Source organism: Panthera uncia, chromosome C2, assembly GCF_023721935.1.
Source record: "Panthera uncia isolate 11264 chromosome C2, Puncia_PCG_1.0, whole genome shotgun sequence".
NCBI classification, from domain to species: Eukaryota; Metazoa; Chordata; class Mammalia; order Carnivora; family Felidae; genus Panthera; species Panthera uncia.
In genome coordinates, this window is record NC_064810.1 from 113,615,483 (window position 1) to 113,684,990 (window position 69,508).

Sequence of the window (69,508 nt, forward strand, 5' to 3'; positions counted from 1 at the left end):
TGTGCTATAATATTTTTTCATTCTTAGCTTGTCCCACAGCACATCTGCTGATTTGTGTAGGTCTTTGTACTAGTTTAGCCATGTACGTCTATATTTTGTAGTTTTTTTTTATGTTAATAACTTGTAAAATTATAGAACATTATAATTTTAGATTTGAAAGAATCTCGAGGTAACCCCTACAATAATAACTAATTTTCAAGATTAAAAAAAGAAAATCTCAGATCTTCTCATGCTCACAAGATTTATAGCTATTACCACACATTGTAATATTTAATCACCTCCACAATATTACATTGTATCTCAACTCAGCAAATAGATGGGAAGTACCTCAAATTTGAGGACAATGTCTCATTCATCTTTGGAATCTTCTATAGTTATCTGGGATGAAGCTATGGGTATACGGGGAATTTACAAGGTACTTAATGAAGTGAAGTAAAATAAACAAATTTGATTATTCAATATTTATTGAGAACTTCCTATGTCTAAGAGGTTCTAGACACTTCTTAGGTAAGAAAGATTCTTTTAATACCCTGGTTTATTAGAGCTTATATTATCCCACAAGTAGGCAGACCATGAAAAATGAACATGACAAACATGTAAATTATGTAGAATGTTAAAAGATTAAGAGCATGTGGAGCACAGAAAGAGAGATGTGGAATGGAGGAGAATATAATTTTTAATAGTATAATCATCATGAAAATAGTGACATTTGAGGCAGACTTAAAGCAAATGAAAGACCTGATCATGAAGATACTCGGGGAATGTTCTAAGCCAAAAGAATGGACAATGCCAAAGCCCTATGATGATAGCATATCTGCAGAAAAGAACAGTAAGGAAACTAACGTGGCTGAAGACACAGCGAACCAGGAAAAGAATTGTAGGACTTCACCTAATTGACAGGCTGGTGAGAGGGGGTGCTGTATAAAACAGAAGCTGGAGTTAGATCATGTTAGTTTCAGATGCCATGGTAATGATTTTGGCTTCCACCCTGAAACAGGGAGGAATTACAGAGTTTAGGTAATAAGGAATATCATGATCCAGCTATTTTTTTTAAAAAGATTACTCCGACAGCTGTGTTGAGAATGCATGATAGGAGAAGGAAAGGTGGCAACAGGAAGACCAGTTAGGAGGCCACGTCAGTAACGCCAGTGAGAGGATGGTGGCTTGACCAGGTGACAGCAATTGAGGTGGGACAAACTGGTCAGTTTATAGGCAGAACCAACACGATTTTTAAATATATTAGATACACAATGTGAGAGAATCAAGGATGGTCTTAAGGTTCTTGGCTTTAGCAACTGATAGGGTTTGTTTATTCTGGTTTCCTCAGGACTTTCCCGGCTGTAGCAGTGAAAGCCTTTCATCCTGAGAATTCCCTCAGTCCCCAGCAAACTTGGATAGTGGGTCCCCCTAGCAACCAAAACAAAAACATTGCAGTCCCCTGAAGCTCTAAGTAGAGTGGATTTTTGTGGGAAAGCCAGCAGTCCAGTTTGGGACACATTAAGTTTGAGTTATCGATGATAGTTCTGAGTGGAGACATTGAGCAGGTGGTTGAATATACACATGTGGAGTTCAGGAGAATGGTCTGGACTGGAGATACAAATTTGGGAGTTCTTGACTTACAGATAATGTGTACATTCCTGAGTCTAGATAAGGCCATCAAGAGAATAAGTGAAGATAGGGGCAAAAATCCAACATGAAGAGGATCAAAGAAGAGAAGAACTGGGCACAAGAAGATTGAGAAGGAAAAAGCACAGAGGTGGGATAGAAACCAAAAGATTGTGGTGAGCTAAAAACCAAAAGAAGAAAGCATACTAAGGAGGGGGTGAATGATCAATGGTGTAAATAAATGTCAATGAAGAGTCTAGTAAGAAGAGGGCAGAGATCATGACTACTAAATTTAGCAACATGGAGGTGACCCTAAAAAGCAAGGTCTGGGTGATGTGGTGGACACAAGAGCATAATTGGAAAGGGCTACAGGGAAAGGTGGAGAGGAATTAAAGACAGCAGATATGTGGCATTACTTCCAGGAGTTTGTGGTAAATTTTCAGAGAATCGGAGAAGCAGCTGGCAGAGAATTTAGGTTAAGAAAATATTTTCAGGTAAGGGAAATAATATCACGTTTGCATATTACTGGTAATGACCTAGTAGAGAGAGAAAAACTGATTGTATTTTCTCTCAATACAATCAGAAGAAGGAGAAGAAATGTAAGGGATTTTTTTAAGTACATGAAAGGATAGATTCCACAACAAAAACAAGTTACTAGACAAATGCAGATTTAAACTGCCTACAGCAGACTTTTACCAAAAAATGAGATGAAAGCAAATGAAATGAAATGATATGATATGATATGATATGATATGGAAAAGAAAATCACAGTAAAACAAGCAGGAGTTTTTCAAAATATTAACTACTGAAGTTTGTGCTATAATCCCCTAGGTGAAATTTTAATCTATCAATATGCTAGTTCAAGACCAAATTGTTTAGTGAAGAGAATGACCCAAAGGTATTGCATAATCTTCATTCTCCACAAAATATTTGCTTGCCATTTACTAAGTTAGAAAAAGGCACTACCAATAAGTAGTTTAGAAGGCTTTCCAACCAATATGTATTGAAACAAAGATCAGTTTCAGAGCAAAAATTTCATTAACTCAAATATCTTCTTTCTCAGCACTGTTTTCAATTAAGAAAATTATAATATTTTCTGTATTGAATTAGGATGAATATACAGATATACTCTTCAGAACCTTCTTTGAACTCCCAGTTTCATGGTCTACAATGATTCTACTGGATATAAATATAGGTGTATTGTTTTTTCCTTAGGTTACTTTTCTTCACTTCTCAGTTTCTTTATTATTTTTATTTGTACTTAATTTAATTTATTTATTTTGAGAGAGAGAGAGAAAGAGAGAGAGAGAGAGAAAGCATGATCAGGGGAGGGGTGGAGAGAAAGGGAGAGAGAGAGAATCCCAAGCAAGCTCTGTGCTGTCAGCACAGAGCCCAACAGGTCTCAAACTCACAAACTGTAAGATCATCACCTGAGCCAAAATCAAGGGTCCCCCGCTTAACGGACTGAGCCACCCAGGCACCCCGTTTCTTGGTTTCTTTAAAGTAACCATCAACACGTTTTGATATTAAAATCAAAGTCCATATAATTTTTTGGCTAAATAGTTCTTCAGGTTGCAACCCACTTTGCTAACTCACCTAAATGAAGAGGGGATTTTTTTTTAATGTTTATTTATTTTTGAGAGAGAGAGAGAGAGAGAGAGAGAGAGAATGAGTGGGGGAGGGGCAGAGAGAGAGAGGGAGACACAGAATCCAAAACAGGCTCCAGGCTCTGAGCTTTCAGCACAGAGCCCCACTCGGGACTCAAACTCATGAATCCTCGAGATCATGACCTGAGCGGAAGTTGGATGCTTAACTGGCTGAGCCACCCAGGCACCCCGAAGAGGGGATTTATCAGCAAAAGGCAGGGAGATGAAAACCAGACCAGATGACAGTAATTATAGAAGAGGTGCTAATTAACACTATCAAAATGAAACAAATGTGCTCTTGTTAATGTGTCACTTGCACGCTATTGCTCCCCAGCCTGAAGAAATATCCAGTATATGATGACACCATTGTGTTCTGTCATAATAGTGCTATTAATACATCTGAACGGAGACTAAGCAAGATTTTGCAGCTGTCAGACAAAAGGTATGTCCTTTCATTTCCAGTTACTTTTTCTATTCTACTATTATTTTATTATAATTATTTAAATGCTTTAGGCCATAATCTAAAATACAGACAGGCATAGAAGTCCTAAATAGTTTATGCTATCTGCAAGGTCTAAATACATCTTATGAAATTGTATTACGTGACTTTTATAATCCTGTTGAAATGCTTGAATCTGCCTTTTCATGCTGAATACAATGAATGTTATGAAGTCAGCCATAAGTATTTCGAGATTTAAAAAGTAATCGGGAATGTTTAAAACCGGCAGCGGAGACTGCACGCTTTCCCTCTCTTCTCTCAAAAACATGCCAGAGTGAGAAATAAGAACTAAAAATAGAGTGTATTCTATCCTTAATATAAGCGGAAAATGGCAATAATCACACACACACATGGCCTCTGAAGAATATGGGCCAGATACAACAAAATTTGAAGCAAATCAACAGAGGACATAGAGTTTCAATATGTAGCCTTTTTTGTTTTTAATCTCTAGAGGATAATAAGTGAGGCAATTCCTGAGTGGTGCTACAGCAAATTTAGGATGAGGAAGGAGGACCTGAAAGGGGAGGGAGAGAAGTGAGCCAGGAGGAAAGCAGGAAGGCTCCCTGGGGCCTTATCCCCAGGACTGCCCTTCAGCAATGAGCAGGACACCCCGAAAAAGAAATCCCTGCCCCGGGTCAGGCACTTCAGAGAGTCTCCTGTGTCTTGTCTATCAGAAACATGCAAAAGCAGATTCATGAATACATGTATAGGCCCCTCTGTCATAGCGAGTTCGATGCTCAGCCCTGGCACCACACAATTAAACATGGGCTCTCGCGGCTGACACCATTCACTCTCTGGGACAACTCTTATTCACACAATTCTCTCCTTTTTTAAGTTTATTTATTTATTTTGAAGGAGAGGGGGATGGGAGAGGGACAGAGTGAAAGCAGAGAGAATCCCAAGCGAGCTCCACGCTGACAGCATGGAGCCTGCTGTGGGGCTTGAACTCACGAAGGGTGAGATGATGACTTGAGCCGAAATCAAGAGTATGACACTTAACCGACCGAGCCACCCAGGAGCCCCTTGTTCACAGCATTCTTGCTGAATGCATCTGTAAGCCTTGGCGACCTGCAGGTTGTGCCCTAAGGATGGGGGCAGTTTCAAGCTCAAGGAGGATTTTTGTAGCCAAAGCAACTAGGGAAGGGAAAGAGACAAATTAAGTAACTTGCAAATTCTTCAGTTCAGATAGTATGAGTGTAATATTTCTTGTACAATATGTATTTCCCAATAGTGCCGACCTTCTATTTTCTCCCTCTTCTTCATGTTCTATCGCTTAGTTCCCGGGGTACTTAGAGTTCCCGACTGCACTTTGTAACAGTCACACACAGGGACTGAGGGATATTTCACAACGTTAAACAACTTACATTCTTCTTATATTTATATAAATGTAGGTCTAGATGTAACAGGCTACGTACAGATCCCTGGCATTGGTAGCTACATGGAAACTGAACACTAAGATTGGATTTTCATAAAATATTTACTAAGATTTAATCGCTATAGAGAGTGGTTGCTGCTGGTCACACACTAGATCAAGATTTTATCTCTTTTTATCTCATTTTATTTGAAAGAATTGAGCAACATACTGCTATTTTTGGTTTTCTTTAGAATGTTTCAGCATTGGAGTATTGAAAGAACTGTATAGTTTTAGATTTTAAGAGACAGTGAAAGCCTGATATGACTAGAGCAGTTTGGAGAAAACATTACAAAATATTTTAATTGTATCAATACAAGTTATATGTTATCCCATTATAAAGCTCAGATATGGTCCACATTTGTCAAACCACCAGAAAATAGGTATTGAGGCTGCATGTGGGATCTTTCTACCAGTGACTACAGTCATTTCAGGCTAAGCTCTTTCCTCAAAACAATTTTCAAGATTAAAAATAAAATAATTGAGATATAGTCCACTAAAAGGGAAAGTTTTAGCAGTATTCGTGTTTAAGGCAATATCTACTTTCTTGAAGGATATTTTTGGGAACACAAAAACCTCATTTATGTATAGGCAGACTAAGCAGCCAACAAAAGCACTTGAGTCCCAAGTCTTTCACTCACCACTTCTAGTCAGGCTGACATGTTCTCATGACCGTGAAACTACTGAGATCAGGAAGATGCTGGCAGATATACCCATGGCTGAGGACCGGGCTAAAGTGGTCAGAGAATGCATAAAGTATTGACGCTGTCTGCTCAAGCTGCCTCACCCACCGCCTCAACGTCCTTACGAACACGGAATAGCCGAAAAACGGAACATAAGCAATACAGGTACCTGCCCAGGCCTCTAGCTAAGAGTCTAATGGTCAATGGGGTTAACTGGGAGAGAGTTCAAGGAGGGTCCGCTCACAGGAATCTTCGCCCAATGTTGAGCTCCTCCACAGCCTTAAGAAGCTGGAAACAAAACACTGATGGGGCCAATGAAAAATTTCACTCAAGGGGAGAAAAACAACATAACAGATGACAGAAAAGTCAAGAAAACATTTTGGAGCACTTATTCCAAAAAATAGAATGCACATTTATAAAATGTGCCTCTGAACCTTTAAGCAAATTTGAAAAGACGGACTCTGTGAATAATAAAATCTGTAAATAATACTACTTATGCCTTATCCTTTCTAGATCTATAAGTTCTATTATTGAATTACTCTTCTGAAACAATATTTAAAATATTAGTGATAGTATATACATTTATCTTTAGTATTTTTCTGTGAAACATAATGCAGAACACAAATAAAAATATATCAAAAATAGATGGTTAGAAATACAACAGGAAAATATGAAAACTCAAAGTAATGTGTACAGTATTAATATTGTAAAATTTTCAATGGTAGAACACTGAATTAAAACAGTGAGCATTTTTTATTCATAAGGGGCCATATGAAATTTAATTTTATGAACAGTCGTTCATGTACCAAATACCATAGTATCAATGCCATCAAGGTGATCGAAAGAAAAAAGTTCTAATGAAAAATCAACTATGGTTTGAGATGATTGACCTCAGAAAGAAGCATAACTCCACCAAGGAAGATAAGTTGTCCTTTGTTCAGGAAAACAATAAAAGTTCAGTATATCTTATCACTTATCTAGGAAATCAGTACAGGATAAAATTTTGAGTCTGCAAACCCAGCGTGTGTTTATTTAAAATTTATAGAGTTGTAATGTTCTACTAATACGCTGCGCAGTTGTTTCAAAGGACATGGATTATTGAGATGGAAGTTTTAACATTTTTCTCTCAGTTACCTGAATGTATCACCACAATTTGGAGACCACTGGGAATTCTGCAGTAATGGTGGCTACACTTGGGGTGAGCAGAGCATAACAGACAGAGTTGTGGAGTCACTGTGATGCATACCTGAAACTTATGTAACATTGTGTGTCAACCATTCTTCCGTAACCAACCAACCAGCCAACAAACAAAACTGTTTTGCAGAATGAACAGCAATTCATAATTATCTGTTGGTGTCGTATGAGTAGAATATGTACGACTTTCATCATAGTAAAGGCTTAAAAAAGCAAAAAAACCAAACAAACAAACCCATAATTATCTCAACTGATTATAAAAAAGACATTTATTAAAATTCATCTGTGTGCGTGTATATACCTAGAGCAAGTTTTACGCCTAAGAGCTAAATACAATAAACAATCCTGTATAAGTTAAATCCAAATACATTTATATGCAGTCACTGCTATTTTTTTTTTTTAAGTAAGCATTACATTCAATGTGGGGCTTGAACTCTCGACCATGAGATCAAGAGTAGCATGCTCTGCTGAGCCAGCCACACGCCCATACACTCACTACTATTTTTCACTGTTGCTTCAAAAGACCTACTCTATAATAGGCATAAATATGGAAAGGATATGGTGAAAACGGTGTAATTTATAAGTTACATAATACAAGGAAAATCCAGGAAAGTCTTCAGAAACAATAAGAATTCAGTAAAAGAATTAATCCCAAAATAAATATACAAAATTATTATGTAAATATATCAGGAAAAGAGAGTTATCAACAATAGCAAATACGATAATAAAAAAGAACACAGAAACCATAAAACACTTCGAAATAAATCCATCAGGAATGAACTTAACAAGAAATAGGCAATCGGGGCGCCTGGGGGGCTCAGCTCCTTAAGCCTCCGACTTCAGCTCAGGTCATGATCTCGCAGCTTGTGAGTTTGAGCCCCGCGTCGGGCTCTGTGCTGACAGCTCAGAGCCCGGGGCCTGCTTTGGATTCTGTGTCTCCCTCTCTCTCTGCCCCTCCCCCACTCATGCTCTGTCTCTCTCTCTCAAAAATAAATAAACATAAAAAAAAAAAACAAGAGATAGGCAAAATTGTGTAAGGAAAACTTTAAAAATTCACTAAAGAGTTGAAACTGCCTTAAAGTACAGAATCACATGCAATATTCTTGGATGGTACTGCTCTGTGTCTTAGAGATATAAGTTTTCTAAAAATTAACCCATGAGGTGCCTGGGTGGCTCAGTGGTTAAGTGTCCCACTTCAGCTTGGGTAATAATCTCCCTGTTCATGAGTTTGAGCCCTGTGTTGGGCTCTGTGCTGAGAGCTCAGAGCCTGGAGCCTGCTTGGAATTCTGTGTCTCCCTCTCTTTCTGGCCCTCCCTTGCTCACTCTATCTCTCTCTCAAAAATAAATAAACATTAAAATTTTTTTTTAAATAACAATAAACAGAAAGAATTAAAAACATTAAAAAAATAAATAAAAATTAACCTATAATGAATACTAATTAATAGCCCAATTGAACTGGAGGGAAAAAAAACTTACAATTATTTCAAAGTTCATTAAAATAATACTTGCATGAATGTAACTAGAAAAATAATTTAAAATAAAAATAAGAAAGATTTGCTCTACCAAGTATTAGAAGTCTGTTGTAAAAATATAATGAAATTGTCCCTGGAAAAAAATCAATAGAATTCACTAACAATTCCAGAAATAGATTTATGTGTATATGAGGATTTAGTATGTAATAATAAAGGTTTTTCTTACTGTGGTGGGGGTAGGATGGATTAAAGAAAACATGGCATTGCAACAATTTGATTCTGATGAAAAAAATATTGTATCCTTTCTTCATACCAAAGTCTCAAATGAATTAATGCCAAAAATCTGAAATGAATTAACAATTTAACGGGAAGAAAATAATCACAAAATTAAAAGAATATTTAGGAAGTTATTTTTATAATTTTAGGGTGGGAACAACTTTCTAAGCAGAAGACTGATAGTTTGAATTACATAAACACTTATAATGAACAATAAAACAATAGAAAATGTAGTAATGAGCAGGATCATGAAGAAAAGAATATATAAATGGCCAAAAAAAAAAAAAAACACATGAAAAGTTGTTTAGGAAGATATTTTTCAGGTATGAAATTGGATAGGACTTAAACATTAACATTTTTAGTATCAATATGAGTGTAAATTAAACACTGATATCTTTTTAGATATCAAGTAAGTAATATAATTTGAGGTTACTAACTTAGACAGTTATCCTAAGAAAGTAATTAGATAAGTGTGTGAGGGTTTGTGTATAAGGGTACTTTTTGCAGTTTTGTTTATATTTCTTAAAATGGTAAAAACTTAATGTCCAATGGTGGAGGTTTACGACCGTTTAAAATGGTTGACATTAAAAAGTATATATACCACATTATTAAGAGAAAAAGAGAAAGTTATGCAAACAGCTGAAGGCAGATAACCTCCAAGACTATTTTATAAGGGTGCATAACGACAACTATTAGTAACAATTAGCTCTGGGTAGAAGATCTTTATTTTCTTCATAATTTTCTGAAAAGTTTGCGGTCGGTGAGGATGAATTTTTCTTACAATTAGAAAAGATGAAAAAGTTGACATGGCTATTTTCATTAAAACAGTCTTATTTAACTGAATAAGTAATGAATGAACTAATTCTTTTATGTTTTGACTTAGTTTCATACACTATTTTGTTGGGGCCATAGTTTTCCAACATCCAGTGACTTTATCATTTTGCTTGTAACTCTCCAAAAATATGACTTCACTCATTTCTAGATAACTTTATTTCAAACAATACGTATAACTTGGAAGTCATTAAAATATTAAATAAATGACTGAAACTTCAAAACAAGACATGCATTTGCCATAATTGCTTCATTTTTATTTCCCTACTTTGTCCTTAATAAATATCATTTTTTTTTTCTGTGATGCAGAGTATCAGAGATCACCTGTGAACCAGGGATATGTAAAATTCCCTTCCCACATGGCACTAAGTACAATACATATGCTTTTGCCTCTCACTGTATTGTAATTAACTTGCTAAAGTTTCACAGGACATTAATCTACCCGTCTAATCGTTATAGTTCATTAAGCACATTATTTAGTATGTGGTCATATTTTACATTCACAGCATTCCTCAAAGCAATTTTATTAGTTATTTCTCACATATTGTTATTAAATTATGAAATACAATCCAACCGAACAAAAGCACTCAAAAATAAAGTTGTCTCTAGTTTTGGCTCCAGAGAGAATCTGGTACAACAAGTAAACCCATGGAAGTCCTTTTCTGGATCAGAGCTGTTTCTACTAGGTCTAAGTCAGTTTAAGAAAACCTAAAATGGTCAGAAAATAACTGGTTTTACCCTTCAGTCTTACTACACGATGTCCGGATTTTCAAAACTATGTTTAGCTGATATTGCATGTGACTATTAATCCTAAAACTCACCATGTGAACTAGATTTCTTGTTAGCCCTTCAAGGAAGTTCATTACTGATTGATAGTGTTTCCATTTTTCTACCTGCCAATACGGTGCGTTTCTTTGCATTTTCATGTATTTTTATTTAACGTTCATAGAGAACACAGATTGGGTTTGTGTCATTCCCTTTAATTACATGTCAAGTAGAAAACCCACGTGGTGCCATGGCCACTCAAGAAAAAACAAGCAAACAAACATGGGAAGGTTTCCTCTACTCGTCTTCTTCCCAATACATCTCCAAGTTCTGTGAATTGTTCTTTTAAATGCATGTAGGATCTTTCATTTTCTCATCTCTTCTGTCCATCCATTGCCTGGACTTTTTCAATAGCCTCTACATTGGCCTTCCTTGCTTCAGGACTTCCTACATACCCCCACCAGAATGGTCCTTCTAAATTTACCCCTCAAGATGTCACCTGGACCTTTAAAACCCTCAGTGGCTCTCATCTGCCTGGCAAGAGTGAAGCTCCTTGGCTGGCATCATATGTTCTTCATAATGGGGCTCCTTCTTTTAATCTTCAGCCTCATCATCCTCCATCCAGCTTCACACCTGTTTGAGTTTGGATAAGTTGCTACCGCTACCTAGGATGCAATCCTTATAGAAAATTTTGTTGGTCATTTAAGGTCTTCAAACTTCCAGGTCTACAAGTATCATTATGGTACTGTTCCAAGGGCCCCATACCTTCAGATCCCAAGGACCTGGGTATTTCCGACATAGGTAATGAGCCCTGCACTGGTGATTTTCCACCCAGGCTGCACATTAGAATAACCCAGGGTCTTGAAGAAAGGTGGGGTGGCACTCACAAGATGTTTGGACAATGGTGTGACTTAAAGACTTCCCAGGTGACTTCTAATGTTCAGCAAGAAACCACTCAGAACCACTGAACTAGACTTTGAAAACACTGCTTTAAAAACCATGTTCAGAAAACAACTCTTCTGTGAAGAATTCCTTGATCCTTGAGACAGAATACATCACTCCCAAAGAATTGATTCCCTGCTAGAATAAAAGCCATGAAAACAGCCATTCTATATTTGCCTTTGCAAACTCAAACACCTAGCCAAATTCCTATGTAAGCGCCCTCTCTTTCTCTCTCTTTCACACACACAGACACATACTCACATTTTCTCTGCCTCTCACTCCTCCCCCTTTTCTCTTTCTCTCTCTCTCTCTCCACCCCTCCCCCCCCCCCCCCCCGTCTCTTTTTATTTCTTTTGTTCTCTCTTGCTCATGAAAATTGGAGAAAACCCTCTGGAGCTAAAGGTGATATCATATTCTGTGTCAGATGAGCTATGTAGTCAACAGAAACCATCCCAACAAAATCAACCAATCAATAAAAACCATTTTGTTCACGAAGCACCCGGTCTTGTAAAAAGGGAATGTAAATGATTAAAAATGAAATTGTCCTTAGAGAGTACAAACATTGTTTTCTTAGCTGAAAAACAATCTTCACACTATGTATTGTACTCTATCACCTCCTAAATACTACTTTAGCTGTACTTTCAGGCTTCAGCTCTATTTTCCTTTCCTTTGAAGTGTCTGAGTGTGAGATTGCATGTATTTATTTGGTAAATAAATTAAAAACATTTATTTATTTCCCTGCTCTGAAAACTTTTTTTTTTTTTTTGAGAGAGAGAGGTGGTGTGTGTGTGCATGAGCAGAGGAGGGGCAGATGGAGGGGAAGAGAGACACTTGAGCAGGATCTGTGCTCAGCACAGACCCCGATTTGGGGCTCAATCTCACAACCATGAAACCATGACCTGAACCAAAATCAAGAGTGGGATGCTTAACCAACTGAGCCACCCAGGCGCCCCTGAAAACTTTCTTAAATCTCAATAGTCTCCTTCTTTTTTTTCCCTTCAGTGTTATTAGATGATAGTCTGACTTTTAGGATTAAAAACTTAACTTTCTTAACAATGCTTGAAACCAAATGTCCCAACCCATGAAGAAATAAAGACATGCTCCTTTTAGCACGTAGGGACCATCATCCCAGCATTTCCTGGATACTATCCTTTGTACCATCACTGCCACTTAACGGACTGGCCTTACTGTTAGCCCACTGAGTGACAGTCCATTGTGTTTATATGGGAGAGCTGATATGTACATGAAAACCCTTATAAAACTTATAAATACATAGAGCAAAACCAAGAAAGAGAGAGCAACACAGGGAGAGATTGGGCAGAAGCAACAACAAAGAACAAAACATAAGAAGTGGTTATAGCCCCAGGGAACATGAAAAGGGGAGAGATTGGCACGAAAGTAGGGGAAACAGATTCAGTATAGAGAAGATTTTGCTTGGGATAAAGATGGCATAAGCCCTAGAAAATACTTCAAGAGACATAAATTATGAAAGGAATATTAGAAAACTGTAAATGCATGTGAATGCTCCTCACATAGATCCATTCATGGGCATGGAAAAAGAAAACGTCGAGATAAGTGTTTTCTAATGCTACTAATTGTTTTCATTAAGCAATTATGTGCTTGCCTGAACTTTGAGCACATGCTGTTATTTATATGAAATGTTTACCACACATACATGGTCCAAAGGAAAGAAAGCTGGTAAAATTGAGTTAAGTCCTCAAATATTCCATTATAATGCTTTCATTCTCTGGAAAGCACAAATGTAGATGGTATTTTTTATTTGTGAAGTGTAAAAATAAATTTTACTTTAAACTCAATACTGTAGTGTGTATTTTTATATTATTATTTACATTTGTTTACTTGTATATTTAGATATTATGTACATTATATATTTTTATATATTTTATTTATATCTTTCTTATATTCATCTTACTCCATATTCTTCCACATTCATATAGAAGAAGTTGGAGAGAATATCCACCTAACCATTACCTAGAGAAAGTTAAGACTGTGTTTATGGGGAGGTTATTATGATTTAATCATGCCAACATGTGCTCTCTGTAGAGAACTGTTTAAAAGTGAATTGGAAATTTCCACAGTCCAAAAGCCAGGGGAGCTGAAACCTTTGAATTTCTATTGGCTTGATCTGGACCTCATTAGCAACTACAGAAATAAGTTTTGTTAAAATGGTCCTGACCTGATAACTCAAGTTTTCCATATTGAAATGGGATTCAATGCTGTATCAGGGAAGCCTAAATATCTGCTAAGTTAGATCATCAAGCACAGGGTGGCCAAGTCCTGACTTGTTTTTTTGTTGTTGTTGTTTTCTGTATATTTCAAGGTTGGCCAGCCAGTTACCTTGCTGGTTTTTCTTACCCTGACTTTTAGATCCCAAACTGGAACCTCAAAAAATGGTAAACCATTATAAAGGTAACACCACAATATTGAGAGGTTGTGCTTACTAAAGAGTTCGTAGAGTAGGTAACTGTCACCTGTTGTTATCTCCAAGTTTCTGAATCTCATTCTCACATTTGGTAGTCCCCTACATGGGAAACTTTTCCAAAATAGAATTTTTTAAATCTACATTTTCCTCCTCTGTGCTAAGTGCATTTTCTACTAATCAGATGCACTTGTATGAGGTTTAATTTGGAACAGATGTGAGGAGAGGGCATCTGGTGTGGAGTGGCAGAGATGGAGATATCTGAGATTTCCAGTGGCCTTGGCAGTTTTCTTGTCATGGAACCAAGCATGGTTCTGGGCTTGGCAATGGAAATGGCTGACTTCAGCAAAAGTACTGTGGTTCTGATGTGGGCAAGGTCAGTTCTACAGTGTGATGATTGGAATAATTACTGTTAGCTGAACCTAGAATCTATTCCCTCAGTGCTTCCAAAAGTTCTGTTATATTTCTAATATTTCTTAATAATCCTCTACAACTTAAAATAACTAGAATAGATTCTATTATCTGCAACCAAGTGTATATGTTAGAATAGAGAATTACAATTTAAAATAATACCTCTAGGGACTCCTGGGTGGTTCAGTCAGTTAAGCGTCCAACTCTTGATTTCTGCTCAGGTTATGATCTCACAGTTTGTGAGATTGAGCTCCACACTGGGGCTCTGTGCCGACAGTGTGGAGTCTGCTTAGGATTCTCTCTCTTTCCCCCTCTCTCTCTCTCTGTTCCTCTCCACTCATGCTCTCTCTTTCAAAGTAAATAAGTAAACATTAAAATAATAAAATAGTACATTTTTAGGACCTACCATTTCATTTTCCAGGAAAAAAAAATATTGGAGACTCCTCCTTTCATGAAGTAACGTTTCTCCAGGGACAAACAATACTGTCTGATTGCTACTGGGCCTCCAGAACAGCATTACATGTTAGAAATAACTGCTTAGATAATTGGACTAGTCACTCTCCCCATGCAGCCTATGCAGCTCTGAAATAATTTTAAATAATGAAATGTTTTAAAGTAAGCTACTTTGTTGCAAATTAGAAAATTGGAAGAAAATGTTAGTAATGTCCCTTGAAAGAGGCCAGTTATCACCTAGATTTTCATATTCTTACTTTGTGAAACATTCCCTGTAATTTTCTTCCCTTACTGAATCTCTAAACACTTCTAACGGTTCAAAAAATGATTCGCAGAGAACTCGAAGAAAGAGCTAACCATCGAGTGATGAGGAAAATGAAAAAGATGGACTGGGTACCAATTTCTGTTTAGAAAAATCTGAACACACTTGGGAGGACCACAAAGATAGAGATTCCAGCTTTCACCATCAGATGAAAAATTTGGTGGGTGTATGCATTGCTTAAAAAAAAATCTCATGGGGCGCGTGGGTGGCTCAGTCGGTTAGGCGGCAGACTTCCGCTCAGGTCATGATCTGGCGGTCCGTGAGTTCTAGCCCCGCGTCGGGCTCTGTGCTGACAGCTCAGAGCCTGGAGCCTGCTTCATATTCTGTGTCTCCCTCTCTCTGACCCTCCCCTGTTCATGCTCTGTCTCTCCCTGTCTCAAAAATAAATAAACGTTAAAAAAAAAATCTCATTCATAGAATCCTAAAATTTATAGAAATACGAAACCTACGTGATCTAGTTCAACAACTTAATTGATAGGCAATTGATTCACCTACGTTGTGGAGGAGGGGCTTAAAAAATATATTTATGCATTTCCTCATGCGTATGTGTCTTTGCCACTCATCCAAAACATGTGGGCAAATGCCACTCTCAAGTAAGCCTTCATGCTTCCCACTTTTCTATATCCAGTAGCACACCCCCACATGTGTATGTGTATGTGTGTATATATAACTTTGGGAAATGCATCTTATATTTTTCTTTCTATGACATCACAATACACAATTAGTGGTTTCTAGAGCCATTAAACTTTGCTTCCAGAACAATACACATAAATCTGTATATTTATACACATATACAAATATAATTGTGGTGGGTGGAATGGCATGAAATAAGACTTAAGGGTCTTTTACTTAGAATTAACCTGTATCCGGTGATGATTTATGGGAAATACAAAGACTAGAATGCTATGCAGATGTTCATTGTATGAATAGCAATGTTAAAGTACATATATAGGAATCTGGTCTCTTACCTCCAGAACAAAAGCCTCGATTCCCGCCTCCTCCTCGATACAAAATTATCTTGGGAGAACAGGAAGAAAACTCACAGAAATGCAGCAAAAAGTACATAAACAATCGAAATTCAGCAGCAAGGAAGACATAAAAAGTCCTTAGTGAGTCAGATGTAAAGTTTACAGTCTTGTTTTTTTCTTTAGTCTGCATTTCAACGGTCTTTCTATTTTTGTTAAATGTACGTGAAGGGAAAGAGTCTTATTAGAGGTTTGTTGACTAGCTGCTCACTTTGATATGCCGTACATGGTGCATTGAGACTTTTAGCTGTCAGGTACAGATGGAAAAGGAAGTATTCTTAGATTTGCAGTGACTATTCTCTACAATTCTCACAAACACATATTTTGAACTAGGTATATTTGCTTTCTCTATCAGCTAAATGCTGATCTTTTACCAGAAACAATATAGAATCTCAGAGTCTGTACATATATTGTCTTTGTAGAACAAGATGGTCAATGAAGCAGTCACTGTTAAAACCTCATGAGAACAATTAAATCCCAGCAATTAAGCTGATGACTAAATTTGGCGGTAGAAAAATGTTAATGACATACTTTCTGTAGCCCTTTCTGGAAGGGCAAACTTACTTTCTTCACCCCTCCCCCAACCCAATTCCTTTAATCAAAATGAACAGACAGAAATGATTAAAAATACCTTATGAGTACCTAGAACTAGGACTTGGGAGGATACAGCTAGAAAGAGCTGGAAAATATATTCTCAGAGTGTCAAAGTTTCAAGCTTTTCTTTTTTATATATACAAATATTTTTAGACAATCAAAATGTATTCATATGAAGATCGTTTTAATAATGAGCCTAGAAAAAACACGTTAAACTCCAAGGCTTTTTTGCTAATCCATTTAGGTTAGGTTTTTACAGCATTTTGTATGGGGAAAAGAAATAACTTATTATTTGTGCTCAGTGACCTTGAACTCTAAAAATGAGGGTTGAAAGTGACTAGGAGAGGCAGGAAGCAAAACCCATAATTGAGTCTAAATATAAATGTGGACTTTTGTGTCTGAGTGAACTTCAAAACTGTTTTTGATATGATAGATCTCTTACCTACGTAAGAGTTCATCCAAAATAGTTGTTTTCCTAGTATTGCATAAGGAACAACTAAGGATGTAAATGTATCATCTTTTATTTGTTTATTTAACAAAAATTTGAGTAGATATAATGTGCCAGGTGTTTTGCTAGATCCTGGAACTACAGAACAAATATTCTACCTTCAAGAAACTATTTATTTGAGGAGACAGATGCATATTTTAAAATGTTTATATGAATACTATAATGCAAATGTGTGCAGAGTATTCTGAGAACACGAAAAGGAAATACCTCTTTTAGCATGAGGGTCATAGGCCAAAGGAGGATTTGACTCCTTAACTGTGACTTCAAAAAGGTACTTGGACTAGGCTGGATAGAAGATAGCAAAGGACACTCAGGGTCCTGGGAACAAAAGCATGGATGGAAGACATACTCTAGGGGATTTGTTGGTTGGTCTAAATATATTTCCACAGATGTGGGATTCTATCATTAAATATATATTTGATATTGTAAGTTTGAATTCACTTTGAGAAACATAGGAGCAAACTTCAAATAGATATTGTGATAATAATTATTTGTCGATTCAAAACCACTCTGTGGATGAATTTATTTTTCCTTAGGAACAAGGTATTGAATTCACAGTATTTGCTTCTATGAAGAAGTTCTAGAGACTTTTCTGGACTCTTCCCCAGGCAAATTCTTCTTTTTAATGTACTTTCTACCTGTGATCTACATTTTCTTCTGAAATAGATGAGGCCTATAGGCTTACCACAAAAGCAGGGTTTTCCAGCCTCAGCACTACTGACATTTTAGACTAGATAATTCTTCGTTGGTCTGGAGCTGTCCTGTACATTATAGGATGTTTAGAAGCTTCCCTGGCCTTTACTTATGAGGTGTTCATGGAAGATTCCCACCCTTCCAACAGTTGTGACAATCAAAATATCTCCAGATATTGTAATACATTCTTTGGGGGACAAATCACCACTGGTTGAAAACCACTGCACTAACATAAGCACTAACGTAAGCACTAACGTAAGCACTAACATAAGCTGAATGGGGCTCAAATGTTTGACTTTTAGTAGTAATATAACATTGAAAGATTTTTAGGTGACTTATGTAGGTAGTATTCAGCCACCAAATGCCAAATCACTCACAATAAAAGCCAAAAGTATACTGGACAGACATATATTAGGAAAAGTCCTATGCTGGTGCCAGCATCATAACCCCTGCTAGTGACATTGTCATTCCTTCCCTGAGCACACAACGCAGGTCCAGCTCATCTGTGACCTGTAAGAAAACTGGAATGACTAAATCTTCTTTCCTGAAGTGATGCTACACTCTAACCCATGGTTCTCAACTTCAGGTGCCCTGTGGAAACTTCTGAGATTTATTTTTCATTTTTCAATTTTTTAAAAATTTTTATTTAAATTCTAGTTAGTTACCATGTAGTGTAATATTGGTTTCAGGAGTGGAATTTAGTGATTCATCACTTACATATAACACCCAGTACTCAACACAAGTGCCCTCCTTAATGCCCATCACGCCTTTAGCCCATTTCCCATCCACCTCCCCTCCAGCAACCCTCAGTTTGTTGTCTATAGTTAGGAGTCTCCTATGGTTTGCTTCCTTCTCTTTTTTTCCCCATCCCTATGTTCCTCCTTTTTGCTTCTTAAATTCCATATGTAAGTGATATCATATGATATTCACCTTTCTCTGACTTATTTCACTTAGCATAAAACACTCTAGTTCCATTCATGTCGTAGAAAATGGGAAGATTTTATTCTTTTTGATGGATGAGTAATATTCCATTGTGTGCATGCGTGTGTGTGTGTGTGTGTGTGTGTGTGTCGCTTCTTCATCCATTCATCGGTTGATGGATATTTTGCCTCTTTCCATAGTTTGGCTATTGTTGATAATATTGCTATAACATTGGGATGCATGTATCCTTTCAAATCAGTATTTTTTCATCCTTTGGGTAAATGCCTGGTAGTGCAATTGCTGGGTCATGGGATATTTCTATTTTTAACTTTTTTGAGGAAACTCCATACTGTTTTTCAGAGTGGCTGCACCAGTTTGCATTCCCACCAACAGTCCTCAAGCATTCCCGTATTGTTTGTTTGTTTAGTATTTGTTTTTAGTTTTTTTGAGAGAGTAGGGGAAGAGCAGAGAGAGGGGAACAGAGGATCCGAAGAAGGCTTTGCACTGACAGCAGCAAGTCTGATGCAAGGTTTGAGCTCAAACTGAAATTATGACCTGAGCCGATGTCTGACGCTTAACCCACTGAGCCACCCAGGTGCCCTAACAGGGTTCCCCTTTTGGAGGAGATTTAAGGAATAGTGAAACTTTGATTACTCTGCAACGTTCTGATTTAATTTAAACAATACTGATATCCCAGTTACACCCAGAGGTTTGATTTAATTGGATTTAATTGGCGTGAGGTGAGGCCTAGGTATTGGAAGTTTTAAAAGTTCCCATGAGATTTTAATGTGTTCCCAAGGTTGAGAAGCACTGCTCCCTTTACCTTACCTTGGGCTACGAATCACCCTTTCTTTTTCTTTTTAATCTCCATTTTGTTTAGGGATATTGAGAGGCAGTTAACTCTTACTTCAGTTATACATATATATAATTATATATCATTAGTTTTTATAAAGGTCATAAATTTAGTGTCTACTTTAAAGCTAGGAATTTAGTTTTTAGAACTGGGAATTGAGTCTTTAACCCACTCTTTCCCAAACTTGTCTGCACATCAGAATCAGCTGATTTTTGTATTTTTCAGGCTCAGGCCACATCCCAATTAATTCTCAGTCTCTGGGGGTGCTTCAGTGCATCAGTTATTGGTGAAGTTTACCAAGTGAGCCCAGCGAGCAGATGTATTTGGAAACCACTGCTTTAACCAGATCTGGAAAGGGATCTAATTGTTTGAGGCCAGTAGATATAGATCATTGGTTCTCATCTGTAGCTGAGAATCACCTGGGGAGCTTTTAAAACTCCTGAAACCCAAACTGCACCCCAAGTCTATTAAGTCAGAATTGCCTGGGGGAGCGGCCAGTCACCAGCAGCTCTTAACATTCCTTAGATGATTCCAATAAGTAGTCAAGCCATGGGTCTCAGACTCTAGCATGCCTCAGAATCACCTGCAGGGTTCAGTAAAACAGATTTCTGGGTTCCATACCCAAACCTTCTAATTCAGTAGGTCTACATTGAGGCTCAAGACTTTGCATTTCTAGCAAGTTCTCAGTTGCTACTATTGTTGCTGGTCCAGGGACCACACTTTGAAATCTAAATCACTGGTTTGGAAAATCAGGTTAATACGGGCACCTGGGTGGCTCAGTTGGTTAAACGTCCGACCTCGGCTCAGGTCATGATCCTACCAATGTGAGTTCGAGCTCCATGTGGGGCTCTGTGCTATCAGTTCAGCACCTGGAGCCTGCTTCAGATTCTGTGTCTCCCTCCCTCTCGGCCCCTCCCCTGCTCACACTTTGTCTCTCTCTCTCTCTCAAAAATAAATAAACATTAAAAAAAAAAGAAAATCAACTTAATAAATGAAAGATGGAAAGTGACACATGGAAAATTAAGTCTAACTTCCAGGAATTTCTCCAGTGCTGCCTATTTTACTGATTTTTGAATTCTATTATTTAAAATTTCCATGAGAAGGACCACCTGACTGGCTCAGGAGGAAGAGCATGCGATGCTTCATGTTGGGGTGGTGAGTTCCAGCCCCATGTAGGGTATACAGAGTACCTAAAAATAAATAAATAAAATCTCCATTATAACTATTTTAATATTTTCTTTTTCTTATATTAATTCTCTTCCACTTGAATTAGTTTTCCCTTTTTATATCTTGATGCTTCTTCTTCTTCTTCTTCTTCTTTCTTCTTTACATTTCATTAACCCAAATGAGGGTATCTACGCAACGGCAATAAATACAATGTCTGATGAAGGAACGATGATTGCAGAAGTTGAGGGTCCACAGAGGGAGAAATGAGCACCTGCAGCAGAGCAGGGTCTGCTTTAAGGTATGCAGATTGTCCAGGAAGTGCTAAAGTACATATCCCTCACAGAAGGTTTAAGCTGTATGGAATCCTTGCCCCATTTCTCTGGCCCCAGGACTCATTTGGGAATCTCAGGTATCTGCCCTCCTACTTTAGACAGTAATATGTATAGCTTTAGGCAGATGACGAATGTTTGAGTCAACCACTCAGAAAGCTCTGGAGGAAGTTGCTGAGTTTGCCATTCTATAGCCCAATCATTTTCTTGTTTCTATAACAGTCTATGTGACGCTATTCTTCTCTCTCCATACCTTCCCCCATATTCACCCCCACAAACACCAAAAATAAAAGAAAAAAAACTTACTTAGAAACAAATTAGGGAATTAGAGAAAGATCAAACAAACTGTACAGTAGAAGTAATCAAACAAATTGTGCAGAAGTAAACTTCACAATTAAAAAACAACAGCAAAATAACCGGACAGAAAATCAACACGTGAGCAACATCTTACACCAATGGGATCTAACAGACATAGAGAGAAAACTCTACCCACCAACAGCAAAATATACACTCTTCTCAAGTATACAGGGAACATTCTCCAGGGCAGAGTGCATTTTATGCTACAAAACAAGTCTTAGTAAATTTAATAAAATTGAAATCACACTACGCATCTTTTCTGATCAAAATGGAACACGACTAAAAATCAATAGAAGGAAAACTGGAAAATCTATAAATATGTGGAAATGAAATAAGACATTTTGAAACAACCAATGAGTCAAAAAAGAAATCACAAGAGAACTTAGAAAATATTTTGACACAAATGAAAATAAAAATATGACATTCCAAACTATGGGATGCAGTGAAAACAGTGCTAAAATAGAAATATATAGTTGTTATTGCTTACAATAAAAAAGAAAGATTTCAAATCAAGAGCCTAATTTTATAACTTAAAGAACTAGAAAAAAAAAAGAACTAAACCCAAAAAAATACCAGGAATAAGAGGAAGGTGTATGTTTTTGTCACTTCTATTCAACATAATGCTGGAAGTCCTATCTAGAGCAATTAGGCAAGAAAAAAAAAAGCATCCAAATCAAAAAGAAAAAATAATATCTCTGTTCAAGACAAAATGATGTCATGGGTAGAAAACCCTATAAAGATCCCACAGAAATACACATTAGAACTAATAATAAATGAATTTGGCAAAGTTGCAGGATACAAAATCAATACACAATATTCAGTTGTGTTTCTATATGTTAACAATGAATGATTCAAAGAGGAAATTTAAAAAACAAGTTTACTTACAATAGCATAAGAAAGAAGAAATATTTAGGAAAAAATCATGGAGGTAAGAGACTTGTACACTGAAGACTGAAGGAAATTAAGAAATGCTGCTGAAGGAAATTACAGAAAACAATGAAATGGAAAGACAGCCCCTGTTTATGTATTGAAAGATTTAGTAATGTTATGATGTCAATACCACTCAAAGTGATCTACGGTTTTAATGCAATCCCTATCAAAATCTCAATAACATTTTTGAAGAAACAGAAAAATCCATCCTAAAATTCATGTGGATTCTCAAGAGACATCGAATAGCCAAGAAAATCTTGAAAAAGAGGAACAAAGTTATAGATCTTATACTTCCTGATTTCAAGACTTATTACAAAGCTACAATAATCAAAACAGTATGATACTGGCATAATGACAGACGTAAAGGCCAATAAAATAGAACAGAGATCCCAAAAATAAACCCTCACGTTTATGGTTAAATGATTTTCCACAAGGGTGCCACTGAGAGAAAGAACAGTCTCTTCAACAAATGGCATCAGGAAGACTGGATATCCTCATGAAAAAGAATGAAGCCGGATTGTGAGCTCACATCATATACAAAAATTAGCTCAAACCAGATCAAAGACTTAAATGGAAGACCTAAAACTATAAAACTCCTAGAATAACACAGAAAAAAGCCTTCATTACATTGGATTGGCAAGTATTTTTTTTAATATGACATCAAAGCACAGGCAAGAACAACAACAAAAAAAATAGACTAATGGAACCACATCAAACATAAAAACTTCTGCATATAAAAGAACCCAATCAGTGTAAAGGCAACCTACATAATAGGACAAAATGTTTGCAAGTCATGTATCTACTAAGGGCCAATATCCATACCATACAAAGAACTTCGAAAACTCAACAGCAACAAATAACCCAATGAGAAAATGTACAAAGAACTTGAATAGACGTTTCTCCAAAGAGGTGACACAAATGGCCAACAAGCAAAGGAAAAGATACACAACATCACTGATCATTAGAAAAATGCAAATCAGAGCTAGAACAAAATATTACCTCACACCTGTGAGAATGGCTACTGGTAAAACAAAAACAAAACAAAATAACAAATGAATAACAAGTGTTGATGAGGATGGGGAGAAATTGGAAATCTTGGCACACTGTTGGTGGGAATGGAAAATGGTGTAGTCACTATAAAAAACAGTATGATGGTCCCTCAAAAAGTTAAAAGTAGAACTATTGTATGATTTAACACTTCCACTTATGTGCATATACCCATAAGAATTGAGAGCAGAATCTTGAAGAGATATTTGCACACCTAGGTTCCTAGCAGCACTATTTATAATAACCAAGAGATGAAAACACTCCAAGTATCCATCCACAGATGAGTGCATAAACAAAATGTGTTATATGCACAAAATGAAGTGTTATTCAGCTTTAAAAAAGAAAATAATACTAGCAGAGGACGTTTGGACATGAACTACAACAACAGCTCTTTTGAAGGGTCTTTAGCCTGACAACCTTTGGATGTAAACCACAGCATTGACTTTTCCCTGGGGCTTTTAGCTTGTCATTCCTGTGGATTTTGGACTTCCAGACTCTATAACTGTATGAGATAATCCCTTAAAATCTCTATCTCTATCGCTATCTCATCTCTATCTCTATCTCTATCTCTATCTCTATCTCTATATCATCTCTCTCTCTCTCTCTATCTCTCTCTCTCTATGTGTGTGTGTATGTGTATATATACATATGTATATACACATATATATGTATAATCTCCTATTGATTCTGTTTCTCTGGAGAACTCTAATATAGAACTCTGAGCAATAAATGGATAAAATTTGAGGACATTATGCTAAGCAAAATAAGCTAGTCACAAAAAGACAAAGATAAATACCATATGACTCCATTTATATGAAGTATTCAGAATATTCAAATTCATATAAACATAAAAATGAATGGTGGTTGCTAGGGCCTGGGAGGACAGGGAAATGGGCAGTTGTCTAATGGGTGTAGCATTTCATTTGTGCAAAATGACAAAGTTCCAGAGATTGGTTGCACAACAATGTGAATACACGTGGCACCAGTGAACTGTACTCTTAGAAGGGTTAAGATTGTTTTGTTTTGTTTTTCACCACAATTAAAACAAAATGAAGCAAAACAGAAAACAATGACAAGCTATCAATACCTGCCTGGTTCTACTGGATCTGAAATAAACTACAGAGTTAAAATTGGGAAACATCTGCAATGGTTTCAATGACAAAGAGAAGACACATGAGTTGGAATGCACACCCAAACTGAAATTGAATCAACAATTTCCAGCTGGCATTACAAATTGTAACAAATCAACAAGTAGACAAAAGGCCAAACAAATGAGATATTTTCCTATATATAGCATGCAAGGATGCATGAGGTACAAGGGCAAGGACACACGCCTCTATTCCACTCTCGGTGGCAAGTTCCTTATGGGATCTTAAATCCATTTAAGTCAACACAGGATATGTGGGAAAACTGAAGTTATTCAGAAAGGAACATCTTAAGAACTGAAAATATGTATTATAGGAATGTTATTTGAATGTGGAGGTTAGGTGTTTTACATATAAAAGTTAAGGGAATCCAGATTTCTTGATGTATAAACTAGAGTGGAAGAAAAAAGTTACTAAGTTATTATTGTAAGGAGGAGGTTTTCCAACAGTTCTGTCTCCTTAGCACACTGAACTGAAGGATATGGACTTCAATTCAGTAAAAATTTTCCTGGGAGCAAGACCAGCTAAACACTGACAAAGAGAATGGTAGGCTATCGGTATTGGCCGTGTAACAAAGAAGTCTGTACCCGAACTTAGGCGCTTAAAACAACACACACCCACTATTCATTATTTTACCATTTCTGTGGGGTCTGAGCACGGTTTAGCTGGGTAATTTGCTCAGGGTCTCACAAAATTTACATCAGAGTATTGACGGGAGGTATAATCTTGTGTTATCTCAGAGTCCTCTTCACTGGTTGTAGGCAGAATTCAGTTTCTTGGGGCCCCTGGGTGGCTCAGTCAGTTAAGCCTCCGACTTCGGCTCAGGTCATGATCTCACAGCTCGTGGGTTCGAGCCCCGCGTCGGGCTCTGTGCTGACAGCTCAGAGCCTGGAGCCTGCTTGGGATTCTGTCTCTCTCTGTCTCTGCCTCTCCCTTACTCACGTTCTGTCTCTGTCTCTCAAAAATAAATAAATGTAAAACAAAACAATTAAAAAACAAAAGAATTCAGTTTCTTGCAGCTGTGTGGACTGAAGCTCCCTTCTCTGGCACATGTCCCTTTCCACGCCATTGGCACTTGCTTCTTCAAGGCAAACAGGAGAGAGTCTGTTGCTGCTCCTTGTGTCTTGCCTCTAGACTCTTTTTGAAATGGCTCACCTGATTAATTCAGCCCACACAGGATAATTCCTTTTTTGATTAATTCAAAATCAACTAATTAAGAACTAATCACATCTGTAAAATTACTTCACTTTTGTCATTTAATATAATAGAATCATGGGATTAATACCCCATGATATTCGCAAGTCCCACCCACACTAATAGGGAAAGGACTATATTATGCATGTGAAAGGCCAGGACTCTTTGAGGCCATCTTGGAATCCTGCCTACCACACAATCTCAATTTTTGCATATCTGACTCCAAACTATATCACTTTCTATTTAATTGCTGAATCTCACCTTAACTATGGAGTAGATAGAAGTCCCATTTGTTCCTATCAAAAATGCTTGCAGAACATTTTCCCAAGAGGAAAACTTGTGGATGGGCCAGCCCAGCATAGAGGTAGAATAGTCAGCCTATATGTGGTTGAAGGGGTGCCATATGACCGTGCCTGCCTAAAAGTGTCTTTCCAGGCTTGCAATAAAACCTGACATCACCTTCAGTAGAGCCACTCTGTGGGATTCATCCTCCAGAAATATCCCCAGTTAAAAGTCAAGAGGTAAATGAGTTGGCGGGGATTGGTCTGAGGGTGGGGGGATTCAAATTTAATGTTGATGACACTCTTATAGGAACACCTCAGTGTTCAACTGAGATAGGAGTAATCTCCATACTTCAGGATTGACATTACAAGCATCCACATATGTGTCTCCTAACATAATATCCATTAAATAATCACACTTAAATCCTTTGTTGACTTCAAAACCAAAATGTCACAACAATCCCCCCTTTGCTTAATGATCTACAGAATGGTTGGGTTATTTTCCTTGAGGTTATTCCCATATTTCGTAGTTGCCAAGCAGATTGAAGTGATAGGAATTGCACCATTCCCTTTAGGAGACTATTTTTTTTTTGTTGTTTCAAATACATCAGTAGAGTTATGTTATATTTTCTTTTCCCCAGGGGAAATTCCTTGACTTTGCATAATAAATAAGATGTCTTTATTAACAAACCTCAGAACTTCATCATTTATTATATTGCTTTAACTTAGCTACATTCTTTTTCCCCTTCTACTAAAGAACACTGTAGGTATTGACTAAAACATGACATTTATTCATTTTGCATGCTTCCCTGTTTGTATGTCAGTGGAACATAGCATGATCCAGAGCACGCATGACATTCTCTTCAGGAAAGAAAAGGCACATGTTTATATAAACTGTGGCTTACAAGATGTGTAACAAGTTCTGATAAAATGTTGATTCAATGTCCTAGCTGATTGTGCACATGTCATACATGCTATTTAAGGAAAGTGACCACACTGTATAGATTTTTTTTCTTAGTGTCTGTTAAAGCAATAACACAGGAAGCATGTTATTATAACCTACAGGGATCATAAATACTAACCCTATAGCGTTTTTATTACCAACTTATATCAGAGGCAATCTGGCACTCTTTACACATAAGATCCTCCCATTAGTAAGCAGTCTTATATTACAGACATAAAATATTTGTAAGCATTTTTGACTTGGCCAAACTACTGCAGCTGTGTCACATTTGTTTTTCCTTATTTTAATATGAGCTTATTTAGATGAAATTGGAATTGCCTTCTTCTCCTGTAGATGACAGATCTGGTTTAGTGCCAGGCCACTTAGTGAGGTCTATCAAACAACGCTCTATTATGTACAGTGGCATAATTTGAAAATCACAAGACCACTAACTCGTAACACATGTGAGTGTACTCAGTTGTTTCAAAGTCTAGCTTTTTACAGATGATTTTATATTCCATTTTAGAATGCTCTTTATTGTCTCTCCTGCAGATAGTTCATCTGATCATCTCTGAACTATTTCAACATTTGTTTTTACATTTTTAATGGAATACACAGCTATATATCATAACTAAACAAACACAGCAAAACGACAAGTCAAAACAAATTTTCGTTCACTTTTGTGTTGCATCAACTTGCACTTGGGAAATCTATGAACTGGATCGGAGAATGAGATTTTCCTAATTGTGACTTCCTCTCATTCCCCTATCACTGACTCCCCTACCCAATGCTGGGCTCTACTGCTCTCATTCAGGGGCTTCTCTAACATCCTAGGAAGTTGGTGGTTCCTGTCACCCAACGTATTTACAGTAGTATCAAGCGGTAGCAAAGTAAGTACCCTTTCTCGATCTCCTCTCAAAAACTGAGAGAGTGAGACTCTAATCCTCAAGTTACATACTCCAAGGTTAGTGAGCAACAGAGGTTTTAAGCAATGCTTGTTTTTCAGGATTATATGAAAGCCTCCTCCATCTAGTGGGCACAGACACTTTCTCAACTCTGAATAATTTCATAACAACTTCTCTGAACATCTGTTTACAACAGGAGACATTCTCACTATCCTGAAGACCCCCATGGGGGAAAAATTCTGCTCTCTACATTGTTTTGCTTTGCACTTTAATCTCTGCTTGACTGGTCTGGATTTTATCTGTTGGCTCAGCTCTCAACTGACCTTGATCCTAAATACTATGTAGCTCCAAATTTATGTGATGAGTTACATATTCGTATGTGTTTAGTTCTTTTCTCAATTTTATGAGCAATCACTAACCTCTATATTAACGGGTTTAGACTGTTCTATTAGTGGTTTTAGACTACAAAATCTTTTAGGGCTGGAACTATAATGATAACTAAACAATGAAGCAGTATCACAGCGCCCTGTTGGGTACCATCCAGGTTAGTAAATACTCAAAAACTAATTATCAGTGAATTATGGCAGTAATGATTTAGTGCATCAGAGAAATCCCATAAGGTACCCCAATGAGAAAAAGCTACACCCAAAGTGTAGCTAAGTTGGTAATAGAATAATAATAGTATATTGCCCCTATAAGTTTCTGGCAAAGGGGACAAGCTGAACGTAACTAAAACAAGGGAATGAAAAAGTGAAAAAGAGCATGGCCAAAAGTCCCAAAGAGCAATGTTTTTATAATTATCACCTGTTGAAAAAAATTGACTGCAAGTTCAGCTTCAGATATGCCTGCAAAAGTGTGGTAAATTTTCGTTGAGGATCAGGAAACTAGACAAAAAAAAATCATGTTTGTTACGCAAAGTGTGATTTTATTATTTGAGTTTTAGTTTCAGCAGAAAACATTATTGAAAAGGATGCAAAAAAGCACAGAACAATTGTTTTGACTGAATTTAACATTATCAGCCATTTTCCTTTTTCCTTCCCTTAATTACCTGGTTTGTTGACATATTTAGCAAGTTGGTTGGATAATCAGCATCACAAAATTCTGTAATTAAATCACAAATAGCTAGTGACCGGTTCTGTTGCCATAAAAACATTGTAAAGAGTGGTTTGCATGGGCTCAGAAAAAAGGCTTTCTTGCCATTTCGCTAGTAGGGAACAAAAAAACAGCAAAGGATAGAATTTCACATTCATATGATAATCAAAAATAGTGTTCTCAAGGTCCATGTAAAGAAACATGGAACCAGATTACTTATTTTTCAGACACGTGTGAGAATTCGCAACCAATCAAACTTTCTTCTTTCCTCTTCCAACAAACACAACTGAAGTGCGAACTTTTAGGGATAAAGAGATAAAGTAACGTGAACACTTTTGTTTTCTTCGTTACCCAATCAAAATTCCCAGACTGTACCTTTCATTAATTCTATGTTATTCTTCTAAACCTCAGTTTTTTCAAAAAATAATAATAAAGACAAAACATTTTTTAGAACAACATATACTAAGTTTTCAGTTGGGGGATTTTTTTTTTTTTTTTTATGACTTCTGAAAGCCTTTTGACGTGGACTCCAAAAAAGGCATATATATATATATATATATATATCTCCTTAGAAATGCGTTTTAAAACAGTAAAACCCTGAGAATTGCAGAACTGGATATTCTCAGCTGCCGCTGTGAGAAAAATCGCGGTAGAGGGATGAAGCCTGAAAGTAAAATTTTAGCTGCTTGGATAACGAGGAGATTCAGCTTCAGAAGCGGATCAGCTGGCCAAATGGTAAACAGGCCCTCTCGGAGCAGGGTAGCTTGAAGCCAGTGGAGTTATTTGCGAGATGGGGAGCGAGGCCCACGTGACGCGCGCACGGATGGCGCGCACATGGCCCCTTCCCTCACTGGGCCTGTCCAGTCGGCTCCGCCAAGTGTGGACTCGTGATTCAAACTGACAAGAACCTTGCTCCCTCCCTGATCCAGAAAGAAAGAGCCTTGTCAAGTCGAATATCCTGCTTGCTACACAGGAGCCGTGGTGCCAGGAACAATGGGGGGAACTCAAAATGGGCCCTGGATCAGCCAGAGGCCTCGGGCGCTGGCGTGGCTGCTCCCAGGGCAGCGAGAAGTGTAACTGAAGCTTAAATGGCATTGCGTTCTTTTTTGGAGGAAATGCTGGTTCGTTTTTGTTGTTTTGTTTGCTTTGCTTTTCTGTTATTTGCTTACTTCTGAACTTTGAAGTCCAGCTTGGAAAGTAAAATACACATGTTTTGTTAAGGAAAACAAATGAATACTCAACAGACACTTACCCAAAATACAAATTCTGTTCAACCGAATAATAAACACATTAAACTCCCCTTATGCCAGATGAAAGAGTCATTGGGGGTGCGGGTGTAAAGATGAAGAAAACCTTTGGTTTCCAGGGGACTGACACAGGCTGTAGGGGGTGACACTGTACATTTACAAGATACAGGAACATCACAGAATTTAACGGTTGAAGGCCTGCTTTTGATTTTTTTTTATTTCCCCTCTGCTTGCTCTGTGATCTTTGGCCAGTCATTTGACTTCTGCGCCCTATTTTTCTACCTGTGAAATATTTATGAATAACTAACTCACAGGAGAAGTATGAGAATTAAATAATATAATATGTAAAAAAAAAATGCATTTTGAATGCATGAAGTGCTCTACAAAAAGTTAGTTATAATTTGGCCGGAGGCAGGCAGGCAGGACCCGTGGTTTCTAGCTCACATTCCTGACTTGATCTTGCTCTGTATTTTCAGAGACAAGGTAAGGTCCCTTTCAGAGCTCAGATTCTATCTTCCAGCAGAATATATTTCAAGAAAGAATTAAGTATAATAGATAAGAGGAAGTGCCAAAAATAAATAAATAAAGCCCTGAGGAATAAAGGACCATATCCAACTGGGGTAATAGCAGAAGGCTTCTCAATTAGAGCTAACACATAACCTGATGGAAATGGCAGATTCCCACAATGGGCTGCTTTATGCTGGTATAAATGCCCCCAAACCAGTGATCACTGTTTCCTAGGATTGCCATTCACAACTCCAATCTACTGTGTGTGAGCGTTTCAAAGAGATTGGTCATTAACAAGTGAGGAAGCAGGATGCAATGCACTGGCACCTACAGTTGGCTTTGCAGTTCCATCTTTTATCCGGAACAATAGAGGAAGGACATCTGTGCTTGGAGGCTGTCCTCCCCACCAAACATAATGATGTCTTCCTGTTGTTTAAAGGGAGAATATCTTCAAAATGAGAACGATTTCTGGGAAAATAAGTTTTCTGTAAGGTAGTGAGGAAAGGGTAAAAGAGAAGACGGTTGCCAGGTGAAACGCAGTTGTTACAACCCAGAAGGCTGATGTTGACGTTTGTGAAGGAAGGGCTAGGTCTGTAGCCCTGCAGCATCAGAAATATCTTGAATACTCATTAGAAACAAATTTCCTGGGGGTGTGGGAGGAGTGGTGGGAGAAGATGGTTCAGTTGGTTAAGCGTATGACTCTTGGTTTCGGCTCAGGTCATGATCTCTCAGTTTGTGAGTTCGAGCCCTACATCAGGCTCTCTGCTGTCAGCTCTCTCTCTCTCTCTCTCCCTCCCCAAAATAAGTAAACATTAAAAAAAATTTTTTAGACACAAACCTCCTGAAGCAATAACTCTGATTAGAGTTTAGAGCTTGGAACTCTGCATTTAAAAAGAAACCCACACCAAGAGTGAGATGTATGAAGTTCCTGTCCCAGACAAAATTTTTATGTGGTTATTTAAGAATTTGTATCAGCGGGGCACCTGGGTGGCTCGGTCAGTTAAGCATCTGACTCTTCTTTTCGGCTCAGATCATGTTCTCACAGTTTGTGAGTTCAAGTCCCACATCGGTCTCTGTGCTGGCAGTGGGGAGCCTGCTTGGGACTTTCACCCTCCCTCTCTCTCTCTCTCCCCCCCCACCTCTGCCCCTCCCTCACTCATGTTGTCTCTGACTCTCTGAAAATAAATTTAAAAATTTTTTTAATTAAAAAAAAAGGATTTTTATCAGCATCTGATATTCTCATGATTCAACCTACAGACCACTTGCTTCTCGTGAGAGAGTCGCTGAATATACACGTACCAGGGACCCATAAGTGTTAGCAAGTCCCAGCAATGAGGAAACCTCCTTTCCCTCCGTTTAGGCTAAATCCTATAGGACCCCAACTGTGACATTTAGCACCTTTCACTGCATTGATCTATCAATGTGTTTCTCTCCTCACCCTTGACTCAAAGATCCTCAAAGGTAAAAATGATTTTCTACAATTTTTTAAAAAATTTTATTTATTTTGAGAGAGAGGGAGCACAAGCAGGGGAGGAGGGTCAGATAAAAAGAGAGACAGAATCCCAAGCAGGCTCCGCAGCATCAGTGCTGAGCCCCATGCGGGCTCAAACTCAGAAACTGCGAGATCATGACCCCAACCGAGATCAAGAGTCCCCCGCTTAACCGACAGAGCCACCCGGGCGCCCCACGATCTTCTTCATTTTTAAATCTAAGGTCCTCATACAGTGTCTGGCAAATTTCAGATGCTCAATAAATGTTCATTGACTAGAACTAAAACTTGGGTGCCAAAGAAACTTGCCTCAGCCGTGAATGTTAGCGGAGAGCCAACCCCAGAGAAGCCGCTGCAGTTGGCAGCTGTGGAGCGATCGACGAGAGATGACAAATGGTTGGTTTGGCAGGAGTGTGGAGTTGAGGCTGGAAACAAAACAGGGCAGTCCCACAAAGGAATGCACCGTCTGTATCTATTATAAACTCTAGTTCAAAGGAAAACACAGAGGAACCGAAGAAAAACAACTTCAAAGCGTCAAGCATTCAGCAATATTTATTAAGTAACCACTATGTGCCAGGTAGTCTGCCAGATTCTGGGGATGCAGCAGAAAGCGGAAAAGATGTGCCTGCCCTTACAGAGCTAATGGTCACACACATATCAAGGTGCTATGGGGGAAATGTAGAAGGGGCTATGAGGATGTGTACTAGGAAGGCCCGAGTGTGTGTGCCTCTGTGTATAGCTATGGCTGTTAAGATAAGGGCTGAGGGGCTGGTGGGGAAGATTTGTCTGAGAAAATAAGATACAACCAGAACCCCGAAAGGATAGGTAGGCCGTGATCAAGGGAAGAACAATCTAGGCAGATAAAATTATATGTATAACATCTCTGAAGAGCTTCTCTCATCAGAGGAAATTTTAAACATTTTAAGTAAGTCATTAGAACAACAATTCTTAATGTTTAAAGAATTTTACGTAAGTCATCAGAACAATGATTTTTAATGCTTACTGGTTCCAAGGCAGTCACCATTATTTCCTGTGGCTGGCTGTTGCAAAATCTGCCTATCCTAGCTACCAGAAAACCAGAAACTCCGGGGTAGACTTCCATCCTTAGGCTGCTCCCTAAGTTGTTCTGTAATGGTGACAACTTTCTTTTTTTATGTTTATTTATTTTTGAGAAAGAGAGAGAGAGAACGAGTGTGAGCAGAGAAGGAGCAGAGAGAGAGGGACACATAGAATCTGAAGCAGGCTCCAGACTTTGAGCTGTCAGCACAGAGCTGGAGGCAGGTCTCCAGCTTGTGAACCACGAGATCATGACCTGAGCCGAAGTTGGATGCCTAGCCAACTGAGCCCCCCAGGCGCCCTATAGTGGTGACATATTTAGCCAGGGAAGTCCCATTGGAGAAGTCACTTGATTTTGGCACCTCCATGGTCTGAGGATGTAGGAGAGGAAGGATTTTTGAATATTCTCAATTGACCAAAATACTATGCTTTACAGAATAAGTTTTTTGGACGTGAGAGAGAATTTTGTAGCCAAATTGTATTTTCCCCAAAAGTAATGACTTATACAGGAGGTTTGTAAAACTCAATCTCTTATGCTTGTAGGAGATCAGATTGCACTTCAACTTCAAGAGTGCTGGCACGATGGACTACCACCAGCAGCCTGACGTGTAGTTCTTGGCAACTCTTTTTGGTACCCCCAGTTTTTGGCCACCGTTATGAAACCTTCTTGCCTCTTGATGTTATCAAAAAAAAATCTAATTTTCTCTTCTGAATGAACATTCTAGTAGCACTCCATTTCTTCTGTGTGGTATACACTTCATCTCCTCCTATTTTAATCATTTTTCCAAGATCGTGCGTGTCATCAAGAAACTGGGGTTCTTCAATAGCTTCACTCTCCCTGTACCAAAATAATTTGTATGCAATGTTTGTTCTTTGCCTAACAAAGGGAGCATTTCACTCTTATTTTGATATATTATATGTGGTATATGCACTAGCTGTTTCAGCCTAGGGAGAATTTTTATGACCAACTAACAAACCCTAGAACAGTATTTATAATGTAAATCCTGATATACCATTATTTATACTTCAGTTCAGTAGCAAAAATTGGTTCTATGATAAATAAACTCTTGTTACCCAATCATTAGTCTATTGTAGCCACACTGAGAAGTCAGGCCACAGGCAATGCAATATCACTAACAAAATGAATTAATTTATCTTTTTCAAAGGCACATTGGGGAATTGGAAATGTATGTTTTATAGCAACACTCCAAATAGAAAATATACCTAATAATTCAACATTTTAGGCAGATGTTTCAACCCATCAAGTTTATTTCATTCAACAAATGTTTATTGAGTGCTTCCTGTGTTCCAGGCACTTTTCTAGGTGATGAGAGTAAACTCTACTGTGGAAAAGGAAACAGAGGATACGCAAATAAAGAAGAAAAAACAAAAAGACAAAACAAGTCCAGATTCTGATCATTGCTTTGAAGAGAGAGAGAAAACAAAACAAAAACAAAACAAAACAAAACAACACAAAACACAAGCAAGTCAGGTTGATAGAATAGTCACCAGAAGACTGTGTTTCCTAAGGTGACCAGAAAATACTTTACGTCATTTCAAGGCCTTTTTCTGCTATGAAAGTCATGCTGATAAATTTACACTGAACCACATGAAATTGCTTCTAATCAACACTTTCATTCACAAAAATGGCAAAAATGGCATATCATTTGGTTCAACATAATAGCTGATAACCCTGAGAACCAATAACAGACAGAATCTTTAGACCTATGTTTTTTATATTAATGCTTTATTTCAAATTCATAATTATTGTGGGCCTGAATTATCTGAGATCCAGCTTTTCATTCTTTCTTTTTTTTTTAAGATCCTGCATCTAGTTGAAAAATTTATCACTCCATAGGTCAGATAGATTCCTGAGCAGTATGTCTAGTCCATAAATAGACTTTAAGGACAGGATGTCAGCATGTCTGAAAAAGAAGGGGCCTGTTGGAGCTTCTGTAAATAACACAGTAGCACAGCTCTAGCTCCAAAGTTTCTGCGCACCGCATTGGTGAGAACGTAGTGCCTTCGGAGCAATGTTCCTTCAAACTCAGCTCTTCCAGCTGCAAGATCCGTAGTGTGTCATTTAACCTCTCCTAGCCTCAGTGTTTTATCTTTTTTTTTTATTAAGTTTGAGAGAGAGAGAGAGAGAGAGAGAGAGAGAGCATGTGCTTGTATGAGCAAGTAAGGAGGGGCAGAGAGACAGAGAGAGAGAGAATCCCAAGCAGCCTCCCCTCCCAAGAGCCCAACATGGGACTTGACCATAGGAACCGTGAGATCATGACCTGAGTCAAAATCAACATGCTTAACTGACTGAACCACCTCGGCTCCCCTCAATGTTTTATCTTTTAAATGAGAATAATTACCCTACCTTGCAGGATAGTTGCACATCTTATGGATACAGTAGAGTAACAGGATATACACATTCACTTAGCGGTAATACAAATTCAAATTTGCACTCTTGGGTCTCAAAAGTGGGACGGAAAAGAAAGAGAAAAGGCACTTGCAAAAAAATGTAGGAGATTCCAACTACTTATGTATTCAAAGAACTCATGTGACAGTGTGAGTGAGCGTTAGCTGAGAGGTGTCAATCCACACTTCCTTCAGTTGGTCTCAGGTCCTATCCATCTCCTGTGGTGTAAGCATCTTACCATCTTGAGTTATTTTTATAGTGCTTTAAGATAAGCATTTCTGTTTCGGTGCAAGCTAACTATTCAATCTATGAATTAAAGCAAGAAAGAACATCCTGTCCCAAAGCTGATGGGAAAAAAAAGAGCGTTGGTTCTCGATTTATTAAGAGATGGAGTTTCCATCTCCATGGTGATGTTATTGTAAGAGATTTCCAGGCATAATTTTGATATTTGGCTCTACAAGGTGACGTTAGAAACTAAACTCACAGAAGATGCAGTGTTAATGTGAGGTATGTCAAATGCCCCTGGCCAGTGCCGGACAGACTGTAGATGATCAACACGGTTATTTGCTCCTTCGGGGGAAAAAAAATGGGGTACTCATCCAGGTGGTGGACACTGAGCCAGTATATCTGGCTGTCACAATCTGAATTTCTATGGACAAAGTACTTCCTTGGTGCAATTTGGCACTTTTCAAGCTTGGTCTTGTATGTCACTGTGTTCTCACCAGCACAATAACTTATAAATGATGTCTCGTACACTGGAAGAAGTTGAAGAAACATTTCTCAGTTGATTTAATTTAAAATTGATATTCTTTAAGAATCTTTCCAGTTGCATTGCAGGTCCCAATTTACAGCTAATCCATTTTGTCCAACAGGGAGTAGATGGAAAAGCAAAAACTATCTGCCATTCTCTTTCTTTTCTGTGTTTGTCATCTAGGAAAGGAGAAGCCATGTAAATCACAATAAGGAGCAGCCAGCATCCTGTATCAGAGCTGGTATCACAGTTATTTATAAGGGACAATTCCAACTGGTCACTACCCCCTCTGTTCAACTGACACCCATGCCCTTAAGGTTTATTACATATTTAAATATCACTCATAATATGAATGACATTAAGCTGTTGTCATAAATCAGTTCTTATTTAGAAGTTTCGTAGGACAAAGTAAGTTCTCTTTCAGTTTTTTTAATTTTTTTAAATTTTTTTTTGTAATGTTTATTTATTTTTGAGACAGAGAGAGACAGAGCATGAACGGCAGAGGGTCAGAGAGAGGGGGAGACACAGAATCCGAAGCAGGCTCCAGGCTCCACGCTGTCAGCACAGAGCCCAATGCGGGGCTCAAACTCACGGACTGCGAGATCATGACCTGAGCCGAAGTCAGACGCTCAACTGACTGAGCCACCCAGGCGCCCCAACCTTTCAGTTTTAAAAACTATTCTGTGGGGCCGCCTGTGTGGCTCAATCGGTTAAACAGGGCCTGCTTGGAATTCTCTCTCCCTCTCTCTCTCTGCCCTACCCCACCTCACGCTGACTCGTGCGGGCAGTCTCTCTTTCTCAAAATAGGTAAATCGGTAAACTTAAAATATTCTGTGCATTATATGGGGGAAAATAGCTTCTTTGTTGTTATAAGGAAGACACGTATAATTCTAAGAGTGTGTATAAATTCATATAGAGAAAAGTTTTTTCACATTTCTATAGTTTTCATTCACTTGTAGATTCAAATGAATCTGATAAACCGAAATGTAGAAATAAGCATACCACAACTGTTACAGTTTTCTGTCTGTAAATGTGATTCACAATCCTGGTGGCAGGAGTTGGAGAACAGGGGAGAAGGTATATGATTGCTGGAAGAGATGGACTTTGTAAAATAAGCAGCTTAGATAATAAAGCTCTTATTCATATAAGCTCTCCAGCCAGCATTTATTTAAACAGTTAGATAGGCAGCCTTAAGAAAAGGACATATAGACTGTGCATACAGACTGTGCAATTTGAGAAAACCTTTCTCTCACACACTCTATCTGTAGCATTTGGCAGAAGTATCTTCCATTTGGAATAGTCATCATTTCAAATTTTCAAGAATTGTAGTAGCTCTTTTTTAAAGTAGGAGCAGATTATGGTCCAGGCGGGTTTTTCTTGTTTTATTTTGTTTGTTGTTTTTGTGTCACTGTTGCAAACGTAGTGACGAGATGTATGTTAGGCAGAGCAGTGACCTCATCAGTAAGTACACTGACAGAGTGAATTAGCCGTGTACAGGTTCTGATGGGCTCTGTGACTTCAGAGGATGCCTATTCGGCTGTCCCCAGAGCCCCCACCCCTGCTAACTCTGGGCACCATGAACAGAGGATTCCCAGAGCAGCCACACAATGCTAAGGACCACAGACAAGTGGACAGTAGTGTCATGGGCATGTTTTCAAATCCCCAGTGTCTCTAGGAAGCACTAAATAGAGTTTGCTACCTCCGGTGGAGGTCTCTAGGGGTCAAGAGCATGAGAATTGATGGGGGCAGGAGGAGTCCCTTAGCAGGCTCTATTAGAAAACAAGAAGTGTCCCTGGTCTCACAAGTGTCACAGCTGAGCTGGACATCAAGGCCCTGACCTGTCACGTATATATACCTGAGAAGTATCAGACAAGCCGTTGGATTCTGCCAAAACCGCTTCTCTAACACAGGCCAGACGTGTGAACGACAGGTAAGGGAATTTCTGCAGCTCGACAAGGAGAACAGAGCCGAAGACCATCCCTGAGCTCGCAGAGGGGGACATGTGATTCTTCACTGCAGGATACATTTCTCTGTTCATTTAGAAAGACGTATCAGAGGTAGTTTTAAAAATAAGTCGTCCGTTTACAAATGCAAGCTTTACAAGGAGTATTTATTTAAACAAATTGTTTAAACACTCCACCAGCGCAGTGGACTGAATCCAGACTTGAACTTAAAGATGCAGGGTGGTCTAATATTGTGAAAGGGATGTGTTTCTGAAGACCTCACGTCATTCAATGTACACATGATTTAAGATGGACTTTCCCATGGGAATAAACATAAAGGTTGTGCTTTTGATTTGCATAAATTTCTAGCCAATGGGGCTTAGAGACACCTGACCTGGCTTTTTGTAAAATCTTGCAGCCATGTCATGTCACATATTCTTTTCCCTCCTGTTTTTAAAGATTATTTTTTTCCCAGTTATAGGACGTATACGAATCAAAAAGTGCCTTCTTTTTCTTGACACTTTCTGTAAAACTACCCCAAGTACCCTCTCTTAAATTAAGAGCACAGAGAATTATGGGAATTCTAGATCTTTTTCAAAGTGTATTTTTTATTACAGCTAAACAGTTTTCCAAAGTTTTTCATCTTTTCAGCAAGTGTTAACACAGCAACTTAAGGAGAACTCGAGTGACATTATTAGAGGTAGGACTTCAGTTTTAGTATTGATACTTCAAAAATTAATACTATAATCATTACCAAAATTACTCACAAAATTTCTGCGACATGTACGTCGTGATCAATGATGTCGTTTATTTTGTATTTCTGTCTGTCAGCAAGTGACAATAGCAGATACAATTTCCATTTAACTCCACCTGCCCCTTTAAACCCACAAAATTCTTGGGGCACCCGGGTGGCTCAGTTGGTTAAGCTTCTGACTCCTGATTTCATCTCAGGTCATGATTTCACAGTGTGTGAGTTCGAGCCCCACATCGGGCTTTTTGCTGACCATGAGGAGCCTGCTTGGGATTCTCTCTCTTTCTCTCTCTGCCCCTCCCCACCCTCAAAAATAAATAAATAAACATTTAAAAAAATCAAACTACACAATTCTTGACCATTTTCCAAATCTGGTGTACAAAATGAGCGTACTAATTTTCATGCCTTTTGCAATTCCCTTATTTCAATAAAGTGACCTATACAATAAAAGCCACTCACTGACAGAGACTATGTGATAGGTACTAAAGTGAGTGATGTTTATTTTTGATTATTTCCATTTTAGAGAAAAGGATATTGAGGATCCAGTTGGGTTCAGTAACTTGAGAGGGTCTAACCTACCTCTTTGTGGATTGCTTTTATTCTGCCAATATTTCTGAATGCAGCACCGTTTCGAGAAGGGTTTGATGGTGATGAAATAACTGATATTGATGTGGTGGACTTCAAAGCTAGATTTTAGGAGACTGAGAAGAGAATACATGGCAAGGACACAAAGCAAGTAAGAGCCATCCCCTGGATGGAGCTTTTTGGCATCAAAAGTTAGAAGGAGGAAAACAGTGATTATAGGAGGCCCAAGGTTCCAAAGAAAGCTTTTTAAATTTAGGTTAGAGATCTATATATTTATAGGCATGTTTCTCTACAGAAAGTAGAAACAATTTAGAAGGGGTTTGTCTCATGTTAACAAAGTACAGAAATCTTGAGTCTCAATGTCTGAACCGGCTCAATGATAGAGAAAATTGTGAATTAGGCAAAGAGTGGTTTTTCTTTTAACATTTTACTTTTCACCCTTTTACTCTCTTCTAGGGCTGTATCTCTAATAAAAATAGCAAAAACAATGATAATAGTTGCACACGTTAAAATAAGTAAGTTTAAGGGCAAATTTAAGTAAATTGACTCACTCAGTTGCTAGAGCCTCCAACTCTTCATTTTGGCTCAGGTCATAGTCCCAGGGTCGTGGGATCAAGCCCTGTCTCAGGCTATGTGTTGAGCACTGGGCGTCTTGAGATTCTCTCCCTCTTTCCATCTGCCCCTCTCCCCTGCTCTCTTGCTCTCTCCCTAAAAAAAAAAAAAAAAAAGAAAAAAAAAAAAAGAAAATTTAATATATGTAAAACTCTAAGTAAGGTTCTGAGCACTTTATCTAAATTAACTCATTTAATTTTCACAACATTTAAAATAGGACAGTATCATAATCCCAGTTTTATGGATGAGGAAACCATGCCACAGAAAGATTATGTAATTTTCTGAAATTGTCCACTGTCAAAGTACTTATGTTGTCTCCCAGGATCCTCACTATTTTCATGGTCTGAGGGCCTGTGTCTTTTCATTTGTCTTCTTGCCTTTATCAAAATGTATTTGCCCTGTGTCTCATATAACTCATTGATGAAGTAGATTCAGACCTAATCATTTAGCTTAATGTGCCTTATTTCCAAGGTAATATATTTGTATCAAATAAAAGAAGGAGGTAATAGCTGGGTCTTTTTTACTATCAAAATTCGCCAACTCACAGAAATAAAAATCATTTTAACACCCAAAAACAGAAGTTTACTCATCTAATGCAGACATTGGGTTACAGAATTAGAGCAGAATTGGTTTTAGACTTTTTTTTAATTTAAAAAATAAGAAAATATAAGTTAACAAGAGGTATTATAACAATGTATTTAAAAATAAGAATATAAAAATATTTTCAAAAATAAAACCATGACAACATTGTGGTTATATGTCATCTCCGTGTAATGATGACTGAAGGAAATAAAAGGAAGATGAAGAGTATAGACCAGTAAAGACAAAACTCTTAAGCATAGAGAAAAAATGAGAAAAGTTTAATTTCTTGTCTCCTTCAGAAAACAACTCTTCCTTCAACATACAACTCTTCTTAAAGGCCCCAAATTCCTCACGATGGCTTCAGATTTCATACTCCAATTCTCTCTACCATCAATCCTTCTTCTGCAGTTCTGCTGTCCTTCATGGTAAGACTTTCAAGAGCAAAAACAGTTTGCTTCGTAAGAACAATAAAGTCAGCGGGCCAGATATGAGTCCAAATCTCACCCTTCCTAGCTTGGTGAGCTTGGTAAATGGCCAAGTGATAGGCAGAACAAGATCCCTTACCCCAAAGATGTCTATGTCCTAACCCTTGGAATTTATGAAAATATGAGGACACATGGCAAAGGAGAACTAAGTGGAATTAAGTTTGCTAATCAAATGACCTTAAAGTGGGAAGACTATCCTGGATTATTCAGATGGGTGCAGTGTCATCATAAGGGTCTTTAAAAGTTGAAAAGGGAATCAGAAGACAAACCGAGAGAGATGGCAGTATGTGAAGGACTGGCCCCATGTTGCTGGTTTTAAAGATGGAGGAAAGAAGCCATGAAATTAAAAAATGTGTAAAATCTCAAGAAGCTGGACAAAGCAAGAAAATGGATTCTCTTCTAGAGCCTCCAGGAAAGAATGCAGACGTGCTGATACCTTGATTTTAATCCAATGACAATAGATTTCTAAAATGCAGAACTGTAAAATAATACATCTGTGTTGTTTTAAGTGGCTACGTCTGTGGTATTTTCTTACAGCAGCCATAGAAAATTCATCACTCCCAAAACCTTTTTCTTTTTTTATCTTGTGCAAAACAAAGATACAGAAAATAACGCATAGTCTCACAGAATTGTTGCAGACACTAAAAGACATGATGATTGTGAAGAGAGCATTGTAAACTAAAAAACACCACAAAATTTTTAGATAACTTAAAAGAATTAGTCCTTCTTGCCTTCAAACTTTCTCTAAAGAATATTCAATTGAATTGATTGAATTCTCAATTTAAAAAAAAGTTATGTTTACTTATTTTTGAGAGAGAGAGAGAGAAACAGAGACAGAGACAAAGTGCAAACGGGGGAGGGGGAGAGTGAGTGGGAGACACAAAATCCCAAGCAGGCTCCAGGGTCTGATCTGTCAGTACAGACCCGACTCGGGCTCAAATCCAGGAACCGTGAGATCATGTCCTGAGCTGAAGTCAAATGCTCAAATGAATGCGCCACCAAGGAGCCCCTGAATTCCCAATTTTGCATTTGACATTAACAATGCTATTTTGTATTTATGAAGAAGTCGTAAGTTGGCATTTTTGGTATACCATGATATACAACTTGTACAACTTGATTCTGAAAATAGAGCATAAAGTATGGTGGTCTCAGCAAAAAAAAAAAAAAAAAAAATTATAAATTTTCCTGGTAAATATGCCAAATTATTTCATGTTTTGAACTAAACAAAATGGGCCTTAGATGTGATTCTTAAAAATAAAACTGTCATCCATGGATCACAAACCTAGAATTGTGGAAAACTTCAGAAGTCAATGAAAGACGTCAGTTTTTTTCAAAACCTAAAAAGTTTTTATTGAGAGTTATTAATAATAGCTCTAAAATCTGTCCTTTTGTGAGCATAAGATTTTATGTCATGTAAGAAAGATGACAGGTCAGGTAGATCTATATAAAGGCTACTTATTATATACTAGTGGCTCTCCAGTGCAGTCTGGGGACCTCAGGGTTTCAACCTCCCTTCAAGGAGCCTAAGAGGTCAAAACTATTTTTGAGAAATACTGTTTTAATGGCAATATTATTTAATTTTCCATCCTCATTTTCTTGCAGGCACACAGTTCCCATTTCTAATCTGGTGAGTAGTGATAGATAAAACCTATATAAACAAAAGTTCTCTGGGGGTCTTAGCAATTTTTAAGAATGAAACGTTGTTGTGAAGTATATTGATCAGTCAATTCTCCAAACTAGTCCAGATAAAACAGAGGTAGGGAAATGTTATGGCTAAAATGTATTCTCATACAAAGGAGCTAAGAAAGGGAAATACAGTGGCAAGCCTCATTAAGAGTTGTCCTTGAGGCTAGAGTATCCTGAGAAAAGCATGTGTGGGGAAATGGGTGGGGCCAGGGGGTGTAGCAGCTTACCCAATAGCACCCTGATGGCTTCAAAGATGTGATGCGAACTTTCCAAAAGTGCCTAATTTACTCCAGGGGAGTAGTTCACACCTCATTATGGGCCCACAATTGCAAATAAATGCACAATAATGAGAGCTACAATAATATTGCAAAACTATGCCAGGATAACGACAAAAGAACAAATTTGTACACAGAATTCTCCCCAACCATAGAGCACCCTTTGCTAATTATTAATATCCTGTGTTAACTATATAATCTAGCCATTGGACTCTTTCTAAAAATTATTTTTGACTCATTTGCTGATGATTACAGAACGAATCATCTTTGATATATCCTCCTTTGATTTCACTGCAATTCTCTGACTGCTGTCAGTGAGGGGCCCCCATTGATTTCTTTTATGAAATAGCTCATAGCTGTCAATCCCTCTTTATTTTCAGTCCTGATACTCAGGATCTTCCTGCTAGGCTACTCTGATACACTTTTTTTCCATTTCATATAAATAGATTAAAAGGTTTCAATGGTTAATTATTTTCATTCATTCAATTGAACTTATTTTCTACCTTCTACATCTCAGGAATGCCTAGAAAAATGGTTTTTAGGCTCGAGAAACACGGCGAGGAACAAGACAAACAGAATCTGTGTTCTCACAGAGCTTACATCGTGGTAGAGGTAGACAAATAATAAATAGGTAAACAAATACATAAAGTATTTCACATAATGATTAAAAAGGAAGGAGAAAATGCAAATGAGTAATGTTATAGAGAATGATAGGGGTGATATTTTTTATTTTATTTTTTAAATGTTTATTTATTTTGAGAGAGCAAGAGAGTGAGTGCAAGTGGGGGAGGAGCAGAGACAGAGGGAGAAAGAGGATCTGAAGCAGGCTCTGCACTGACAGCAAGTCAGATGTGGGCTTGAACTCATGAATTGTGAGATTATGACCTGAGCCAAGTCAGTCAGTTAACCAACTGAGCCCCCCCTGACACCCAAGGGGTGATATATTTTTTTAATTTTTTAAAATTTTTATTTATTTTGGGGCGCCTGGGTGGCGCAGTCGGTTAAGCGTCCGACTTCAGCCAGGTCACGATCTCGCGGTCTGTGAGTTCGAGCCCCGTGTCGGGCTCTGGGCTGATGGCTCAGAGCCTGGAGCCTGCTTCCGATTCTGTGTCTCCCTCTCTCTCTGCCCCTCCCCCATTCAGGCTCTGTCTCTCTCTGTCTCAAAAATAAATAAACGTTAAAAAATTTTTTTAAAAATTTTTTTTATTTATTTTTGAGAGAGAGAGAGAGCTCGAGCAGGGAAAGGACAGAGAGAGAGAGAGAGGGGGAAACACAGAATCTGAAGCGGGCTCCAGGCTCGAGCTGTCAGCACAGAGCCCGACACAGGCCTGAACCCATGACCTGTGAGATCATGACTTGAGTCCAAGTCGGATGCTCAACTGACCTAGCCGCACAGGCACCCCTTAGATAAGATGGTCAGGGAGTTCTTCCATGTGGACTTGATATTTAAGGTAAATCTCACATAATGAGAAGGAGAAAGCTATGTGAAGATAGCGAAAAATATTTAAGCATATCAAAAGCTAAGGTCCTAAAGCCTATCAACCCCACATACTATCTAGAAAATGAGGAACATAAAGAAGACATGACTGGAGCATGGAGAGACTGAAGAGTTCTTGCACAAGATAGGTGGTCATGTTAGATTACACAGGTCTTCTAGAACACGGTAAGGAGTTTGAATTTCATTCTAAGTTCAAAATGAAGTTACTGAAATGTTTTGAACACACCTTGCATGGAAAATGGAATGCAGGGGGTCAAAGAGTGGAAACAGAGAGAATGGTTTGAATTCTCATAGTCCAGGCAAGAAAGGAGTGTGAACTGGGTAAGGTAGTAGCTGGAATGGTGGATGCTTCAGGATATATTTTGGAGGCAGAGTTCACATGCCTTGTTGATAAACTGAAGGTAATGAAAGAAAAACGAAAGAAAATGGAAGAATCAAGCATGGTTCCCGTGGTTTCCAGCAGATGGGTCCTAACCTCATTTGTCCAGCCTTCAAAGCAAGCATTCTACATCCCGAGCTCCCCTCTCCATACTACAAAACCCCAGTCATCAATCTTCCTTATTCTTTTTGCATACAGTGCTCATTCTCACTTTGCCCAGACGGTTTCCAGTCATCACTCCTCCACGTTCACCAGTGCTGATTATTATGATTCACATTGTAGTTTGTATCTCCTTACTGAAGTGCTATCTTTTATTATGTGTTCCTTCATATTAGTGAGTGTTGTGTCCCCAGGTATATAGTAAGTAACTATCTTATGTTCTTTAAAAGCCACACGCCGACTAACCACATTTGAGAAATAAAGCCTTGCTGTTTAATGGCAATATTTATTCTTTGTAGCACCTATACCTAATCTGATGCTATCTAATTTACCTGTTTATTATCTGTTTTTCTTATTAGAAAGTTCTTGTCATGAGAGCGGAACTTATCACGTCTTGGACCCTAACACTTGCAATACGTCCTGCCCAGAGTATCATATTTTGTGTCAGGAACTGTTCCAGATGCTAGGGATAAATAAATAAATAAATAAAACAATGAATGAATTTTATATTCATGAATTTTATATTCTAGGGAGAGACACCCACAATACATAAGATTAATAAGTAAAATAGATAGTCTATTAGATAGTGGTTAAGTGTTAAAGAAGATAAATAATCAAGCAGAGCAAGACAGATAGGATGTGTACATTTGTGGGGAGTGCGAAGGTGCCACTATCAGGATGGGCAAGGAAGTCCTCACTGAGAAAGTGACATTTGAGTCAAAACATGAAGGAAGCAAGAGTGAGTCTTGTAGATAGCTGGGAAGAGCTTTCTAAGCAGAGGAAACAGCAATGGCAAATATCCTGAGGCAGAAGTTCACCTGGAGTTCTCTGGGAATGGTTTAATTTGTTAAGCATCTGAAACAGCATGAGCCAGGGGGGAAAGAGGTGGGAGAAGCAATCAGAGAGGAAAAGTGGGGGTAGAAGATGGGAACAGATAATTTAGAGTCTTGGAGGCCAATCAAGGGCTTTGGCTTTTACTCTTAGTGCAATGGGAAATGACCAGGAGATTTGACACAGAAAAGAGCCATGAGATCACTAATACAAGGGCAGAATCAGGGAGATCTACTGAGAGCCTACTGCAATGTCTCAGGTGAGAAATGATGGCGGCGCTCAATGGAAGAGTAACAGTGGGATGGGGAAAATGGTTGACTCCGGTCCTTGAAAATACTTGTTAAACTAATGAGTAGTAAAAGATTTCCTATCTCAACAGTGATGGCTAACACTTCGTTTAAACACAATATAGCCTGTTGATAAATTGAACAAAAGACATGTACAAAGATTTTTTTATAGGCATTTTTTTAAGTTTATTTATTTATTTTGAGAGAGAGAATGCATGCACTAGTGCACTCGGGGATGTGGCAGAGAGAGAGAGGGAAAGAGAACAAATCCCAAGCAGGCTCCGCATCGTCATCACGGAACCCAATGCAGGGCTTGAACTCAGGAACCCTGAGATTGCGACCCGAGCCGAAGTTGGACGCTTCACCTACTGAGCCACCTAAGTGCCCCCAAAGATTTTTTGAAATTAGATCAATAGATATTCTTTTTAAATGTCCACAAGTAAACATTTCTACTTCTGTTAATATAAATTCAAGGAGTATTTATTTATAGACAGGTAGCATTTACTTTTACAAGATACCAAAGGGATTATGCATCTGGTTTATTCACCATACGTCTCCCTTTGAAAGTAATTCCGACAAGATGGTGGCATTTGTAGAAAAGTCAAGAAGAATATTTTTGTTTGGAAGGAAAAACAAATTAAACAAAGCTTGAGATCTGCTATTATTCTGTCTGCTTTGAACATAAGAGAGATGATAAATATTTCATTTAAAATTCTAAATTAATAGTTTTATTAAAATGAAAATCCTTTTCCCGTCTGTAGTAAAGGTGTTTCTTTTAATTTATTTTTATTTTTAGCGTTTTTATCTGACACTTCCTAATTGCTTCTTCTGAATGAGTGTTAATATATTTTCACAGTGCTACCTGGTTAGATGTTATCCTTAGACACAGGCACTTGAGTTCTACCTTATGTTTGTTTACCAGTAGAACTGGTGTTGAATGATTCCGTAAATGAAGTTTATGTTCTGGAGCCATCCTCCAAAAAAAAAAAAAATTCAGAACATGTGAAATTTCTTTCTTTTTTAAGGAAATTAATTAGCTTGTTGAAATTGCCTTATTGTGCTTTTTTGAGTTGGTTTACATTCAAATCGCTGTTTTCAAAACAGAAAAATCTGTGATTAGCTGGAGTTAAAAATCTAAACAAGAGATCCCCAAGCTCCAAATCATGTAAATTGTAATATCCCTGACAGTTTACAACTTCTTTCCCCCCAATGGGAATATCCTATGTGGTTTATTACAAGCCATCAAAGGCAGAGCTCTCAAAATCTGCAATATGGTGTCTCAGTAGCCCTCACAAACCCTAGCTCAAGCTGACAGGTTGCAAAAAGTCAAACACAAACAAAGGAAAACATATTTAATGTTTTCAAAATATGACGATGCGCACAAATCACTCATATTCTGTAGACTCAGTGTCTATGTGTTGCTTCGGGCAGCTTTAGCGATGCTTGAGGCTATGGCACCTGTAACAGCACATTTTACAATCATCTAAAATGCACCGGCTTTTGATATCACCAATCACATTCTCTCTGGCGCACAGAGACAATCTTGTTTCCATTTCTAACAGATCTGTGGTCCCATTCAGGCAGTAAGGACACTATTATGAATAGAATAGAAAAACAGGTCCTGTGTTTGTTTCCGAATTTTTGTGGAAGATATTGGATTGCCTTCTCTGACACACTTCATAAACAAACTTGGCGAACATCAAAGGCTCTAGCATTACAACCTGCTGAGCCTAGATTACATACCTCAAAAGTAAATGTTGCCTCAGTGAAAACTCTTCTGAAATGTAAAATCAAATAAAACTCACAGTGTCCAAATGGTTTCCTTAGAACTCAGGCGTCGTGTGTGAGAAATGTTTTTTACAACGATTTTACAATGATTGGATCATTAACCCTACATTTACTCAATTATGTGCAATCCCTAATTTGTTTGACACCAGTTTGTTTCCTCTCAGTTTATCTTCACACGTATAGTCCTGCCACATGGGCTTCGGCCGTGGATATGGGAGATACTGGCTGTACTAGAAAAACAGAACTACAAATGCCCCTTTTATTGCCTTTAACATACACTGTACTATCCATGTTAGAATACAGGTAAATTATTCTGTTTTAATTCTTTTTTTAGTTTTTATTTTAGAGAGAGAGCATACGTGCAAGTGGGGAGAAGAGCAGAGAGAGAGAGAGAGAGAGAGAGAGAATCTTAAGCAAGCTCCACGCCTAGCAGATGCGGAGCTCAATCTCATGACCCTGGGATCATGACCTGAGCTGAAATCAAGAGTCAGTCGCTCAACCGACTGAGTCACCCAAGCACCGCTAGATAAATTAATCTTGAATATGAAATTCAAAGATCGTATCACTAGCAGAGGTAGCCACTTAGAAGCACATGGTTGGCCTGGTTGGCCTTTGTGAAGCCTTATGTCTAATGATGCCCATCTAACTGTTTTACTGATACACACACACACACACACACTGCATAAATGATTGACTAATATTGACTGCCAATAAGTCTTCAGTCTTGGGCATTGTACACCTACAGTCCAAATTTATCACCTCACTAGCCTGCTCCCTCAAGCAAAATTCACTGCTCCCTCACCTGTGACCTAGTAGGACTGACCTAATAATACATGAATCATGACAACTACTAGACTATATTATAATTACACATTATGTGTCTGTTTCCTCAGATAGCATGGGCTTCTTGAGGGCGGGGCATGTATTACTCATCTTTTATCTCTAGCAGCTAGCATCATGCCTGGAACATAGTCAGTAGCTGATATCGCTAAATGTTGATAATCTCAGGTCAAGTCACTTCCCTTGTCTCTTAGTGGAAAACTACTCTCTGAAAAACTTTGGTCTTTACCGATGACATATTTTCAGAATGCGACTTAGCACTGAAGATGCTAAGACCTTATTATATTTGCATCACAATTTTATTAAAATGATAATTTGTGCAGAACCTCTAATGTTTGTGGTAAAAGTATTTAAAATCACATTCAAAATGATATATTCCTATACACCTATTAGCATGGCTAAATACCTCAATACCTACTGGGACTCCTACATATTGCTGGTTGAAAGGCAAATGCAACAACCATTTCAGAAAAGTTTGTTGCTAAAAATTTTAACATATATTTCTGATGCAATGCAGAGATCCCATTCGTAGATAGCTACACAAGAGAAACGAAAACGTATTTTCACACAAAACCTGTGTGTTAATGATTGGAGCAAACTTTCTCAGATCCTCAAAAACTAGAAGCAACCCGAATGTCCTCCAGGTTGCAAATGGATAAACAAATTGAGATAATCCATTCAGTGGAACTCAGTGATCCCTATAACAAAATGAATGAGTCTCAAATGCAACATGTTGAATGAAAGAAGCCAGTTGTAAAAGGCTACACCTTCTATTATTTCATTTACATGACAATTAAGTTTCTATCTCTGCATAACAAATTACCACAAACTCAGCACCTTAAAACAGCCTCCCTTTATTAGGTCACGCTTCTGTATATCAGCAGTCAGATCAGGCTGATACTCAAGGTATCAGTTGGGCTGGGCTCTTACCTAGAGGTTCAAGGGAAGAAGCAACTTCCAAGCTCATTCAAATTGTTGGCAGAATTCAAGTCCTAATGATTGTAGTACTCGGGTGCTTATTTCCCTGCTGCCTGTCCGTCAGGGATTGCTTTCAACTTCTAGAGGCCATGTTCAGGTTCTGTCCATATGGCCATCTTTATCAGAGGAGGCTTCAAATCTCTGCTTCAAATCTCTGATTCCTTTTCTGTTATCAGCTGGCAAAAATTCTCTGCTTTTAAAGAACCTATGTGATTATGTTAGACCCACCCATATCATGTAGCATCATTATGGGAGTTGTTATGGTCAGGGTTAAATGCCGTCTTAAAATTGTGTTCCCTACAACAACTTTCTGGAAAAGGAAAAACTGTAGGGAAAGAGAACAGATCTGTGGTGGCAAAAGGGTTAAATGTAGGGGAAGGGGTTGGCTACAAAGGGACAGCAAGAGAACATATTTTGGAATAAATGAAAACGTTCCATATATTGATTTTAGTGGTGGCTACCTGACTTTCTGAATTTTTCAATTCTCTTAGAACTGTTCACCAAAAATAGTGAAACTTACTGTTTGTTAACTTAAAAAATAAATTGAAGAAGAAAAAAATGAGATTAAAAGAGTCTGTTCCTTCCAAGACTGAGCTACCTTAAAGATCATCTTAAGTGAATCTAAATCTATTATTTCTATCCTTGATCAACTTGGGTACTATCTAAAGGACAGAATAATCTGTTATAACACATTTTTATTAGAAAACCTAATGACAAATTGGAAGGAGCCAGAGTCCTTCATGCACTTCTTCATTTTATCTTACATTTTCACTAGGAATTCTTGTTCAATTTTCAAAGCTTCCAATGAAGTCTTTCTTCAACTATTCCAACATCTGATTGCTCTCCTCTCTGAAAGTCATATAACACTTGACTTTATGTCATCAGTTCTTTTTTTAAGTAACCTCTACACCCAACATGGGGCTCAACAAATAGCCATCAACTAATGAATGGATAAAAAAAGATGGAGTTTTATTCAGCCATCAAAAAGAATGAAATCTTGCTATTTGCAACAATGTGGATGGAGCTAGAAGATAGTATGCTAAGTGAAATAAGTCAGTCAGAGAAAGACACCATATGATTTCACTCATATGTGGAACCTATGAAACAAAACAGAGGAGCATATGGGAAGGAGGGGGGAAAGAAAAGAGAGGGAAACAAACCACAAAAGATTATTTTTTTTTTAAATTTTTTAATGTTTATTTATTTTTGAGACAGAGAGAGACAGAGCATGAATGGGAGAGGGTCAGAGAGAGAGGGAGACACAGAATCTGAAACAGGCTCTAGGCTTTGAGTGGTCAGCACAGAGCCCGACGCTCTGCGGGGCTCTGCGGGGCTCGAACTCACGGACCGTGAGATCATGACTTGAGCCGAAGTTGGACGCCCAACCGACTGAGCCACCCAGGCTCCCCAAACCACAAAAGATTCTTGATAGAGAACAAACTGAGCATTGATGGAGAGAGGTGGGCAAGGGATGGGCTAAATGGGTGATTGGCATTAAAGAGGGCACTTGTGATAAGCACTGAGTGTTGTATGTAAAGGGATGAATCACAGAATTCTACTCCTGAAACCTATATTGCACTGTACGCTACCAACTAAAATTAAAAAACAAAACAAAACAAAACATGGGGCTCAAACCCACAACCCCGAGATCAAGAGTCGCATTCTCTTCTTCTGAATGAGCCAGCCAGGTGCCCCTGTTATCAATTGTTTCTTGTACTGGAAGGTTTTCTCCTGAAATTTGCTTAATTGCACCTCTGGAAATTAAGCCCTGAAGTCATACTGATTACTATAGGTCATACTATAAACCCTGAAGTCATACTGACTACTCTTCTTTTCTAATCTCACGTCCAGTCAGTAGTCAGGTCTTGTTCATTCTACTGCGGACAGAGCTCCCATATTCCCTCGTTCCTTCCCACCATACTCCCTCATTCATGAATCCATTGCTTCTTGATTAGATCCTTGTCATAAATTCATGTTCACTTTCTGTTTTCCATTTCCAGGCATTCTGCTTATTAGGTTTTTTTCTGCTACCAATTTAACCTTTTTAAATGGCTGCCCCAATTAATTCTCTTCCTCAGAAATTTCAACACCATCCTTCATACACTCTCCTGATTGCATAAAGTCCAGTCTCTCTGATGTTGACATTTATGGTTCTCCCAAGTCTGGCAGAAGTCTTCCTTTTTAGATTTTTCCCTTTGTATATGACATACAATGAGAAGATTTTACTGAAAACAGGCCCCAATATTTTAACTGTATCCATGCTGTTTTCTCAGTCCTGCATAACACATCCATTGCAATCTGCTGCTTTGTTTTCAAGGCCCCAATGAAATAAAATTCCTTCTCAGAAGTCCTCCCTAGGGTCTCACCACTCTCAACTAAGGTGAATCTCTTTCCTTTTAATATTCACAGCATTTTCCCTTGAATATATTAAAAACACTCTATAGGTTATATACTACATTAAATTTTTGTAGTTGTGTTATTTCTTTTTATTTATCTATGAGTCACTAACATTCCTCAGAAATGAAATTAAAGGATTGTTGAATGGATTAAGGTATGAATTTGTAGCAATTAATTATTGTACAACTAATGTTCCCTGGTGGAAGCAGAAGAGATAACAAACAAAGTTCCAATTGGGTTAAATTAACCAAAAGGAGAAGTGAGGCACCACTACTGTCCCACAGTATATGGTTTAGTTAGAGATTAAGAATATATGGCAATATACTGTTGTGTATTTTGTACTCACACTTAGGCCAGACACAAGGCATGACCTCTGCCTGGGCAAAGATCAGACACAGAAACCCAGGGCTGGAGATGGGCATGGTCTTTGTCTATGAATTTATGTGAAATTGGATGAAGAACAAATAATGTGGTTTAATATCATCTCAATGGAGGAGAGTCTTCATCTATAAATATGAATAAATGGAGGTGGAGTATATTTGGTAACATTTCCTCACCTAATTGGCCTCGTCCTTTCCCCTAGATGTTTCTAAGCTCAAAGAGGCAGGAGCTACAGTTTTGTAGTAGATGGATGTCTCCAGTAAGAAAAGAAGGGCAAGTTAATTACCAACCATCAGAAAAGGATGTTAAAGTAAAAATCTTTCTTTCTTAGCTCTAGCTGAGACCCCAGACGTAGAGAATAAACATTATGTGTGCTGAGAACTCCAGAATGGGGGACTAGGCCACGCAAGACCTACAAAAGAAGGTGATGAAGAACCCATCTTCTAACTCTGAATTTAACACTGTCCTTGAGGATATTTACAGGTTGGAGAGGCCAAGAAAAATGACTGTTTCTGGAGAAAGAATTTCTCTGGGGAAAATTATTGAATTTTCCCTTGCCCATAAAGAAGGGATCGGGATAGAAGGGACCACTTTCATAGAGCTAACAATGTGTCTTCTTGTATCAGATGGCATTTGACCTGCACATGGGAAAGTAAAAAGCTAAAGCCTATGACTGGAAATATCTGTGCAGCTGGTGAGCAAAGACAAATGATGACATTGAGAGAAATGGCAATTTCCGTCTTCATTTGGCAGAAACGAAGGCACAAGTTTCCCATGGGCCAAATGTGGACCATGTGAAAGGGAGTCAGACTCAAGCCAGCCTGAAAAGGACTTTCCCAAGTGAGATGCCTGGCATGACAGCAGAGCCTCTTCGGTGAGAGCCTGTGTGCCATGGACCGCCCACGCTCTGAGGATGGCAGTTGTTAGCAGCTAGCCAAATGGAAACCTCATCATATGAGATCATTGCAACCAGAGCATCTCAACAAGGTATTCTCGAAATAATCCATAAAATTACGCTCTGGGAGAATCAGAATTAGGAATCTAGGGTGTCCTTCCTAAGAACAACATCATTGGATTAAGTTAATATTGTCAAATAAGATCTTTACTATGTCTAGCTTCTCCTTTTCCTCACTCCATCTGTAAGAAGGGTTAGAAACCTCAGCTAGCAAGGGGAGCAGATACAGGAGGGAGGTGTTAGGGATAAGTAACAAAGATGGAGCTGGCCATGTTCTTCCTCTTCTTGCCCTATGCCTAAAGCAATACCAAGCTGGAAAGGAGTAAGAACTTTGATTTTATGTGAAATTCATGTCATATTTAATGTTACCATGAATGGGACCTTTTCATAATACCTGTGAGTCCTTGATTTTACCCAAACTGACTATAGGACTTACTACCTAAGGATGTCCAGGGAAAGTAATGTTACCTGCTTGAAATTTCATCCATGGAGCAGAAAAGAACAAGGCTGGAGAAGAGGTTTGAAAGATTAAGGTGACGATGGCAGGGAGTGGAAGGAGTAGGGAGAAGGAAGGCAGAGTTGAATTCTGGCTGCACCCTGTGGATTCTCCCTCTTTCAAGGTGCTAGTTACACTGCAGGTGATGACAGGCCGATTAATCAAAGGAATATACAGTGGAAGGCAATCATTCATACACCTTTAAGTGCAATTTCACATCTCTGTATCTTTCCATAGACCACGTTTACTGATAATTATGCTTCCTTAATAAAGAATTTAAGGTGGGGGAAAAAAGGTATTGATCACATTAGTCATATTTGGGGAAATAGTAACCACTGCCTGGAGAAAATTGTGCTCCTTGATATGCTACAAAAGAGGCAAATGCACTCATATAAAAAATGACAGAATTCTTAACTGGAGTGCTCATGATTGTTTGAAATAGCCATACACAACTTTTACATCTTCTTTTTCAAGCAGAAGCAAGAAGTGTAAAATTTAATGTTTCCTTTCTATAGTCTTAAAACATTTCCATGATATTCATTTTATTTCCTTTAGGTATCCAGTGCCCTCCTACTTTCTAATATCCAGGTTCCAGAGAAACAAGAAAGAAAACTTTCTGGCAAACCTTTTCATCTTAACTTTTCCAATTAGTGAAATAAAGCATTGAAATCTTTTATTACTGAAATTGTGAACTCGCTCCTTTTTTTTTTTTTTTTGCTTTTAGAAAACAGTTGAGAGGGAAGAAATCACTTGGTGGTGGGGGGCGGGGGATGGTGTTAAGTGGAACCTTCTTATTGCCCCTAAAACTTAATGATGTCCACGTTGACCCTGAAAGAAAAAATTATTTTTGACATTTAATAGCATGTAAAAGGTGAGGTCCGAAAACTAGAAATTCAGATCCCGCACCTCACAATTACCAATCTAACTGGTTTACAAACTTTAATTTCGTTTTCTTGTGGCAAGGGATCATGACTGATATTTTTTTACCACAATTCTTAGAAATTCCTTTCTTTCGCAAATATTCATTGAGTGATTTTTATATTGCCAGCACTTCTCTGACCATTTGTCATTCTTATATGTGTTGTGTAGTCAACTGGGTCTGACACTAAAGAGATTCTGGGTAATTAAACAACATTTCTTTTTATATTTTGTCTCCCAATCTAGTGTACTAGAACTGGTACTAATCTCTAATACAAAACTTTCCAATGGGCTCAGCCTGATTTTGGGTCAACTTTGAACATCAAGGTCCTAGCTATTGCTTGGGACTTTATTCTAGGACAAATACAAGGTGACTCCAAGAATTTAGGGCTGGACTTCAGTTGACTATCCAAGAAAGAATCCACGCAAGTTTCACTGTTTTTTTTTCGAAGATCCTATTAAATAACAAATTTTACCATATTCTGACCTTGAATAAATTACCAAATCCAGATCTGGATTGTTGCCAGTTTGACCTCAGAGAGTTATGAGTGAGCGGTTAGGGCTGGCATGGCAACAAAAAGAAAATATGCCTTGCTAAATTTTCCTTCTTGTACCCAAATCCTTTTTTGTTATACATATGGCTCCAGTGGGAGTAATTACAATGTGTCCAATGTCATCCTTGAATAAACTATGCAAGACCTAGTCTTTATATGTTCCATAAAGCACCTGGCATTTTGTGAGCATTTAAGAAGTGTTTAATGATGCAACAATGGCAACTAAGAATCTAAACCTTGGTTTCCTGTGGCTATGGTAATCTAAGTGGAACTCTGCTATGACAAAGGAAGAGGAAACATCACTTCGGTTACTTTATTATAGCCTATTATCCCATCTGATCTGTTTATTAGAAATCCCCGCACTCTATTTTACTTTAAAAAGCACTTGGAACACAATTTTGTTTTGAGAATAAAACAAGCTCATCTTCTCAGAGCTCACAAGTATCTATAATGCTCTCATGAAACCTTATTGAATATGATGAGATTTGCAAGGGATGAAGGAATGTTACATGACACTAGACTTTGGCTAGTTGCATATATAATGAAACTTAGGAAATATAGAAAATCAAACTTTTCTTTTATTACTAAAATATATTTGTAAGAAGAGGATTCTAGAAGCCTTGTTGGTAAAATGACCACCATCAGGCAATACACAGAAAGTAGTAAATTCAAAGGACCACATGATCATTTTTCTTCCACAGGGGAAAAAAAAGTTTCCATTTTTAACTTGACACAAATAACTTACACTCATGAATTCTTAGAGGTGAGAGAATATTAGAGATTCTGTAGCCCAAGTCTAGGACCCGACATGTATAAGATTATTTGGTTTAACAACATTGCTTTCATTAGGTATTAAATGTGGGTCTTAGATTCAGAGGGTCATATTCATATTTTTAAAGGTCAACACCAGCCAAATGATCAAATAAAAAAAAAGACCCCAGAACAGATAAAACAAAGGATGGAGGGAAGAGACTGAGAAAGTAACTCAGAAAGAAAAATAAAATTGTCAAAGAAATGGCTCCAAAGTCAAAGAGAACTCCCATCTCTCTCCCCCCCCTCCCCCCACTTTTAAGAAGATTTCACTTTATCTAAAGAGTAAAGCACATGCTTTTAGATCCAAGGGTACCTGGTTCAAATCTCAGCAGGGGCAGATTTCTCACAAACTAAAAAGGCACTCTCCCTATTAAAGGTGCTGACTTAATACAGTTATATGGACCATTACTGTACAGAATGGGGATTCACAAACTATTTTCTAAATGGGGCCTTTTTGTGCATGTACAGTAATTCCTATAGAAGCCTTTTACAAATAAAAAAAGGAAAAAATGTGGAGGAAATCTAAGAACCCGTGATTTGAGCCTTTAATAACTATTGGTGTATTAGAGACAGCCATCTGCAGTAATATAGCAGATCAGGTCTTCCTGGAAATGACCTGAAAAAGCATTCTAAGGATAAAAGCTTAATATTTGTGCAGACGTCAGATGCCTAGAAAAGATGAACAAAATACACCTTGAAGTTTGGCCTCAATGGTGGACCTCAAAATGCATGCTTTCCACGGAACTCCATTTCAACAGGAAGTAGCACTCAAACAGTTCCTCAGTAAAGACTATTTTGCTTGAGATTTCCACAAGAAGACTTCGTTGAGTAAATTTTTTACATGACACCATAACTTGACGGCTGAAAATCTTCCTTACCAGTGAAACCATGAAAAAGTCATGTGGTAAACATTCTATCTAATCCACCTTATGAAAGAACTCTGAGGAAATGGTTAGAAATCTGCTCCTACCATAAATTTATATATGGAGAGCTAGCCTTATTTGGTTCTGCATATTTGTGATCATTTATATCACTCTCCTGACAACATCATTATTCAGAGTAATACTGAATTTTGAAAATACTTCCTTCCTCACCAGTTTCATTATTTGTACTTCTCTGGGACCTACTGGAATGGAAATACTTGCAAATTTGGGCAGAGAGTCCAAAATATGAGTGACCCAACATATGAACAGTCCTTGCAAAAACAGGATTTCTTTCTTACAGAGTAAATCTGAGCACTGGGTCAATATTTCAAGTAATAGACTTTGGAGAAAGTAATTTATTTTTTTTTAATTTTTCAATGTTTATTTTTGAGAGAGAGAGAGATAGACAAAGTGTGAGTGCGGAAGGGGCAGAGAGAGAGGGAGACACAGAATCTGAAACAGGCTCTTGGCTCTGAGCTGTCAGCACAGAGCCTGACATGGGACTTGAACTCACAAACTGTGAGATCATGACCTGGGCTGAAGTCATACGCTTAACTGACTGAGCCACCCAGGAGCCCCTACACCCAGAATTTTATGAATCTTATCTTTATTATACTGGCTTCAAATGACAAAAAAAAATGAAACAAAATGTAAACGCCCAACTGATTTAAAGAAAAGATGTAGAAAGAATGGTTGTTGGTTTTCATGAGTAATAAAAAGAACTGGTTTGGGAGCAAAGCTGGATCCAGAAGTTCGAAGGATGACATCAGAAGTCAGCCTGCTTTTCCCTACCTCTCATGGGGTCTTCTCTTTAGGCTGGCTCCTCTCTCAGGCAAGCACCCCTCTCGGTTCCACAGGAAGGCTGTCAGCACCTGCAAGGTTGCACACATCTTCACAAGCTCATATCCTATGGCAATAGCTATTCCCTTCCCTTCAATGTTGCAACCCCCTCTTGAAAACTCAAGAAAGCCTTGTTTGTTGTTTAATCGAACTGGCCTAGATTTAAATGGAAAAAAAAATGTACAGGGATTTCCTCTGATTTTAACCAGTGGAGACAAAAGAAAACCATGTGGATTTCTTACGAGTTTGACCAAGAGGGTGACCAAAGGACATTCTTTTGGTTTGAAATGTCTTTTGCATAACAACTTTTGACTCACTAAATTCTGACCTGGAGTATATCCAGAGGTACACATACACACACACACACACACACACACACACACACACACACATACACTCACACATACACACAACAAAATCGTACAATTTTGAAAACAGACTGAGCAATAATGTAGGGTCAGAATCTGGAAACAATTTTAACCAAGTATAAAGCTACTGAATCCTGATAAAAGTAGAATCTTGATAACATAAAAAGTAGAAGACGCATAGCCGATCCCCAATAAACATGAATAAATGAATGAATGAAGTCATTCGACAGAAGAAAAATGAGGTGAGTGGTGCGTCATGGAAGCTGACAGAAGAAACTTCTCATGAAGGCAAAGAAAATATATTTAATGCTCTGGGTGTATTAAAAGTGAAAGTGGCTTTTTCCTTGGCAAGAGGGCAGAGTACAACTTGACTACTTGCATTGCACACTTTTTGGATCCACATCTAGTCTTTCTGTTGCTCTTCTGTCCATGGGAGAGATAAATAATGAAAAAGAATTATTACAAAGGAAATAGGATCTTCTTAATGTTACCAACATGACAGACTTTGCTATGGATGTACACAAAAATCTTTCTTCTGATGATATTCCACATGCTTTGACAGAAAAAAAGGGCCACAGTTGTTGCACAGCTGAAACAGCTTCAGGGAGAAACTAAACCGATTTTGAAGGTGTTGGAAGATCCAGAAACTACAAGGCAAATGCCATCAACCAGAGATGGTCAAATGCTGCTTGACCAACTGATGGACAAGCATGGCAAGAATATTTAGATACATTCTAAATATGCAGAATTCCAAATGCATGTGGGAATTACTCTGGAGCAGCAGAACATCTTTACTTCTTTAGAGTATTGGTTCCAGCAAACACAGAAATGCTTTGAGTTCATTAAGGCAGAAAACTGGCCTCTGCAATCTTAATGCAGAATTGGGATGCAGCTATGGAAGGTCTTACATGCTTAAAAGAGATCATTGATAATTTTGTGAGATCTTAATTTTGGTCTCCTCAGTAATGAACATGGCTCATCCACTGGTCTTTATTTGTTGCCTTCGACCACCCCAAAAGGTGTGATAACATGATCGATCGCTTCCTTTACCAGTCACACTATCTTAATGCAATTCAGACCATTTGTCCACATATTTGACTACAGTTGTCATAACAAACAAGAATGTTCAAAAATGCCAGCAGGTGCTAAAAGATCTGATTAAAGTCATTCAGCAGGAGTCGTACACATATACAGACACAGACCCAATTACAGAATTTGTTGAATGCTTATATGTTAACTACCACTTTGATGGGGCTCAGAAAAAGCTGAGGGAATGTGATTCAGTACTTGTGAATGACTTCTTGGTGGCTTGTCTGGAGGATTTCATTGAAAATGCTCATCTCTTCGTATTTAAGACTTTTTTTCACATCCACTAGTGTGTATCGGCATTAACATGTTGACAGGCAAACTGACCATGACTCCAGAAGAAGCTCAAAGGCGGATTGTAAATTTGATTAGAAATGCAAGTTTGGATGCCGAGACTGATTCTAAATTAGGTCATATGGTTATGGGTAACAATGTAGTCTCACCCTATCAGTGAGTGATTGAAATGACCAAAAGCCTTTCATTTAGAAGGCAGATGTTGGTCAAAAATATTAAGAAGAAACTTAATCAGAATAGTAGGTCAGAGGCTCCTAACTACACAACATAGGACTCTGGCTTCTGCTGAAGAACTATATAAAGACAAGATGAAAAAACTATAAAAATAAAGATGAAATAATAAAACCATTATATAAAGGGTGATATACATTTAGAAACAATATATTGAGTATGCATTTGGGGAAATTTGAATAAAATAAGCTGTTTCTTTTGTTTGTTTTTTAAGTGAAAGTGAGTTTGGGAAGCTATAAAAAAAAATCCTGGATAAAAAAAAAAATCAAATCAGATATTAAATAACATTCTGTCCTGATTAATATTTAGTTATGGTTTGAAAATTTTAAATCTGTAAAATAATTCATTCATCAATTTAGCAAAGAAAACAATTATTGAGCATTTATGTCTGATACCATGATACGCACTTGGGATAAAAAATGAAATCAGGTACCTGCTTATCTGGGTATCTCTACTGAAAACAACAATCAGGTAAAGGTGAGAATCAGTAGAGTAGGAAAAAGTCAAGAGAGTTTGCTAGACTTGAGTGGCTAAGTTCAAGGCATACCGACTGCTGAGTGAGGGGTCAGGAATAACTTAGGGAAAATTAAACAATTGACCCCAAAAGAGAGCTGACCACGTTCATTTCACAATAAGAAATCAATAGAATGTGTCTATACATACAGCAAGAGTGGAGTTGAGAGTGACACCTAGGAGACAGATGTGGACAAATGTCTGGGCCAGGGGAAATGAAATAAGGTACTTGAATAGGATGATGTTATCAAGAAAGAATCTCAGCATGGTGGGTCAGTTTCTAGACACATTTCAAATATTGCCCAATGAAGCTCAAAAATTTCTTCCAGATGGTTTGCCTAACATGTCTACCATTATATTTATTCTTTGACTTATTGGATTAATAGTTATTTAATAAACTCTGTTATTAATTTTTGCAAGACTCACTAAAAGGAGCCTTGAAGTCTAAAGAAGTGGTTTTCTACTAGCCCATGGGATAGCCATGTTTTCTAAAAAGATCTTTGCTCTCATCAAAAGAAGGTGGAGTTTGGTTTGGGGAGAACAATGCTTTAAGACTGGATAATTCAAGAGTTTATAATCCAATAATATTTAATTTCAGAATTCCAAAACATAACACAGAGCATTTTAGCCATAAAATTGCTCTGAGCCTCACATGCCTCAGCAGTATAATAGAGATAATGGACACATCACAAGGTCATTGGGAAAATTAAATGACATGATATATGGGAAACCATAGTACAATACACGGCATTGTATAAACTCATTTCTTAAAGTTTTGTTTTGGCCTCATTTCCTAAGTATACGCTAAAAAAATCCTCATGTTTGTCTTAGTTTCAATAATTCCTATTTAAATTTTCTGGTAGTCATAAAAAAGTCCTGGCAGTGAACTTCTCAAGTGGTTGAAGTCACTTGACCTTTAGCCTCCTGCTTTAAAAAATCTCTCAAGAGATATGTTTAATGGCCCAGAAATATACTGCCTGTCATGTCCTATTGCCTAATTAATGGCCAACTAAGAGGCCCTGTATGGACTGCCCCGCAGTAATTGTGAACTGATCTTGTACTCAAGGAAATGAATTGGCTCCACAACATCAGCACTGTCATAGAGCATTTACTGTATTTAAATTTCCACAACCCTTAGAACAGACAGAGCATGCAAGGGCTGGTTAACTGAGCATACAAACATCGGGTGAGCGGATAAAAAAAAAAAGTCATGTTGCTCACTGTGCCAGAGAATCATACATTATTGGTTTCTGAAAACCCCTTGAATCAACTAAAAACCTACCAAGTAAGCATTTTTATTTTAGCCATGTTTGTGATAGAAGTCACTGAATTCTTTTAATGATAATTAGAAAAAAAAAAAACAAAACTTGTGGTTTGAAATTGTTCCGTTTGAAGATAAATGAAACTCTGGAGAATGGGAAGCAAATATATTGTGAAAGCTCATGATTTGAAATGGGTGGTAGAAAGTATATATCCCCAAATCAGAGAAAAACTGGGGGTCTTCTAAATTCTTTTTTCTTTCCAGAGAGAGAGAGAGAGAGAGCGAGAGCGAGAGAGAGAGAGAGAGAGAGCAGTAGGAACTAACTTGCTGGTAAAATGCCACCAAGTAATTCTGGATCTTTCCTAATGACTAAAAAGTATTTAAGATTAAATATGAATGTTAATCTCAGGGTCTCTAGTCTGTTCATCTGTAAAGAATTCAGATCACTAGTATTTAGAGATTCATTGGAGTACCCTCAAAGTAACATTTTCAGTATTCCTGTGAGGCTGTGACATTTTTAGCTTTAAAAAGTTACTTTAAGCCACTTTGGGAGGGGGAAAAGTATCCAGATGGATCCCTCAACTTGAAAGCAACCATCCCCTTAGCTGGGCTCCTGCAAAGGAAGGGAGAAAAAAAAAGGGAGGGAGAAGTAATTGGCATGTAAAGATATGAGAAAAAGAAAGATCAATGAAAGGAGAAAAATAGGGAGAGGACTGGATAAACAAGCCAGGATTACTTAAAATCCCTTAGATTTGGGAAAACAGAGTCAAAGCTCGAAGGATGAAGAAGAAGAGCCACGGGGCTACGTTTAAATCAAAACGCTATCTTTTTAAAATGAGATGATTAAAAAAAAAACATTAAACTAATTCCTAATTTCGTCTTTGCATAATGACATTCTTCCCATGTCCTCATCTTGATGCCCCCTGTGAAAACACCACATCTACTAATGAGGGTAAAGGGGCATAGCATGTGACCAGCACGTGACCAGCATGTGACCAGGAGTGTTAACAGTTCTGTGGCAGTTACTCAGAGGCAACTGCAGAATACATTTATTTAGGACACCACACATCCCTAGGGTGAGTGTTTGTTTTATAGTCTTGGCTTCTCCGCCTGACCCCTATCCGGGTTGCCAAGAGTAACATCATTCAATTTGTAATTCAATGTTTCACCAACAACGTTCGTGTCTTGTAGACACACAGAAGACAGAAATCTTTGAAACCAAAAGGTGCCTGAATTAATGGAGCTGACATGCAGCCAGCAGTAAACGGCAAAGGACCAATGAAAACAATCACCGTGTCCCGTGTCAATTCTGTTTCTAGGTAACTTTGCCTTCCTGCCTGACACGTGGATTTTGTATCATCCTTAAGTTGCTCTAATATTGAAACGTGAAATTTGGAGGTTTTGAAATAAATGTAGCTAAATGGAACTTTTGGATGAAGGGCCTCTGGTTTGTTCAGATCTGTTAAAGTAATAGGGAAAGGCACAAAGGATCAAGGCAAGAAAGGCCCCAATCTTTGTTCGATGAGTGATAAAACAGCATTACTTGGGGAAAATTGGCCTGACCTTCACCTGCATGATGCTTCCGCTGCCTCAGTAATTCTTGCTTTGCTCTGATTAGGTAAAGATTGCCCCTTTCCCTGCAGGAAAAGTCAAAGAACAAAAAGGGGAAAAATTCTTGACTTAACTATAAAGAATTTATTTTTTTAATCACAGTTGGGCTTATCCAAGCCAGTTTCTAATCTTATTTTTTTAGGCTTAAAAAAAAAAAAAAGAAACCTATCTTTTAAAAGAAATTCTTTGGATCATTTTCTTTATAACCCCTAGTCTAGATCTCAACTCACATTTCTTGGATGTATTAAGAAAAAAAAAAAAACTCTTCCTCGCTTGAAATGATAGCTTTTTCCATTTCTTTTAGGCTCTCGTCTAAGCTCTGCCAGGAATGGACGGAAGGGAGAAAGACACAGGCCCTCTCAGCTGGCTGGAACAGCAAGCAAAATGCATCGGTTGGCAGAATCCTGCCAATGTTCCAAGGAAATCTGAAGCGGGTTCCCACCCCCACCCCTCCATGGATGCCCGCCCGTGGAAGACAGAGCTCCATGGAACCATGATATTAAGTTGCAGACTCTGCCTGTTCGTATAGACCAGAGCTTTTCTGTGACATTACTGTCAAACAGCCCCCTGTGTGACTAATATTTTTAACAGCATGCTATTTAAAATTTGACAAGGATATAATAATTCATTCTTCAGATAGTCAACATACTATGAGAGTAAGTCATGTCTTCAAAGTATCTTTCAAAGGGGCTATTAAAAGTAGGTTAAAGTTTTCCCCCTACAGCATGCAATTTCATTTTGGCTTTACCACTTCAACCACATAAAATTAAATTTTGACTTGAGAGTGACCTACTGAAAATTAGATGGAAAAATAAGGGGAAAGATTTAAATTACTGATTCAAAGGAAACTAACATGTCTGTCTGCAATTTAGCATACAGTTTGCTGAGCCTTCCGAGAATCTTATGTTTCTGGTAGTCACTATTTTCCTCTTAGGATTCAGATTGTATTTTTAATGGAAATGTTGTAGAACTTAATGGAATGTAATATCTTGTGATATATAGACTTAAGGCAACACAGGAAAGAATTAGCCACACATATTTTCTGCCATAATCCTCCTCTCTACTCCCAGCCTTCTTGTAACCTGTGATCTAGCCACCCAAATCAACTAGACATTCTCTCAAATAAACTATGCTCTCTAAAGCTCTTATAAAGTTGTTACCTGCTGGTCCTTCTCCTTTGAAATTCTTCACCAGCAATCAAGATTTATTCTACATTGTTATAAAAATAAGGTGATTTCGAAGGTTTCACTTTTGGAAGGGGATACGGCAATAGGCATTGATGTGATTGTCCTAACAAAAGTAGAATGTGAGTGTTTAGAGAAGACTTTCGGACATTTACTACAGAACTATATACAGAATATTGCACTGAGGCCCATGGGAATCACAAAAATGACGTAGGATATTTCACAAATGGATTTTTGGTATCTTCCACTTTGAATTATTGTAATTATGAAAATTATCTTTCTTTCTAATTATAGATCAATACATAGATAGACAGATAGATAGATACACAAACACACATACACACATTGGTTAGGATAGCCTAGGTTGTGCTGTGTTAACGAGCAGCACGTTAATACCAATGGTTTCACGCAACAAAATAAAGTTTTGAGCAGGCAAATCTACCGTGGTCTCTCCTTGGTCACTTTCCACAGCACCTGTATGCCACGTATTTACTTGGCATTCCGGCATGCTTTGATCCTGTAGCACACATACTTCTGTGAGCATCTCTGCAGACGAAGAGCAAGAAGAGAGTTCAAGTCATCAAATGCTTCACCCAGCTCCTCTGCTCATATTTCATTGGCCAAAACATGTCCTGTGGCTGACACCCACCATTAAAGGGGCAGAGGAGTGCAATTTTCCCTTGGGCCTTATCGAAGACAAGAACCAGAGATGGGTGGTCTGTACTTGTGCCTACCATACAGGCGGACAGAATTTCACAATCAAATGCCTTGCTCTTTTTTATCTCCAAATTACTCTCATCTTCACTCTGTGGCTTATAATTATTGCCAAGAGCAAACTGTGTTAAAAAGCTAACACTACCAGCATTCATCCACAGAACCGGTTTATTTTACCATTACTTAAACAAAGAAGAACATCATCCTTCAAAGCCTCAAGTGTTTTTGGCATCTAAATATATCCGTTTAACATAACTTTTCACAAAGTATTCCAAGTATTAGAAAGAGTGAACCAAGTACAAGAATTTGTTACAAAATCACCCACAGTAAGAACAACCTAAGTGCAATATGAGATAAAATGCTTTAAACACAGGTTGATACTTTTCTTTCCTATTCTTTTATAAAAGTATAAATATGTAGTCTATACCTGCCAATTTTAACTGCTTGGCAATTCTCCCAAGGATTTACTCATGTCACGCATTTAATGACAAATGTATCGGCATCATCTGAGATGGGAATTGAGATGCTCAAAACTACAGTCAGTATCTCCTATTGCTTTATACTCCATCAAAGATGATGCAAGCTGACTTCAAAGGGAGCTCAGTACTTGCATCAACTCTGCAGGGGTGTTGAGTAAAATGAGGAATGGAAAAAAAAAAAGGAACACCATTATGTTTTGAATTTCAAGTCCTAAATCATTATTTCCTAGCTGTGCATGAGGTTACGTAGACAGAAAGTAAAATGACAACTGGTCATGTCATTGGGATGATGATATAGGAGGATCAGGAAGCTTAAGAAGATGATTTTTTTAAAGTCACATTAAAAAAATCTCTCTCCCCTGGTGTTCAGATATTCCTAGGACATTTTTCAGTGATGGAGCGACACTCTGGTACCCCCATAACGTCCAGGTGCCTGCTGGGGATTGACCTGTTTCAGAACTCTCTTCTCAGGAGTAATAATGTGCTACCCCTGAAGATAATTAAATGTGAGGTATCCAAATAGTCACTTACATCTGCTGTCGGGCCTCTATTTCTAAACGGAATCTGTATAGCTATTTGTCAGTAATGGAGAATTCACTTGTTATTAATCTTCAAAAACGAAAAGTATTCAATTTTCTTTTAAAAACACATTTATTTTGCCATTGCAAAGTGTGTACAAAATGCTGTTTCCTACGTGGCGCTGTATTCATGGTGTGGACCTAATGGCTTGAAAGAAATTCATATGATCCATTTGTTTAGAAAAAATCTTTTCAAGTGCCTAAGTATTTAGTTACAGTCAATTGCTAAAATAATATTTATCTAGAAATGTGTGTGTATGTGTGTGCGCTTATGTGGGTGACAAAAGGCAAAATAATTTATAGCACGAATTTGGGGTACATATTCAAACAAGACAGAATTCGTATCTACTTGAAAAACAGGAATGCCTCTGGATTTAGTTAAGTATCTCAGTATAGTACCATGTGATTTATAATGTTCCTGGAAGTGTTTTTTACAGCATTACTTTTGAAAAATAAATGAGGAACATTTAAGCCAAGGCAGTACTTAAATTATGGTGTTATGATACCACATGAAGCACCAGAGAGACCCAAAAGGCAAAATGAAGCTGGAACTCATTGTGTTTCTCCTGGTATCATCAGAAGAGCAGCAGTCTTTACCAAAAACATTTGGCCACCCTTTTTAAACTAAACTTTTACATTAGGTGACCTCTAAAGATGTACTACATAATAGCTTTTTGTGCATTCTATAATTATGAAAAACATCCCATACAGTCAGGTGACCATTTTGATAAAAGCAGGATAAGAAATCTTTTTAAAAATGTTTTAAATGTTTATTTAATTATTTTGAGAGAAAGAGAGAGACAGAGTGTGAGCTGGGGTGGGGGAGGGTGTGAAGAGAGAGAGGGAGACCCAGAATCCAAAGCAGGCTCCAGGTTCTGAGCTGTCAGCACAGAGCCAGACGCAGGGCTCAAACTCAGGAACCTGAGATCATGATCTGAGCCAAAGTCAGATGCTTAACTGACTGAGCCACCCAGGTGCCAAAAGAAATCTTGATAGTACCTCTAAACTCCTGTTAACGATAATACCACTATTATGCCTCTATTTTTCCAGAACTGCAGGTCACCATTCCTCACTGCAGTATTTAGTGTTTCCTTCATACATATTGCTACAAGATCCCTTTCGCCATAGGTCCTGAACTGTACCCTTTGTTCCTTATGTACATTTAGATCAGTGACTTCCAAAGTAGGGTACCTGCAACTCAGCCTGTGTGCAAGTCAATTCTTTACATAAAAGTACCTTGAAGTAGAAGTTTTACTTCATTGTTTTAATTTTGTTTATGCTTTGTAAATGGTATATTGAGTATAAATATACTTGTGTTTCAAGTTAAAACATAGATATGTTGGGAATGTGCATTTACACATTTATAATGAAAAGGATATACACATAAAAAAAGTTTTAGATCACTAGTCCACCTACCACTCAGCAAAGGTTAAAGATATATTTGTTATACTTTAAATGCCTAGGGCTAGTTTCAAATTAATACGGCATGTACTTAGATTGGCAATGGAAAAATTATTGTTATCAGATAGTAGTTTTCTCAGGGATTCAGCATGGCATCCTAAATGTGTTTGATAGAGTATTTTGTTTCCTAATGTAAAGTGCCTGATCTATGAAATCAGATTAAAATTTAAATATAGGGAAAAAATTTAAAAAATTTCAATATAGGAAATTAGCTTTACATACAAAATTGTTGGCTAATCATTTCAAAGTCAAATATTTCTAAATACGACTAATAATTTTCTGATTGAATACTCTGCTCCTGGTATGTATCTTCACATCATGGTGAGTAGAGACTAATTGTGTCGATGAAAAGGGGTTCCCCTAATCCAGAAACGCTGGGATTCAGTATGTGCCATTTAACATTTCATCTTCATATAGCATTACCCCAACTTCATAAATTAATTTCAGTAGAAATAGAATGCTAAGGAATGTTTACATTTTTATCATTTGATTTTATTTTTATTATTTTTTAACATTTTCTTTTTAAGTAATCTCCATACCCAACATGAGCTTGAACTCATGACCCTGAGGTCAAGAGTCATGCTCTACTGACTGAGCCAGCAAGTTACCCCAAGAATGCTAAGGAATATTTTTAGGTTAACATGCTATCCAGCCAGGTTTGTGAGTAAGGGCTGATTTTTTTTTTTGTACCTTCAAGAGACTAGAAGGTACAGTTACTGAAATGCTTTGCTGACATAAGAATGGGATTGCTTATTTCTCCTTCAAAAAAAAGTGTCAACTACCTTAATAATATTCACAAACCTCTTTATTCTAATACTTAAAAATTATATATATATAATATATATATATCACCACACAGGATAGAGGATAAAAGACAACCTTTTACTTCCCAACATTTTCCTGTTGAAACTATGGTCTCTTTTCTCTGAGAAATTTCTTTTTATTTTTTTTATTTTTTTTTAATGTTTATTTATTTTTGAGACAGAGAGAGACAGAGCATGAACGGGGGAGGGTCAGAGAGACAGGGAGGCACAGAATCTGAAGCAGGCTCCAGGCTCTGAGCTGTCAGCACAGAGCCCGACGCGGGGCTCGAACTCACGGACCGTGAGATCGTGACCTGAGCTGAAGTCGGACGCTCAACCGACTGAGCCACCCAGGCACCCCGAGAAATTTGTTTTAAATGCTAGATATTTCTGCCTTTTTGTTTAGAGCAATAGTCTTTAGTTTTAGGAGCACTGATATTTCCATTATTCTATTACATATATTCTTCTGGCCCAAAATGAAGAAAGAAACTTTAAAATTATCTTTTCCACAGTGAGTAATATAGTTTGATCAATCATCAATAAAGTGTTAATAATTTCCTACTTGGTATGTTGGT

General features: G+C 37.9%; 1 pseudogene; it reads left to right on the plus strand.

The window, feature by feature from the left end:
- The first annotated feature begins 14,015 nt into the window (after window positions 1–14,015).
- On the plus strand, window positions 14,016–60,388 carry LOC125921635 (eukaryotic translation initiation factor 3 subunit E-like; annotated as a pseudogene).
- Window positions 60,389–69,508: the final 9,120 nt, after the last annotated feature.